The 60,244-nt window shown below is 43.2% G+C and overlaps 1 protein-coding gene across 1 annotated transcript; it reads left to right on the forward strand.

Annotated features, from left to right (window-relative positions):
- The first annotated feature begins 31,246 nt into the window (after nucleotides 1–31,246).
- On the forward strand, nucleotides 31,247–58,437 carry MFSD2A (MFSD2 lysolipid transporter A, lysophospholipid). The gene is made up of 14 exons (XM_074305248.1): nucleotides 31,247–31,533; nucleotides 34,533–34,658; nucleotides 42,248–42,372; nucleotides 48,535–48,658; nucleotides 49,245–49,323; nucleotides 49,573–49,721; nucleotides 51,464–51,554; nucleotides 52,342–52,460; nucleotides 52,773–52,856; nucleotides 53,791–53,874; nucleotides 54,080–54,192; nucleotides 55,219–55,362; nucleotides 55,514–55,690; nucleotides 57,883–58,437. Exons 1-14 carry the CDS (start codon nucleotides 31,444–31,446, stop codon nucleotides 57,944–57,946), a joined length of 1,569 nt encoding a protein of 522 aa, XP_074161349.1. The 5' UTR covers nucleotides 31,247–31,443; the 3' UTR covers nucleotides 57,947–58,437.
- The last annotated feature ends 1,807 nt before the right edge of the window (nucleotides 58,438–60,244 follow it).

The raw sequence follows: 60,244 nt of genomic DNA on the forward strand, positions 1-60,244 counted from the left end.
TTTTAATTGCTGTTCGGTCATTTTAGTCGTGTCTGACTCTTCATTGCCCTATTTGGAGTTTTCTTGGTGATGGAGTGATTGGCCATTTCCTTCTCTAACTCATTTTACTAATGAGAAAATTGAAGGATTAAGGGATTTGCCCAGAATCACACAGCTAATGGTGTCTGAGGCCAGAACGGAATTCAAGGCTTCCTGCCCCCAGGCCCATGTTGTGTCTGTTTCACCATCCAACTGCCCCTCAGTCTCATTCATTATCCCCAATTTACAGCTGAAGAAGTGACACTAGGAAGCAAGCCACTTGCACAGGGTCACCTGGCTAGTAAATGTCTGAGGAAGGATTGAACTCAATTCTTCCTGAATTCCAACCCAGCTTGTTTGTATGATGGGGAAGAGTGGAGGGCATTTCTGGGGAGTCCAAAGCAGCCATCCTAATTCAGGAGGAAGAGTCTGACAGCAAATGGGAAACTTCAAGTTGGAGTAAGTCCCTCACCCTCTCTAGACCTCAAGTAGCAAGGTTAGATTAAGATGTGGACAAGGGACTGAATTTGGAATGAGGTTCAAATCCCGACATTGACACCCACTGAGTGATTTGAGGTAAATCACTTCATTTCTCTAGATCTCAAGTATAAAATGAGGGGGTTGAACCAGACAATCTCTAAATTTCCTTCCAGGTCTATGCTTATAAAGTCACTTAAACCAGATTGCCTCACAACAACAATAGATTGTAATATATGGGAGCAGAGACAGAAAAGGATCTATTATTTCTTTGATATAGAGAACTCCCCTTGACATAGCAAATGAATTTGTGCAATTTCTGGTGGCCTGGATCACCTGGAGATTAAGTGATCTTTTTTCCAAAAACATCGATAACACTGGCTTGATGAGACTTGAAGTCCTTCCTAGCCTTGCTCCGCTTCTGCAGCGGCTGCTCTGCTCTGAGCAGCAGGACATCCCTTGCCAGGACAATATCAGAGTTGGTAGTCAGTTGAACGAGGTGGCATTTGGCCAAGGCTTCAGTTTGGTTTAGGAAGTAGAGAGTCTCCAGTTAGCCTGGAGGAGACCATATCTCCTGGGTCATCAGTCACATTCCCTTCTTAGGCCCAGGGCATTGGCTTGAGCTCAGCAGAGCATCTCCTGATCCGTCTAACCAGATCTACTTCCGGAAAGTGGCCTTGGGTTGAGCTGCCTCAATCAAGGCCACCTCCCACAGTCCTAGATTAGGCTTAAGAAGCAAAGAAAGGCCAGAATTTCAAACTAGGAAGACTAAATTTATGTTTATTTTGTATATATGGATTTATGTGACTGACCTCCCTAGGACTACCAAGCTCTATCCCCTTCCACCCCCCATATGAATTCCTTGAGGGCAGGGATTGTTTTTACCTTTGTATTTCTAGCACCCAGGAGGCAGCTAAGTCTTGCAGCAGATGGAGTGTTGGGCCCAGAAGTCAGGAATACCTAGTTAAAATTTTGCCTCAGATACTAGCTGTATGATCCTAGGCAAGTCACTTAACTCTGTTTGCCTCAGGTTCCTCATCTGTGCAATGAAGAGGGAGGGATGGAGATGAAGGAAAAGGGAGTGGAGAGGAAGAAGAAGGGATAGGGAGGGAAAGGAAGGGAAAAGAAAGATAAGGAGAAGGGGGAAGAGAGGGAGGGAGACCTGGAGAGAGGGAGAGGGAGAGGGAGGGAGGAAAACAGAGAGGGATAAAAATAGAAGAAGAGGAGAAAGAGAAGGGAAGAAGGGAAAGAAAAAAAGAAAAAAAGAGAGGGCCCTTTTTTGATCTGGAGAAAGATCAAAAGGAAAGAAAGTTCAAGTGCAGAAACCAGTTATTTCTTCCATGAACCTTTCTCTGCTCTAAGCATTGTCTCTATTTAGCTCACACCTCTCTGTCGGTTGCCTCTGTATAGCTTTGTACCCTAAGGGTCTGTGTCTTCCTTCTCAGACTGGAGAGCTCCCGGAGAGCATGATCTCCACCATCAAGAAGCTTCCCACTGGGGTACGATGCGTATCTGTTTCCCTCAGACTCTGCCTTTTGTCCAGCCCCAGGCTCTTCTGTGGGCATTCAGGAATGGGTTCACTATTTATCTCAGATCCCACCCCACACTTGCCACAACCCCAGACACAAATGGCATGAATCAGGAGTAAAGATGTATCTCCAGTGAAGGCAAACTAGGGTGAACATGGAGCCAACAGGGCTTTGCCATGACGGAGTGACATCAGGAGAGGCATGCTTCCTTTATTCCCAGAAAGATCATTATTCCTTGATTCAATACTTTCCACTGTTCCTACCTTCTGGGGACAAAGTTAGGGAGCACTGTCTCTCCGGGAATAATTACACCCACATAAGAATTGTCTTAGGTAACTGGATGGATAGAGCACTAGATCTGGAGTCAAGAAGACCCGACTTCAAATCAATGCTAATTAGTGGTGTGGCCTTGGGCAAGAAAATTTAACTCTCCCTTAGTTTCCTCTTCGGTAAAATGGAAATGATAGGACCACCTTCCCAGCTTTGTGAGGATCAAATGAGATAATACCTGTAGAGGAGTTTATAAATGGTACTTTTATAAGTCTGTATCATCACCATATTCCACATACCCATCTCACCCCTAAATGTTTATTAATGTGCTTTCTTATTTCACAGTCATTTCTGTATATACTCCTCCCCCCCTCTCTATCTTCTCTTCTTCCCCCAAGCAAAACCAATGAACCCAAAAATCACATCTGACTTCTGCAAATTCTACACCTGTGGTCTCCTATCACTCTAAGGAGAGGAGAGAAATGCATTTTCTCATTTCTTCCCAGGGGCCAAAATTGGTTATTATAATTACATGGCATTAGGCTATGTTGTATTATTTTTTGCATTTTATTATCATAGTCATTCTATCCTTCTGTGTGTTTTTGCCCCAGGTTTAAAAAAAATTCCTTTGAGACCAGAACATAGCTTATTTAGTTTTCTAATTTTCACTGACCTCATCCTGGGAAGACAAATCTCAAAGATCTCTGTCTAGCTTCATTCTTGGGATAGAAAGTGTTTTAGGAAGCAGTCTATCTAGTCTGATTCAAAAGAAATCTTCATGCTTCATTTTATAGGAAGATGCTTTTATTGCCTTACATAAATTTGTAATGAATACTGCTCCAAGAGGTTTGCAAAGGCATACTCAGTAATCCCAGGAGCAAGGCTTGGGTTGTTTAGTTAGGTCTGAGGACCTTCTGGGGGTGGGGGTGAGAGGGTGCAGTCCCTGCCATGGGATCACCTGGGCTTAATTCATGGTTCATTCACCTGCAAGCACTTCCCCAAGGGCTCAAACCAGCTATTTAAGGAAATATGGGCTGTAATTCCTTTACAGGTCTGCCACAATCCCTCTCTCCTTTCTCCCTGCCCCCACTGACCTTGGTGGCCAATATTACCAATTGTCACAAATGTCATCGAGGTTCCTGGAACTAGCACTCCTAAATGGGATAAGAACGTAGCTCATCCACTCCCACTCTCTCGGTCTCCAATTTCACCAAGGCAGGTGCTGGCCCCAGGGTCTCTTTTCCATTCCACAACTGGTTGATATTTTCAGGCTGAACTGCTTTTCTCATGCTGTCCTTGTCTGCTTTGCTGACCCCTCCTCCCACCGCACACATGAGAACACACGTTGCTGCTGAGAGTCATATTGCTGCTGGAGTTGCTGTCTATGTTGCTCCTTGTAATGCTATTTTTTCTGGGCTTGGAGGGCATCTCGACCACCATAAATCTGCCAGTCACAGAATCGTGATTCCTCTTTAGCCAAAGCAATGTGCAGAGGAAAGAATTCTGTGTCAGAGGACTTGAGTTCAAATTTGAGCTCACCTCTCTACTGTGATCTTTTGGAAATCACTTTTCCAAGCCTAGTTTCCCTATCATGAGTTGACTGATTAACTCAATAAAGAATTGACTTGACTGACCTTGTAAAGAGGTTAACTAGTGAAGTCGATCTCTCTAGTCCCTTTCAACTATATATCAATGATTGATTCCTAGATGATTACCTCCAGACCTTAGCCCTTCCATCTTTTCCTCCACTGAGATATGAAGAGCTCCCATAGTGCTCAGCTCTTATCTCTTGAACAGCCTTAGTGAATGAGCACCACCCCTGCCAGGGAAAGACCATTGATTCACTGTGTTCTCTGGAAATTGGTTTAACTTAAATATACCCCTGGTCCCATTCAAGCAAACTGACCCACTTGCAGCACTGTCTCTGAAAGTGACCAGCTTAGGATCATCCCGGAGAAATTTGGCATCCTGAAATTATGAAATCATCCTCATAAAGTGAATCTACCCCACCCCCAGCTCATTTCTCCCAGAGGTTGCTCTGTAGGATTGTCCTATATGGTAAGGAACCATTCTTGCAGGAAAGGGTCTGTCCCCTGTGGGGGCAGGATACAGTCCAGGAACCAGTAACTTTCTTGACTGACAGGCTGAGCCAGGAAATGAATGACTGAGCCAATGAATAAGTGAATGGGTGTGAAAGTGAGCAAGTAAGAGAATGAATGAATGAATGCACAGAGTGAGTAAATGAATGATTGACTAAGTCCCATCAATGTTAATGCTGTCATCCATTCTCACTTTTACACTCATCGAGCTCCCATTCCATTCCAAGGATCATCTCTTGACTGCTCCATTATAATTGCTCCCTAATTGGTTTTCCTGCCTCACTCAAGTCTCTCCTCTCCTTTTCAATCCATTTTCTACACAAGTGCCAAAATATCCTTTCCTTCTTTGGAGCCTGGAGATGGTCCCTCCCAGGTTGGAAGTTCAACAACTATTCATGACCCAATCCCTATACTAATCTGCACAGAAACTTTGACCTGCTTTGTTTCCCACTGACCTAGGCTGGTTTACTCCACAGAAAGCCTGGTGGCCCACAGTGCATATCCCATATCAGCTGTAGCCCTACTGAGGCTTAGAAACCCCCCCCCAGTTCAAATGATTCATGAGCATCAGCCACCCCAGAGGAAGAAATCACTGGCATGTGCCAATCTCCACATACCCCTTCCCCCAATAACCTTCCTGAAGCATGTCTGAGCTTTTCACAACCTTGGGTGGTTTATTGGCCAAAAGACAAAATACACGTTATGAGACTAAAAATTTAAGGCCCTCCACCACCTGGCTCTAACCAACCTTTCCAAGCTAATTTTGCTTTACTCCATTTCATTCATTGTGTGTTCCAGCCAAATAAAATTACTTAATGTTCCCTGATTTTGCCTTGTACTCTCCTGCTTCTATGAATTCACACAATCCCCCACCTGCCTTGCCCTGATTTCACTCTTCTAATTTCTGTCTGGTGAATTCCTTCTTTTTTTCTAGGCTCAGCTCAGTACTATCTCCTAGTTGTCTCCTCCTTTCCTTTTCAAGCACTCCTTGTTTGGTTAAATGTTCTGAATAGACAGCTAGATTTGGAGACTTAAAAACCTGGATTTGAGTCCTGCCTCTAATAATTATAATCTGGTCAAGTCACTTTCATCTTCCTGGGTCTCACTTCCTCATCTGTAAAATGGAAGGGGGTAGGAAGGATAGACTAGAAAACCTCTGAGGTTCTTTCCATCTCTGGAGCTCAGATTCTATGGTATCCATAGATGCTCCAGTCAAGCATCCCCCATGAGGGTGGAAGCTCTTGGAAGACAAGAGCTGTATACCTTTGCAACTTTGTATCACAGAAACCAAGCACGATTCCATTTATATAATAGATATTTAATAAATATGTATCAAATTGACTTGAGAAGGAGGCTAAGTGACTAAAAGAGAGGTTTGCCTTCTTTTCTCTTTCCCTTATTGCTGATATTATCCAAGGTTCTGTCCTTGGTCCTACCCTCCATTCTAACTCCATTATCGCTTTAGCAATCTTGATCCCTCGGGCATCTTCAGCCCTCCCACATTTCTGCAGATAAATAACACTGATCCTTTTCCTAAACTAATCTCAGATCTCTAATTGCTTGTCAGACGATCCTGAAACTGGAAGGGACATCAGGGACCATCCTGTCTAATCCCTCATTTTATAGACATCTTTACCTAACTGTCCCACAAAGATCTCAAGTTCACACACCCCAAACTGAGCAAATTATCTCCCTCTACCCACTCAAACCTGCTCCTCCTAAAGCCCCTCTTTCTGCCTGTGACATCATCACCATTTATCCAAACTCCCTTTCCTCTAATTCCACAACCTCTGAACTAATATGGGCTTTTAATTGCCACCCAAATGGACTGTTTCAAGAATTTCCTTCTATAGATTTTACCACCTCCACTTTTAACTTTATCTTCCTTATATCACCCCATACTTCCTTATGTCATGTCAGTTCTCTTACTCAGAAATCTTCAATTGTTTCCTATTTCTTTTGCCTTTGTGTAAAGTAGAGATATATAGTACTGCTAGTACAAACTGAGACTGTTTTCCTTGTCCAGATTTATCTCATTCTACTTAAGTCAATTCAATTCAATTCATAAGCTCACAAAGCTGTAAGGAATCTCAAGAGACTATTGAACCTCATTTTACAAATAAACTGAGGCCCAGGGAAATTGAGTGACTTAACCAAAGTCACTTAGGCAATGAGCAACAAAAGTGCTATACCTTCCAATGCAACAAACATTTATTAAATGCCTACTAGGCTCCAAAGAAGGAGGGAACAAGCATTTATTAAGTGCCTACTATGTGCAAGGCATTGAACAAAACATTTTGCAAATGTTATCTCAGTTGATCCTCAACAATCCTGGGAGATAGATGCTTTGGTTATTCCTCTTTTGCCATTGAGGAAATTGAATCAGGTCATGATACTAGTGAATGTCTGTGGCAGGATTTGAACTTGGGTCTTTCTGACTACAGGCCTAGTACTCTGTCTACTGTGTCACTTAGCTTTCCAATATACTGCACTATGCATTGGAGATATAAAGAAAAAAATCTTATCTCCCCCCACCACAGAAGTTTACATTCTACCATGTGTCAGTGAGATGAAGAATATGCAGATAAATACATAAAAGATGATTTAAAGGGTAAGAGAAAATATCAGGAAAGGAAGAGTTTGGTGGCGGGAATGACAGGCTAAGCTTGAGGGAAGATAGTATTCTGTGAGATGATAGTGAAGAACTGTGAGATGAGATGGTAGAACATGCTGGGTATGAAGAATAAATTTTGGAATCCTAAACTGAAGTAAATTCCATCTAACATAAATGTTGCTGAAATAAGATAGGATAAGGCACATGAGTGGACTTAAGCTCTAAAAACATATTTATTTGGAATTATGCCCACAGGGCTATCAAACTGCATGCCCTTTGATCCAATAGTGTCTCCACTGGGTCTGTATCCCAAAGAGATCATAAAAGAGGGGAAAGAACCTATATATGCAAAAATGTTTGTGGCAGCCCTTTTTGTAATGGCAAGGAACTGGAAACTGAGTGGATGACCATCAGCTGGGGAATGGCTGAATAAATTATGATATACGAATGTTATGGTACATAATTTGTTCTATAAGAAATGATGAACAACCTGATTTCAGAAAATTCTGGAAAGACTTACATGAACTGATGCTGAGTGAAGCGAACAGAACCAGAAAAACAAGATTACATGATGATCAACTGTGATGGATTTGACTCTTCAACAATGAGTTGATTTAAAGCAATTCTGATAGACTTGTGATGGAAGAAGCAATCCATATCCAGAGAGAGGATTATGAGACTGAATGAAGATCACAACATAGTTTTTTCATCTTTATTGTTGCTGTAGATGTTTGCTTGATTTTTTTTCTTTCTCATTTTCCTCCCTTTTGATCTGATTTTTCTTGCATAGCATGATAAATGTGGAACTATATTTAGAAGAACTGGATTCTCATCTAGGGGAGAAGGAAGATGGGAAGAGGAGAGGAGAAAAATTTGGAATCCAAGGTTTTACAAAAGTGGATGCTAAAAGATATCTTTGCATGTATTTTGAAAAATAAAAAGCTATCTTTAAAAAAAAAAACCAAACAATGTGCTTTATCCAAGGGGAATGAGATAGATATAAGAGGGTAGGAGCAGGGCAGCTTATTAAGCATATAGTTTATTTTACTGAACGAATCCAAAACCAGAGGGGAAGCAGGAAAAGGGCATTTGAGTAAGGAATACCAGAAACAAAGACAGAAGTAAAAAGGAGATTGTTAAACTGCAGATATCCTGGACAGATGAGTTCAGAAAACAGACTGGAACCTGGCCCAGGGCATGAAATTGTAGGGATGTTCTTATTGTTTAGTTGGCATGCCATATCAGACCCTTTGTGATTCCTTTGGTGGGGGGGGATTTCTTGGGAAAGAGACTGTAGTGTTCTGCCATATCCTTCTCCAACTTATTTAACAGATGAAGAAACTGAGGCAAATAGAATTAAGTGACTTACCCAGGGTCACATAGCTAGGAAGTATCTGAGGTCATAAATTCAGGAAGATGAGTGTTCCCAACTCCAGACTTGGCACTTGATCCTCTGGGCCACTTAGCAGTCCTATTATAGGAATGAGGGGGTCATTAACAATCCATTTGCTCTTTCTTTCTGCTCAAATCAGTGGCTTCACTATTTACTCAGCTACCTGTGCCAAAATTCTACTTATTTTTGATTACTCTTTCTACCACCTTTCCTATCCAGTCAGTTACAATGTCTAATCAATATTAGTAATTCTGGCATTCATTCTCTCCAAATCAGAGAACTTCTTGGCTTCACTTGATAATATAAAGCATCAAAAAAAAAAAAAAAAAAACAGGGGCAGCTAGGTGGCACAGTGGATAGAACACCAGCCTTGAATTCAGGAGGACCTGAGTTCAAATCTGGTCTCAAACACTTAACACTTCCTAGCTGTGTGACCCTGGGCAAGTCACTTAACCCCAGCCTCAAAAAAAAAAAAAAAAAAAAAAAAAAAAAGATGATATAAAGCATCCATCATCCATGTAACGTAATAGACATAGAGCTTGTTTTTGGAGCCAGATGAACCTGAGTTCAAATGCTGCCTCTGATATATGATATGTAAATGACTTTGTGTAAGACATCTAAGTTTTCCATCTAAGATCATAAGCTTCAAGGGAATGTGCTGATTAGCATAGGAAAGGATATTCCTCACTGGAATCTCTCAAATCACAGGTTTAGTAAAAATAAATAAATAAATGTGGAGAAATTAGCAAAGGAAGATGTTATTCTGGGTGTGATTCTCACCAACAAGATTGAATGGATTGTCAGAGTAGAAGTGAATAGATAGTGGAATAGAGATGGGAGATGGGAGAAGTGATTAGAATCTTGGGATGGAGGTAGGTGGTGGAGAGAGTGATTGGAACCCGGGAAGGAGGATGGGAGAATGATGACTCCATCTTTGATTGTGCAATACAGAAAGAGAGAAAAGTCTGATATAGTGTGATCTGCACCCTAAATTTGGGGAAGAATCAAAGATTTAAATAAAAGATAGTCAAGATTCCATTGGACTAAAATTCTTTTTACTCATCTCAGTAGTATCATTTCTTACAGAACAATAATATTCCATTACATTCCTATACCATAACTTATTCAATCACTTCCCAATTAATGGGCATCCACTTAATTTCCAACTTCTTGTCACCACAAAGAGAGCTACTACAAACATTTTAGCACCTGTTTCTTTTCTTTTTTTATACTCTCTGGGATAGAGACCCAGGAGTGATATTGCTAGCTAGATCAAAGGATATCCACAGTTTTATAGCACTTTGGGTATAGTTCCAAATTGCTCCAATTTACAAGCAATAAAAGAGAGACTCAGAAATGTTAAATGTTTTTTCCCCAGAGTCACCAACAAATTATGAAATCATATTTAAATCTGGGTCCTCTGTTTCTAAAACCAATGGCCTTTCTACCATATATTCTCAGTATCTGACACATAGTATATATTTAATAAATGCCTTTTGACTGGCGATGCTCCAGTTACTTAAAAAGTGTTAGTTGAATTGGAGGGAAAGGAAAAGAAGGGGAAAGAGAGATGGAGATTGAAGGTCATGAAAAAAGAGGGAAAGAGGGAGGAAGTGGAAATGTCTGGAGAAAAGGAGATTGAAGTAGAAAAAGAAGAGACTGATAGGAGAGGTGGTTATTAATAGGTGACCCAGAAGAGCCTTTACATGAGAAGTGTTGCCTCTTGAGGGCCCTCCATGGTTCCGGTCTGGAGGTTATGAAATCCTGGGCTAGAGAACCCTTCAGGTTACAAACATCCTCCCTGAGAAGCTCAAGGATCTAAAAAGACCATTCTTAGGAGTAGGTACACAGTTGACTAGGAAATCTTTATGGGCCCAGTTCCCTCAGGCCCTTCTGACAGGTTCAGCAGGTAATCTATAGAAGATGGCTTTCATGTCCCCTTAGACAAGACCTGCAAACCTGATCCAGCCCTCACTGCCTCTAGACCAGCCTCCAGAGACTTCCTTCCATACCCCAACCACCCCAGATGCAAGTTTAGAGAATTCCAAGATAGATTTCCTGGAATGGGGGGGGGGGGCTGAAGGAAAGGCAGCTCAGATAAATCCCTGCTGGGAGCTGAGCAGTCACCATCTCCAAGCACCATGGCCAGCTGGCCCAGTTTAGCCTTGGCTCCAGCCTTTGGACAAATTAGCTCTAGCTTGGGGCAGGCCATTTAGGAGAAAGAAAAAGTTTGAATGGGTCAGACTCTTCCCTGGCTCAGTCCTGAAGACAAAACTACCAGATAATGTCTAAATATTCCAACGGGTTCAGCTCAGATCCTTGATGCAATCTATGCAGAGAGCAGAGAGGAAGGACAGAGAGGTCTCTCCTCTGGCCTCTTACAGTTTCTCCCTTCCCTAAGCTTTTTGTTTATATGTTGAAGGTGGGAAGAAGCCTATCTCTTCTCCCTTCCCATTTAAGTCATCTTGCTTGCTTCCTTAGCCCCTTCTCAGGCTCTGAAATTTATCTCCAACTTTTAAATTTTAGGTCACCTGCAAATAAAGTTCATTTATTTACTTGTTCATTTTTTAGGAACAAGGTAAAGAAGACTAAAATTAGACTCAGAGAGCCTGAGCTCAAACCCCAAGTCTGCTATCTTCTGGCTATGGAGTCTCCCCCTTTCCCATAAAACCTTAATTTCCTTATCTGTAACATTGGACAATTTGGATAACTGGACCTTTCCCCTTCAAAAATTCTACTTGTACAATAGATTCTAGAGAGTTACTGAAAGCCTCAAAGGAGATAGGGATCAGATGGTTTTTAGAGCTAGAAGGACTTTGGGAATCATTTGGTCCAAACTCCCTCCCAATCCCCCCCTTTTCTTTTTTTTTTTTTAAAACAAATGATAAAAGTGAAGCTCATAGAAGAGAGGGGATGGGACTTGCCCAACCAAGGCCGTGCAGATGGCAAAGTGTGAGCTTGATCTCAGGTCTCCTGAACTGCTTGTCCAAGGCTTTCCCCTCTATATCACAACTTTCTTCTCTAATCAAGGTCTTGTGCTCAGCCTGTGGGAGGTAAAATGTTGACATGGAAAAAAACCTGGATTTGGAGTCAGGAGATCCAGATTTAAATACCAGCTCTGTTATTTCTGTCTCCATTTCCTCAATTTTAAAATTGGGGCTTGCAATAATAACCTTCCTTTCCAGCTTCTCTGATCCTCTGTGATCCACTAAAACAAGTCAGTCCCTGCTCTCAGGATAGTATCCAAGCTTGGCCTAAATCCTGATGAGGACCTCAGGGGTGTCCAGCCACACTGGCCTTTTTGCTGTTCCATCTTCCATGTACTTCCCTCTCCAAGACTTTGGACTGAATATCTCCCATGCTAGGAATCCATTTCCTTCTCACTTCCACTTGTTGGAATCCTTCAGCCAGGTGCCATTGTCTACATGAAACTTTTCCAGATTTTCCACATCCCCAATTACCTTGGATTTATTTTTTATAGACTTACATTCCTCAGTCAGGGTGAGAGTTGGTAGGTGGAAAGTCAGAACATTCCATTGATACCTTCAAGATGTCCAGGGAAAATGAGGAAAACCTGGAGCACATTGGATGGCCATGTGGCAATCTGACTGGAGGAGATAGATAAGCCTCACACAGAATGGGCAGGCATGGTGGGGTTGTGATTTGTAGATCCTATCTCATTGAAGACAATTTCCAAATTGATGGGATCACAGATATATATAAAAGTATTTAATACTCAGACAGTTCAAGTTCACTTTTAAATCAGTATCTCCAATTCCTAACAGCAGTAGGTATTTAATCAATGCTTTTTGTTCAAGTGAGTCACAACCTTCCAAGGCAGAATTCCCTGTAGGCATCTGGTTGTACTGCTCTAAAGGGATCTAAAGGGCCCTAAAGGACATAACTGAGCAAGACTTAAAGCTAGATCTCCTTCAGACAAGGATTTACCTGTATATATAAGGGATCAAAGGTGTGCCAGAGAAACGGGGGCAAAAGGCTACCTCTCTAACACTTCTTGCCCATGTACACACCCTACCACCAACGTTGTTATCCTCCTTAGTCCTTCCTCCCCTCCCACCTGAACCTTGGACTCTGCTCGGGAATACTGGGCTTTGATAAATTCGCCTTCTCCTAGTGCCCAGAACCAGGCACTCGTGTCACTTCTCAGCCATCTCTTACATTCTAGCCATGTCTACAACAAGCCCCTCGGCATAGTCCAGTCCATTTTTATGTCTTGTAAGTGCTGTTCCCCTTCTCCCACTAGAATGTAAACTTCTTGAGGTTAGAAACTGTCTTACTTTGCATATGTAGTCACTAGTGTATCCATGTATACCATGTATCCATGGTGCCTGGAACATAGGAAGCACTTAAATACTTCATTCATTCTCTCATTTACAAATCCAGCTCTGGGTTGGGCAACCCTAATTCCTCATCCTCATCCTCACTGATTTACTTTGAGTCTTCTGAGAATAAGAAAGATTAAATTGGATCAAGTATTGCTCTAAGAAACACAAAATCTCACAAAAATCAGGGTTGAAAACTATCTTTACATGTAATTGGAAAAATAAAATACTACTGAATTAAAAAAAAAAAAAAAGTTGCTCCAAAAAGCATCTCAAGGTCTATCTAGCTTCTCTAAGGTCTGGTTTCCACTGAAGGAAGCAATGGTAATGACAAAGAACTGCTGTCTATGTTAGTTTATCAGTAGCGATCACAGGTAACTTGGGAGTTTTGGGACAATGGAAATGGTGGCGCTAGATATGGTGATAAGAGTTAAAGGTCAGACTGGTTTTCAAGACACAAACAATTCTCTTTGTCTGAGTTTCTACACCAGTTTCCTTGACTGCAAAAAAACCTGAATTTGAACATAATGTTTTCTAAGATTCTTTCAGCTCAAACATTGTGGGTTCTAAGGTGCCTTCCAGTACTAACATTATAAATTCTAGGTTCTAAATTCTGATATTCCATATTCCATGTTCTCACACATACTATGTTCTCAGACATCTTCTAACTCTAAAAATGGATGTTCTCAAATCCTTTCTGGGGACTTGGGGACTTTGTGGGTCTATGACTCAGGATTCTAAAGTCTTGAAAAACCAGGACTACGAAGTCTTAGAAAATAAATTGCTGTTCAATTCTTTCTTGTTGTACTTAAGTAAGCCAATTTGTTAGATGATAGGGAAGTAGTGTGTGATCCATCCTGCAAAATGAGTCTGAAATAACTTTGGGAAAGATTTTATATAACCAACAAAAATACAGAGTAAGTTTTGCTGTGAGGAATCATAGTATCCTATGGGAAAATTTGGATGGATACGTGTACATATCATTGGGTTACAAGTGTCAGTGTCAGTTTGGGAAACACAGGCGAAACATACCTTTTGAGAATTCCTGGATTAGATACCTATGCCTCTTTTGGAAAGTTCTGATTGCTTGAAAGAGTTTCCATACATAAAATTTAGATTTCCATCTCAGTAATTCTTCAAGGGGATGCCCATGTGTGAGGGATGTTATGATGGGGTTTCTGTTGAAGTCAAAGTTGAACCAACTGACTTGGGCATTCCTCCAAGTTCACAGATGCTGTGATTCTTCCACTTTTCTCAGAAAAAAAAAACAATTCTCAGGATTAAATATGCTGGAGGATTATGGTATTCTATATCTAGCAAAGGTATCATCATCCTTCTAGACACTCAGGTTCAAAATTTTAGAGTTAGCTTCAATTCTCTATTCTCTTTTACCCTCCCTATCCTATCAGTTACCAAATCATGTTGATTCTACATTCTATATATCTTGCAGTCAGTCATTCAAAATACATTTATTGAGCACAACTTGCACCTACCCAGCTCATTTCTCTCTACTCACATGGATAATACAGCTTTTCTTCAGGACCCTATTATTTTTGCTTAGATTTTTTTCAGAAGTCTCTTCATTGGCTCCTCTGCCTCAATGCTCAACCCTGCCTAATAATTAATAATCCTGCCTAATAATGGCAAAGTGATATGTCTAAAGCTTAGATCTATGGGACTATGTCAAATATGTACTAACTAAGCTTCAACAGCTTCCTCTAAAATAAAATATAAATTCCCTAGTTGAGAATTTAAAGTTCTTGATAACCTGGGTCCCGACTCTTTTTTTGAGGGTCTATTACACTACATACATACTACAATCTAGCCAAGACTACAATCTAGTCTACTTTGCCTGTGTACATTTCATCTCCTGTCTCTGGGACTTTGGATTCATGGACCATTCTCCCTCACTTCTATAGCTGGAAAGCATCCTCCCTTCACTGGCATATCTTAGAATCCCTTTTGTTGTTGCTATTGTTGTTTAATTGTTATTCAGTTGTATCTGACTCCTTGTGACCTCATTTGGGGTCTTCTTGGCAAAGATTCTAGAGTGGTTTGCCATTTTCTTCTCCAGCTCATTTTCCAAAAGAGAAAACTGAGATATATAGGGTTAAATGATCTGCCCAGGGTCACACAGCTAATAAATTTTTGAGGCCAGATTTGAACTCAGGAAGCTGAATCTTCTTGATTCCAAGCCTGGCACTCTATCCACTCTGCCACCTAGCTTAGAACCTCTAACTTCTTTTAAATTTCACTTCAAGTGCCCCTTACTAGTTTTAACCTTTCCCAATTTCCCAGTTGCTAGTGCCTTTTCCCCAAAATGACTTTGGATTTATGTTGTATAGATTTTATGATTACTTATGTATATGTTTGTGTATTGTTTTCCTCCAATCAATGAAAACTCCTTGAAGGAAGTAATGATTATATGATACGTACTTGACTAAATATGTGGTGAATGAATGAGTGGACTGACTAACCCTACCTCAAAATGTCTTGATTAATGCCCCACCTCCAAATTGTAGGTGGGTTTCTATAGAGACCAGCCTCGGGGCTCTGCTTTGGTTCTGTTCTGCTGAGCATTTTTCATCAGTGAATGGATAGTGATGCATAGGATATGCTTATCAAAAATGTCAATGATATGATGGCCAGATGGGAGAGCCAACAAATTAGATAACAGAATTAACTGTAAGGATTATTGAAACATGTTGGGAATATTGGGCCAGATCCATCAAAATGCCATGGGCTGAAAACTTTCAGGGATCAAGGATCATTATACACAGAAACCGCAAGATGTGGGAGAAGTAATAATAATAATCATAGCTAGCATTTAAATAGTACTTTAATATGGGCAAAGCTTAGTCATTTAAAAACTTTAAATGCTTAAAAAACTGCACTAAGACTTTTGGAACATTCCTTATTGTTTTACTTTATCTTCACCATCACCCTAGGAGATAGATGCTATTATTATTCCTACTTTACATATAAGGAAACTGAGGTAGAGAGATCATAAGTCACTTGCCTAAGGTTACACAGATAATAAGGGTCTGAAGTTGGATTTGAATTCAGGTCTTTCTGATTCAGGCCAATCACTCTATCTACTCCAAGGTTTCTTATATTTTTTCACCTGCAATCCCTTTTTGCTCAAGATATTTTTGTGACCTCGGTTTTATAGGTACATAAAACAAATATACAAATCAAACATTTACTAATAATAAATGATAATTTTGCCACCCTCACATTCAGTTATGAGACCCCACATGAGATCATGAAGCACATTTTAAGAAGCTGAATACATTGACTTAAATTTATAAGAATTCAAGCCATTCTCCAGCTGATTAATGGTCAAAAGATATAAATAGACAATTTTCAGATGAAGAAATTAAAACCATTTTAATCATATGAAAAGGTTCTCTAAACCACTGTTGATCAAAGAAATGAAAATTAAGACAACTTGAGGTATTGGCTAAGATGACAGGAAAAAATGAATGTTGGAAGGGATGTGGGAAAGCTGGGACACTGATACATTGTTGGTGGAGTTGTGAATTGATTCAATCATTCTGGAAAGCAATTTGGAACTATGCCCAAAGGTTGAATCAGCAGTGTTTCTATTGGGCTTGTATCCCAGAGAGATTATAAAAGAACCCACATTGCAAAAATGTTTGTGGCAGCCCTTTTTGTAGTGGCAAGAAACTGGGAAATGAGTGGATGCCCATCAGTTGGAGAATGGCTGAATCAGTTATGGTACATGAATGTTATGGAATATTATTGTTCTGTAAGAAATGACCAACAGGATGATTTCAGAAAGGCCTAGAGAGACTTACAGGAACTGAGCTGAAATGAGCAGAATCAAGAGATTCAGCAAGATTATATAATGATCAATTCTGAAGGATCAAATCCAACTTCAACAATGAAATGATTCAGGGCAGTTCTAATGATCTTGTGATGAAGAGAGCTATCTGAACTCAGAGAGAGGATTGTGGGAACTAAGTGTAAATCACAACATACTATTTTCACCTTTTTTTTTTGGTAGTTGTTTGCTTGCATTTTGGTTTTTTTCTCATTTATTTCCTTTTTGATCTAATTTTTCTTGTGCAGCAAGATAATTGTGGAAATATGTATTAAAAATGCACATGTTTAACATATATTGGATTACTCACCATCTAGGGGAGAGGGAAGGGGAAAGGGAGGGAGGAAAAAATTGGGACCAAAGGTTTTGCAAGGGTGAATGTTGAAAATTATCCATGTATATATTTTGAAAATAAAAAGCTTTAATTAAAAAAAGAAGAAGAAGAAGAAGCTGGGTACTAGGCCACCTAGCTTATCTTAACCCTAAACCAGAGACCCTCTTGTCCTCTCTAGATGGATGTTCAAAAGTTGCTGTGGTTGCAACATAGCATTTTCATTCTTTCTGTTATTGTTTGCTTACATTTTTGTTTTCCTTCTCAGGTTTTTTTCTTTCTTTCTAGATCTGATTTTTCTTGTGCAACAAGGTAACTGTATAAATATGTATACATATATTGCATTTAGCATATATTTTAACATATTTAACATGTATTAGGCTACCTGCCATCTGGGGGAAGGGGTGGAGGGAAGGAGGGAATAAATTTGGAACAGAAGGCTTTGCAAAGATCAATGTTGAAAAATTGCCCATGCATATATTTTGTAAATAAAAAGCTATAATAATAATAATAAAGAGTTGCTGTGGTTGAAAAAAACATCTTTTGGCACAACCTAGAGGTAATAAGCACCACTTTTCATAATTTTCTTGGATTGCTTTCATTTTTTCCTTTGATCTCTCTTCAATTTTTGATTCTTATTTGAATTCTTTCCAAAACTCTTTTGGGGCTTGTGACCACTGAACATTATGGGTGGGTTTGTTGTGATGGTGTTTTGTTTTTTTTTAATCTCACTATCTTTCTCTGAATTTGAACCCAGATCTTCTTTCACATTACAGCATTACAGCTATCTCTGATATATCCATAATATACCAGATTATTTTTCCTTTGCTTTATTTCTTATTTTATTTTATTTTTGGCAGTTAGTTATTATAATCAGGCTTTAGTTCCGAGTTGTGGGTAATGTTGCCTCTGGCCTTGCTCCTCCCTCCTGTTACTTTCTGAATTCTGTCCAGAGGACTCCTCTCCTCCCCCAAGCCACAGTTGTATTCCTTCTGAGCCTAGCTTTAGACGGACCTGTGCAGTTCAGAACTGGGGGAGGGCTATCAAGGGGTGGGGGTAGAGATAATGCTGGCCAGCAGTACATGGGAATAAGGGGTGCAGTTAAAGACCACAAAAGCACTCTGAGCCAACAGTGTGACCCCAGCAGCCAAAACAGCTCAGTGAACCTTGGGCAGCATTCATGAAAAGCCTACTGTCCAGACCCTACGGAATAATAGGCCTATTGTATTTCCTTCTGGTCAGGCCCTATCTGGAATAATGTGTCCAGGGTCACTGACAAGCCAGAGCTAGAGTTCTGAGGAGGGTGACCAAGACTGGGAGGGAACTGATGACCATGCCATTTGAGGATAGAGCCTGAAGGATCAGAGCAGGTTTAGCCTTGGAAAAAAGAAGGCGTAGTAGGTAAAGACTGATGTCCTTATGTGTCTGAAGGGCTGTTGTGACCAAAAAAAAAAAAAAAAAAATGGTCTGTTTAGTTCTAGATGGCAGAATTAGAAACAATGAGCAGACATTGTGGGAAGACAAGTTTGGGACTTAAAAAAAAAATAATGGTACAGTGGCTAAAGTGACAGGTTCCTATTCAGCTGGTGTTGCTTCTACCTCTTTTTAGTTGTATCAAGCAACAAGTATTTATGTAGGGACTGCTATGGGCTGGGTTAGGACAGCTAGGTGGTACAGTGGTTAGTCCATTGGGTTTGGAGTTAAGAAAATCTGAGTTCAAATTCAGCTTCACATACTTATTAGCTGTATGACCCTGGTCAAGTCCCCTGACCCTCATTTGCCTAAGCTCCTCATCTGTAAAATGAGGACACTGAAGAAGGAAATGGCAAAGACTGTAGTGTGTCTTTGCCAGGAAAACGCCAAATGGGCTCACAAAGAGTCAAACACAACTGAAAATGACCGACCAGTAACAGCAACAACATATACCAGGCACCAAGCTAAATAGTGAAGATACCAAGAGCTCATATTCTAATAGAAATATATATATATATATATTTATGTATACAGATTATTATATGGAAGATTAATAACTAACTGTGTGACCCTGGCCAAGGGATCAAACCTTTCTGAGTCTCAGGTTGCTCATTTTTAAAATGGGCATAAAAAAATTTGCTATATAAGCCTCTCTGGATTAGGAGACCCACAAAAAAAGGTGTCTACAAAACTTCAAAGTATGCAAATGCCAGTAATGATTAGCCCAATGGACAAAATGGGGAAGAGTATAGTTCAGTCTTTGTCATTTTTCTAACTCTTTTTTTTTTTCCTGAGCAATTGGGGTTAAGTGACTTGCCCAGGGTCACACAGCTAGGAAGTGTTAAATATCTGAGGGAAGATTTGAACTCAGGTCCTCCTGGTTTCAGGGCTAGTGCTCTATCCACTCACTGCACTACCTAGCTGCCCATTTTTCTAACTCTTAACATTTCTTCCAGGATCCTTTCCCTTCTGGTTGTTGAAGTCTTCAGTGATCCCCTTCCCTCTCTCCATTCTCCTCCACTATCCTCACTCCCACCCCCCCATACCTTCATCCCCACTCATGCCCAGCCTGGATATCGATAACATCTTAGCGCACAGGATTTCAAACCAGAGGTCATTTAATTCAGCTCTACAAAAGAAGAAACTGAGACCCAGAGAGAGAAAAGGGATTTGGCCATGGTTACACAGGTAATGAAATAACCCAGCTGAAACGTGAACTCAGGGTTTCTGATTAAATCTAAGATTCTTGAACGAACATCATAACCATTTCTTTAGGTACTTGATTCCTATTTCTTTTTCCTCTTCCCTTTCTTCCTTCCTTCCTTCCTTCCTTCCTTCCTTCCTTCCTTCCTTCCTTTCTCTCGCTCTCTCCCTCCTTCTCTCTCTTTCTCTTTCTTTCTTTTCTTTCTTTTTTCTTTCTTTCTTTCTTTCTTTCTTTCTTTCTTTCTTTCTTTCTTTCTTTCTTTCTTTCTTTCTTTCTTTCTTTCTTTCTTTCTTTCTTTCTTTCTTTCTTCCTTCCTTTCTTTCTTTCTCTCTTTCTTTCTTCTTTTCTCTCTCTCTCTTTCTTTCTTTCTTTCTTCCTTTCTCTCTCTCTTTCTTCCTTTCTTCCTTCCTTCCTTCCTTCCTTCCTTTCTTTCTTTCTTTCTTTCTTTCTTTCTTTCTTTCTTTCTTTCTTTCTTTCTTTCTTTCTTTCTTTCTTTCTTTCTTTCTTTCTTTCTTTCTTTCTTCCTTCCTTTCTTTCTTTCTCTCTTTCTTTCTTTCTTTCTTTCTTTCTTTCTTTTTTTTCTCTCTTTCTTTCTTTCTCTCTTTCTTTCTTCTTTTCTCTCTTTCTTTCTTCTTTTCTCTCTCTTTCTTTCTTTCTTTCTTTCTTTCTTTCTTTCTTTCTCTCTCTCTTCCTTTCTTCCTTTCTCTCTCTCTTTCTCTCTCTCTTCCTTTCTTCCTTTCTCTCTCTCTTTCTCTCTCTCTTCCTTTCTTCCTTTCTCTCTCTCTTTCTTCCTTTCTTCCTTTCTCTCTTTCTTTCTTTCTTTCTTTCTTTCTTTCTTTCTTTCTTTCTTTCTTTCTTTCTTTCTTTCTTTCTTTCTTTCTTTCTTTCTTTCTTTCTTTCTTTCTTTCTTTCTTTCTTTCTTTCTTTCTCTCTCTTTCTTTCTTTCCTTTCCAACTGGGGTTAAGGGACTTGCCCAGGGTCACACAGCTAGGGAGTGTTAATTATCTGAGGTCAAATTTGAATTCAGGTCCTCCTAACTTCAGGACAATGCTCTATCCACTGCACTATCTAACTTCCCCTTGGTTCCTATTTCTCTTATGGTCTTTACTGGCTCAGGATCCAGTTTTATTCCTTTCCATGTCTTCCTTTTGAACTATGGACTCCCTTGGGGGCACACAAAGACATTCTTATTCTGTGGCATGAATTTTCATCTAGAGAATCTTTGTGCATAGTAGGTGTTCCTCAAATATTTATTGAATGAAAGGATAAAACAGAGGGAATGTCAGAACTTTATTCAATTCAGTATAATTAAACAGCTGTGTGCACGATGCTGTACTGGGCAAGGGTGGGGGGAGGGAGACAATAGATCATCCAAACAGCTTTTATTAAACACCTACTATATGCCAAAGTGATTTATAATCTCTCAGTTCAAGGAATTTATATTCTAATAAGGAGATACAACATAAATAAGATGTGGTGGCAAGGGAAAGGAGCTTTGGTCTAGGGGCTCATGCTTACTGGGATTGTGAGGAGGGTTATCAGGTAGTCAGTTGTCATGGAGTCTCTAGTAGCAATGGGAGTATAGATTTTATTATTATTTCTAGAGCAAGGGGGAAGGGGAGGAAATGAGTAGCAGCAAGGTACATGTCCCACGACAAAATACCTGAGCTGAACAGGTCCTGGTGTCTGTCTGTCTAGTGGGTGGGTGGAATGTAAACACACACAATTTAACTAAAGCAGGGTCGTGCTCCTATAGGGCTCATGGTCCAATTGAGGAAAATTATGCAGATTAGGTGAGGAAGCCTCTTTTGGAACTTATGCATGTGGATGATAGGCCAGTCTAAATGATGAATAACCATGAGAGCAGCCAGGGAGATCAAAGGAATTTTCCCAGTCTCCCTGGTTAGTCTCAACTGGCCTATTGATGCAGTTGCATTAGAGCCCTACTTGCTTTGTCTAACTGCGAATGAAACCACGTTGCCCTATCTCACTGATTGCTCGCCTTCTGGGAGCAATTTTCTGAGAGAGTGCGGTTACGTTTCCGGGAGCTTAGTGTGGAGGGGCTGCACATGGCTTCTTATATAGCCTTCTCCTAGGAAGGAGTGTGTGGGTATGTGGTTTGCACATTAATATAATCACTAGCATTTCTGGTGTGCAAAGTGCTTTACAAAGATTATCTCACTTTATCCTCACAATAACACTGGGAGGAAGGTGTTTTTATTATCCCCATTTTATAAAGGAGGAAATTGAGGCAGCTAGAGATTTAGTATCTTGCCCAAGGTTACATACCTAGTAAGTGTCTGAGGCTGGGTTTGAACTTCCTGACTTCAGGTTAGGTTCAGCAGTCTCTCCATTGTGCTACTTAGCTTCCTTCATTATCAACAAAATAAATCAATGAATGACAATGCCTGGTACTCATGTAGTTCTTTGAAGTTTACAGAATATTTTCCATATCTTCTCTTAATTCAGTTTCACAAACCAGGGAGTCAATCTGTGCAAGAATGTTTGTGGCAGCCCTCTTGGTAGTGGCCAGAAACTGGAAACTAAGTGGTTGCCCATCAATTGGAGAGTGGCTGAATAAATTATGGCATATGAATGTTATGGAATATTATTGTTTTATAAGAAATGACCAGCAGGATGATTTCAGAGAGACTTACATGAACGGATGCTGAGTGAAATGAGCAGAACTAGGAGATCATTGTATTCAGCAACAGCAAAATTAGAGGATGATCAATTATGATGGATGTGACTCTCTTCAACAAATATACATTTATATACACATATGTACATCAACGATGAGATGATTGAGGCCAGTTCCAATGATCTTGAGATGAAGAGATCATCTACACCCAGAGAGAGGACTGTGGGGACTGAGTGTGGATCACAACATAACATTTTCACTCTTTTTGTTGTTTGCTTGCATTTTGTTTTCTTACTAATTTTCTTTCCTTTTTCATCTTTTTCTTGTGCAGCAAGATAATTGTATAAATATGTTTATACATATTGGATTTAACATATATTTTAACATGTATAAGATACACTGAATGGCTTGCCATCTAGAGGAGGGGGTGAGGGGAAGAAGGGGAAAATTTGAAACATGAAGCCATGCAAGGGTCAATGTTGAAAAATTATCCATGCATATGTTTTGAAAATAAAACGCTTTAAAAAACAAACAAGAGATTCAGCATGATATGGTATGTATATAGATATAGGTATAGGTATGTATATATATAATATATATAATAATATGTATAATATAACATTATCTATGTGTTATTTGTCATTTATTCTCAAAGACAGATATATGAACAAGAAGATAATACAATGAGAAGCAAGTGTATTGGATTTAAGTGAGGAGGGCTGTGCAAGGTCACCGGCCTCACTTTTTCCTCCAGAGTCATCTGGGTGCAGTGGCCAGATATAAATCAGGACAACTGGAGATGGCCCTGGATGTAATGAGAGATCTTGGCCTTTTGACTGAGACAGCACCCATTCAATCTGGATTATTGCAATAGCTTCCTAATTGGTTTCCCTGTTTTTCCAATCCAGCTTTCACACAGTTTTCAAATTGATATTTCTACAGCACAGGTATAATCAAGTCATACTTTACTGCTCAAGAAGTTCTTCCTGCTCCAAAAAGTGATTCCTCTTGCCTCGGAGATAAATTAGAAACTCTGTCATTTAAAGGTTTGCCCGATGGATATTTCCATTGTCTTGTGTCTAAGTGAGATCCTGTGCCTGGATTCTGACCTCATCATCACCTGAAACTTCTCTTTCCAAAGTTATCACGGGTCTCTTAATTACTATTCTCTAATGGCCTTTTCTTAATCCTCACTCTTCTGGAACTCTGCTCCCTTTGAACTATTGATCATTCTTTTCTCTTTGTTACTATAATTCTCTAGGTTTTGGCAACACTGCTCACTCCTGGCCCTTTTCCTAATTCTGGTTCTTTGGTCTGATTCTTCAGTGCACTTTACTGGATCTTTCCTCAGGTTATCGTCCTGGACCTTCTTGTCATCTGCTTCTGTCCTATTTCTCTTGGTAACATCATCAGTTCCCATGATTCAACTATCATCTCTAAGCTGATTCTCATTATTTATCTAGCCCTAACCTCTTTCCTAACCTCCAGTTTCTAATCTCCAACTGTGAAGGACCAAAAACAGTCTCTGACTGTTTATTGGACAGTTTGAACTGGATATCTTGTAAATATTTTTAACTCCACATGTTTCATACTGAATTTATTATCTTTTTCTAAAACCTCCTCTCTTAAGTTCCCTCTTGCTGTTGAGAATACCACTCATCCTCCTAGGTTCTCAATTTAGGTGTCATTTTTTAAAATAGTTATTTTATTTTTCCAAATACATGAAAAATTAGTTTTCAGGATTCATCTTTGCAAAACTTCTTGTTCCACATTTTTCTCCCTCTCCTCCCTTCTCCCCAAGACAGCAAACAATTCTTCTAAACCTATTATAATATTCATCAAGCTGCACTTAAAAAAAAATCAGATCAAAAAGGGAAAAAAGAAAAAAACATGGGAAAGGAAAAAAACAAACAAACAAATAAATAACAACAAAAAAGTGAAAATAGTATGCTTTGATCCACATTCAATCTCCATAGTTCTCTCTCTGGATGTGGAAGGCACATTTCATCACAGGTCTATTGGAATCACTTTGAATCACTATAGAAATTATTCTTAACCCTCCCCCCCTTTCTGTTTTTGTGTGTATCTGTCTGTCTGTCTGTCTCTTTCTCTCTCTCTCTCCAGAATATCCAATCATTTGCCAAGTCCTGCTATGTTTACTTTCATAACTGCTCAATTATATATCCCCTTCTCTCCTTTGACACTACCACTACTCAGGTCTGAACTCTCATCACCTCACACTTAAACTATTTCAATATCCTGTTAGTTGTTCTCTCCACCTCAAGTCTCTCCACACTCTAATTCATTCTCCATTCAGCTGTCAAATTGATCTTCCTAAATCACAAGTCTGACCATGTTATCCTCCTACTCAATAAACTTCAGTGCTTCCAGGATCAAAAATAAAATCCTGTTTGACTTTTAAAGCCCTTTACGACCTGACTCTTTTCCAAGTCTCCTTCTACTTACTTCTCCCCCACCCACCAGCTCCCATCACACACATCCTTTGTGATTCAGTGAGACTGACCTTGTTGCTGGTCCTTGCACGTAAATCTCTCTCCTCCAGGCCTGAAATGCTTTCCTCCCTCATCTCTGCTTTCCCTGGTTGCCTTTAAGTCTAAATTTAAGTTCCACCCATTTCAATCCTCCTTAATGCTAGAGCTTTTCCTTTGAGGGTTATCTCCAATTTGTTCTGTCTATATCTTATGAGTACATGATTGTTTGCATGCTGTCTTTCTCATTAGGCTTTCTCAATTCTCACTTTCCTTGACCTCTTTGCAGACACTAATGTTGTTGCTGCTGCTCCCTCTCTTCCTTGATCCTCTCTTCTCTCTAGGTTTTTAGGACAGTACTATCTTCTTACACTTTCTTCCCTATCTTCTGTAGTACATCCTCCAATAGATCCCAGCCTTTAACCTCAGGCTTTTGTCCAAGGACTTCTTTTCTGTCTCTATTCTACTTCACTTGGTGATATCATCAGCTCCCTTACATTTAATTATCATCTTTTCACTGGTGATTTTCAGCTCCATCAATTCTATTCAATTTTTACCTTCTTCCTAAATCTGATTTTTCTTGTGCAGCAAGATAACAGTATAAATAGGTGTGTATATATTTCTCTTAATATTAATGCCTTATTCCAATAGACTTGTGGTGGAGATACCACAATTTACTATAACATCACTACATCATTGTAGATGTGAATCTTGTAGAATAGGTATCAGTCTTGTAGAACTATATTAAGTACTAAGTATATGTATTGAACTAGAGAATATTAATCACCATTCTAAAGTAGATCTATGGGGCACCTATGGGACAGAAGGTTTTGCAAGGGTCAATGTTGAAAAATTACCCATGCATATGTTTTGTCAACAAAAAGCTATAATAAAAAAAAAAGAAGAATTGCACATTTTTAACCCATATTGGATTACTTGCTGTCTTGGAAAGAAGGAAGAGAGGGAGAAAAATTTGGAACACAAGGTTTTGCAAGGATGAATATTGAAAACTATCTTTGCATATATATTGAAAAACAAAAAGCTATTATTATTATTAAAATTAATATCAATGCTTTTCCTCTGTTAATTATTTTATATTTATTCTCTATATAGCTTCCTGTAAATATATGCAAATATATATATATATATATATATATATATATATATATATATATATATATATATATATATATATATATATATATATTTGTTTGCATGTTGTCTTCCTTTCCCCACACCCCACAAATAGATTGTAAGCCCCTTGAAGGGCAGAGACTGTCTTTTGCCTCTGATTATATCCCTGGAACTTAGCCCATACTAGACACCTAGTAAATCCTTTTTGACAGACTGACTACTGCCTTTATGCCTGTACATTGGCTATCCCACATTCCTGGAATGTTCCTGCCCCTTACCTCTTGGAATGCCTTGATCCTTTAAAAGCTCTACTCAAATGCCACTTTCGTCAAAGGACCTTTTTCAAAACTTTTCCTCCAATCACTTTGTATTTACTTTGTATATGTCGTGTTTACTTTGTTTCACCTTTGTTTCTGACTGCCCATGGCCTAACATCACACGTGAACATAAAGGTATGTAGCTGGGATAAAATAAATTCTCCTTGGTTGAATTCATAGGGCCAAAATAAGGCTCTATCCTGAGTCAATGTTTCTTCCAGTGTTTATCCACATCTAATTCCACTATTCTACTGGGTGAGATTGGGAAAAGGAATAGCACCCTTCAGAGCCAAGAGAATTATAGGAAATGTGGTAGCTGTCCTGGGTATTCAAAAGAAGAGGGGCATCTCTGTCAGATATCAAGAAGGGAAGTGGAAGGAGGAAGCTGGCCTTAGGAAATTTGAAGATCTTCCAAGTTCATTCTTTTTGAGGTAATAAACTGCTACTGGGAGCTAAAAAGGTTCTGGAAAACAAAACAAAAAACAAAACAAAACAAAACAAAAAAGAATGGTGGAGCTGAAAGGATCTTTAAAGACACAGAATGTGAGAACTGGGAGAGCCCTTGGAATACAGAACATTGGATCTGAGACAACTTTAGAACATAGAACATCAGTACTATGACCAAAGGGCTCCTTTGAACCCTTTCATCCAGCAGTGTCTCTATTGCCCCTCTATCCCAAAGAGATCACAAAAAAGGCAAAATGTTAGAATTACCAGGTGAGAATTCAGGTTGTCTGGGTAGTGACAAGGTAAGAACTGTAGAGCAGAGATTGACTATCTCTGGAGTGCTGCCCTCTTTATCCTCCCAGAGAATGGGCGTGGGATAATGCAAGGGCTTCTGGGAAGAAGTACTTCAACCAATGAACTTGCTCCTCTTAGAATTCCTAAGGTGTAAGTAAACTCCCTTTAAAGGCCCGAACCAAAGGTTTGAGTCAGAGAACTGTCAAGTCAACCTGAGTTCTCGCCTTGTAATTGTCCAGACAACCTGAATTCTCACCTGGTAATCCTAACAGGAAAAGGATCCACATTTTCAAAAATGTTTGTGGCAGTCCTTTTGTAGTGGCAAGGATTTGGAAACTGAGTGAATATCCATCAGCTGGGGAATGGCTGAATAAGTTATGGTATATGGATGTTATGGAATATTATTGTTCTGTAAGAAATGATCCACAGGATGATTTCAGAGAGGCCTGGAGAGACTTACATGAACTGATGCTGAGTGAAGTGAGTAAAATCAAGAGATCTTTGTACACAGAAACAACAGGATTATGTGATGTCAACTCATGGATGCGGCTCTTTTCTTTTCTTTTTCTTTTTTTTTTTTTTAATTTAGAATTTTTTCCCACAGTATATATGCATGAACAATTTTTTTTATAACATTATCCCTTGTATTCATTTTTTCCAAATTATCCTCCCCTCCCTTCACTCCCTCCCCCCATGACAGGTAATCCCATACATTTTACATGTGTTACAATATAACCTAGATACAATATATGTGAGTAAATACCATTTTCTTGTTGCACATTAAGTATTAGATTCCAAAGGTATAAGTAACCTGGGTAGATAGACAGTAGTGCTCACAATTTACATTCACTTCCTAGTGTTCCTTCTCTGGGTGTAGTTGTTTCTGTCCATCATTGATCAGCTGGAAGTGAGTTGTATCTTCTTTATGTTGAAGATATCCACTTCCATCAGAATACATCCTCATACAGTATTGTTGAAGTGTAAAGTGATCTTCTGGTTCTATTCATTTCACTCAGCATCAGTTGATGTAAGTCTCTCCAAGCCTCTCTGTATTCCTCCTGCTGGTCATTTCTTACAGAGCAATAATATTCCATAACCTTCATATACCATAATTTACCCAATCATTCTCCAATTGATGGACATCCATTCATCTTCCAGTTTCTAGCTACAACAAAAAGAGCTGGATATGGCTCTTTTCAACAACAAGGTGATTCAGGACAGTTCCAGTGGTCTTGTGATGGAGAGAGTCATCTGCACCCAGAGAGAGAACTGTGGGAACAGTGTGGATAACAATATAGTTTTGTCATCTTTTCTGTTGTTTGCTTGTTTTTTGCTTTCTTTCTCATTTTTCCCCTTTTGACCTGATTGTTCTTGTGCAGCATGAGAAATGTGGAAATATATATAGAAGAATTAAGCATGTTTAACATATATTGGATTGCTTGCTGTCTGGAATAGGAGGTGGGGAAATGGAGGAAGAAAAAGTTTGAATATAAGGTTTTGTACGGATAAATGTTAAAAATTATCTTTGCATGTATTTTGAAAATAAAAAGCATTCTTTGGGGGGGGTAAGGAGCTCTCCTTGAAAAACCAAATAAAGGAAATTTAAAATAGAAGAGAAAAGAAAAGAAGAGGCTCTTTTTTAAAAAAGAAAGAACATCAGATCTGAGAAGGACCTTACAACACAAAACATCAGAGTTGAGAGAGACCTTAGAACATAGAACATCAGAGCTAAGAAAGACTTCGTGATATAGAATTTCAGTGCTGTAAAAGCCTTAGAATGTAGGATGTTTTAAAAAAAAATAACCTTAGAATACAGAATTTTGGAGCTGGAAGGGACCTCAGCATGTAAAATGTCAGATGTGAAATGAATCTTAAAGCATGGCAGAGCTAGAGGTAGAAAAGACATTTTTACAACAAACAATGTCAGCACTAACAAAAATATTAGGGCATAACACACCAGTGCTGAAAAGGATCTTCCATTAATTTTACAGATAGATACAGATACAGATACAGATATAGATAAGGAAACAGAGATAGACAAGGGAAATAAACTACTCAAATTAACATAGCTACCAGTCAGTCACTGATGTAGCCAAGCCAACTCTTGCTTCCTATCCCTTCCCCATTCTGAATTCTTCTCAAGATACTCTAATTAGTAAGAATTTCTACGTGGGCTGCAGAGGAGATGGAGAAAGAAGAAGGCTTAGTAGTTAGCATTAGTTCCTATTTTGATAGCATTTAACAGATTTTTAAAAACCCACTTTTTTTAATTCTGCAAAGAATGCAATTCCTTCCTGTTTCACAGATTCATTTTTTCATACCTTCACCCATCCCACAAACATTTATCAAGCTCTGGCTGTAAGCAGGGACTCATGGGTGAGATTTGTATAAGGTCCCTGTCATCTGGGAGCTCACAGTCCAGTAAGGGGATGAGACACACATAGGTAACTAATACATATCATTACTTGGTAACTGAATTACACTCTAACCATGTGCAGATTGGATGGAAGGAGTAAGGAATAAGGTTTCCTGGAAATTTCCCGGGGATGTTGCATTTAAGGAAACTGGGAAAGCTCAAAATTGTCATAGAATAAGATTTAGAACAGAAAGAGATTTAGGAGATATTGTCACACATTCCCGACCCCCTCCCCCACTCTCGTTTTATAGACAAGGAAACTGAGGCTCAAATGGGGAGAGATATACCACAAGACTAGCTTTGACTCAAACTCAGACTTCTATCTCTAAACCTGCTCTTCCAGATGTCTCCATCCCAACGAAATGATAGCTGCCATGCCAGCAACTGTTTCCTTTTGGAGTAGGGTTTGGAGCAGAGTGGGGCCAGGAATGGGTCAACTTGAGTGTGAGGGATCTGGGAAGAGTAAAATGCAGAGTTAGTTCAGCTCAGCTGGGAGGGATAGGAAGACAGTTCTTCGGGGAAGCCCCTCGGAGCCGTTACGGGAGGTGCAGAGCTGGCTTGTGTTAGGGAGCTGACAGAGTAGTCCTGCCTTCTCACTGTTGTGAGGTTCAAGTGAGAAAAATCTATGGAACGATTTTTGAGAAACTAAATCACTATAAGATTCTACAGGTCATTAATTTTTTCAAAATAGACCCTAGCGATATCCTGTGTTGACATTGCCTGGATTTCTCTTTCTCCCTCCCCCAAAGATGTGATTGTTCTTATCAGAATGTTTTAACACTTGATTAGATGAATTAGATGATTCGATGCAGATTTCATATAGCCCTCCAGTTCTCCTGTTTGGAGATGATTGTTTCGGTTCGGGACTTGATTTTTAAAACGTGCTAATTAAGATGGATGATTTTGCACCAGTTTTTTAATGTCAGTTCGGTGCTTCTAGTTCCAGAGAGTAGTAATCACCCTTTCACTCCTCCATTACCTATTTCCATATAGTATCCCTCTACAGAATTGAAACTCGTGGGGAGCTGGGACGCTTTCACTCTCTCTCTTTATCTTGCATAATAAACCTATTTCCATATAGTATCCCCCAAGAGAAGGTAAACCCTTAAAGGGTAGGGGCTGGTTTTCTTTTGGTCTTTGTATCCTCCAGCACTTGGCTTTTGTTGTGGTTAAGTCCCGTAGGGCTTTTCGCGAGCCCTTTTGGAGTTTCCTTGGCCAAGATACTGGAGTGGTTTATCATTTTCTTCTTCAGAGTGTCCCCATTTTACAGATGAGGAACTGTGGCAAATGGGGTAAAAGACCTTGCCCAAAGTCACACTGCTAGCAAGTAAGTGTCTGAGGCCGAATTTGAACTCTAGGCCCGGTGCTGTAGCCACTGCACCATTTAGCGGTCCAAATTGGTGCCCAGCGACACTTAATACTGTAAATACTTGTAAGGTTAGAGCACCTCGGGGGGATTGAGGAGACCAGGACTGGGAAGGACTGGTGGGTGGGCTGTCCCGTTGCTTTAGGAGATTCCCGAGAGGTAGCAAATGCCTCAGCTCTGAGAAGGAGCCTTTCTCTGGTTCCAAGACTGGGAGTGGGTTTTTCGGAACTCGACACCCGGATCCTGTTCTCTCCCGGGGTAGAACTCTACTGTGGTCCAGCTGGCTGGTTCTCTCCCTGCACCGGACTGCTGCTCGGCGTTCGGGGCAAAGCCCCCAGGCACGGCCTATGAGAAAAGTATGAAAGGGCCCAGGACGCGGAATGGGTGCTGCCAGGAGCGTGGGCATCGGAGGAGATGCAGGAACCTCGCGCATCGCCGAAGTCGAGCCAGTGCCCGGGGCGGGGCCGAGGGCAGGCCTGGCTGATTGGCAAGGGGCGGAGCCTCGAGGCAGGTCCTTAAGAAGGGAGGAGGAGGCGGAGGAGGGAAAGTCGAGAAAAGACCGAAAGGAGGCGGGGTAGAGAAGCACTCACATACGCGCACACACTCACGACCGGCGGAAAAAAAAGGAAAGAAAGAAAGCGGGCGGGCAACAGCTCAGAGCCGGCTCCGCCGCCAGGCGCTTTGCTTTCGCTGCTTTCATTCAAAGCCCGGCGCGGCCCCAGCTCGGTTCGGATCCCGGCCATGGCCAAAGGCGAGGGCGCAGAGAGCGGCTCGGCCGCCGGGCTGCTCCCCCCGGGCATCCTCCGGGGCGCGGAGAGCGGTCGGACTCAGGTGTGAAGGGCTCCGCAGGGGAGCGGGACGGTGCGGAGGGACTGGGGCTAGGATGGCGGCGGCCCGGGCTTGGAGGATCTCGGGTCCGGAGGTGGCAATAGCTGGAGGATTGGGGTGGCGCAGCATGCAGGGGCAATGTGTGTGGGACTGGGGGGTACTCTGGGGAGAGGGGGTCCTAAGAACAGAAGGGGTGCAGCCTGGAGGCCGGAGGGGCAATGGGGAGTCCCGGAGTCAGGGACACAGCCTGAGAATGGGGACGTACACACGGTGAGAGAGAAGGGGAAGCAGGTGGTGGCGGCGACTGTGGGTCCGGGGAGTAAATCTAGGGTAGATGGGAATGGGCAAGGGAAAGGTCCAGGGGAAGGGGATCAGTCTGAGGTTGGGGGACTGAGAAAGGGCACAGGTGGAGGCAAAGCGCTGGGGGGGCGGGCGGGCGCCACGGGGCTGCAGGAGGAGATCTCCGGGGGGCGGCACAGACTTGCAGAGGCCAGAGCGTGACGCTCAGGGCCGGGATGGGGAGGAGGGCAGTTTCCATTTCGGGGCCAGGGATGCAGGGTGGAAGGGGCGGACGCGGCTGGTTCCAGGAGACGATTAGCAGGGACTCCGGCAGGCTGAGGGAGCACACAGTTGGCCGGGGAGGGAGGGTGGGTGAGGGGCGGGGAGAGTTGGAGTCCTACCGAAAAGAAGAATGATCAGTGGAAGGCTCCCGCTGGGGGGAAGAGGGTGGCGTCGGTCGGGGGTATAGGTTCAGTTCCAGCTCAGGTGGGGCGGGGGGCTGGATCAGGCGAGCTCTCCCAGCCCACCCCCTTCCTCTCCCTTCGCGGCTGGCTGGGCCGGCCGGCTGCCAGCTCCATGTGGTGGGGAGTGACTCCGCTACCTCATCACGCCCGGCTCCCTGGCTCCCGGAGCCCTGCACTCACCGACTGGGCGTCTAAGAGCGGGATCGGGGCTCCGGGACCCAGGTCCCGGCCTTCCCTTCCCAGCCGGCTTTACCCTCAAGTTCATTCATAAGAACAGAGGCATCCTTCTTAAAGGGGACAAGGCTGAGGAGCGCTGAGCGGAGCGGAAAGAAGGGAGGAGGGATGGGGAGATGGAAAGGAAGGGTTAGCTCTGCGAGCCTCCCTAGTTCCCCTGCTCCGTCTGAAAGGGGTTGGGGTGCTCAGAGGCTGCTCTGGCTCTTGTCTGCTTGTATCTGAATCCCGGGAAAGCCGTGGGGTTGCAGAGTTCGGACCGTTGGGAAGCACAGTCCTGTCCCATCCGGGTGACTGGGCCCGAGTCCTGAGGCGCTCAGCTCGGACCCCGAAGTTGCCTCCTCCTGCCTCCTGTCCCCCTCTCCTACCGGGCCTGGGTGGTGTCCCCACCACTCCCTGTCCCCGCCCATTCCTGGGGCTCTCGAATTAATTTTAGAAGCAGACTACTATGCGCTGGGTTGGGCTAGGCCGGGCATCTGTCTCTTGTCTGCCCCCTGCGGCCTTCCCCAGCCCCTTCCCCCCCACTCCGTTCCAGGAGCTACTTGGAGCCTAGATTTGCTCCTGGTCTTGGCCAGGACTGCTTCCCCACCACCATCCCAGCAACAGCTCGGGAGGCCTGGCAGGGAAGCGGGGCTTGGAATTCTGAGATGACTGTCTTTACCTTTTAATTTCATTAATTGCTCCTTGAAGGGGCTCCCACCTCAGCTATTAATCCTCCCACGATGAGTAATCCTAGTTTTCTGCTCCTGTGGTCCCGCCTCGACACGCCATTCCAACACTACCCCCCCCCCTTTTCAGCTCTCAGAGCTGGAAGAGACCTTGTAGAAGATCATTTCAAATTTATGAAATGCCTACTGTGTGCCAACCCTGGGAGAGTTTAGTCAAGTCAGCCCTGCCCTCGTAATAAATTGGAGGTTATTCAGTCCATTTCCAGAAGTAGACATTGAAGCTGGTGGCAGAGCTGACTACAGGACTCAAGAGTTTGGGTTTCCAAACTTCTTGGGAGAGGTAGGTGCAGGTTGAAGCAGGAGGAGCCCAATGTCATTCAGTTCAATTAGTATTTATTAAATGACCACTAAGGATAATGAACAGCCTTTGCCTTCATCGGTAAAAGCGTAATCTTTCTGAAGGCAACCAAGAGATGTCAAGGTCATTTGAGGGGCTGAGGTAGGGCTTGTAGCATTGAGAACAGTTCTTAATGATCACTTAGGATGGACTAGAGAACATTCTCCACCCCATCTTTTGGGGAACTCTCCACCCTCCCCCATCTCCAGTGAAGTCCCAGGGGCCTGGAGGTTCCTGGAGTCTTGGGAGTGGATTTGCCTTCTTGGGCACCAGCCCAACCCCCACCCCTGGCTAGGCACTGTGGAGACCTTGACCTGACCAGATGGAAGAAAGCAGCTGTAAGCCCAGGATCATAGGGTTGAGCCCCTGGCCCACTTCTCTTTACCCTCTATAGATAGGTCTATTCAAGATAAGGGAGAGTGGGACCCAGTCTTGGGTGGGTGGGTGAGGGTGGGGTTGGGCCCAGGTCCCAGATGCCTTGGAGAGGATTTTCAGGTTGTGGCAGGACTAGGCAAGGGACTGGTTGGGCTGTTGGAACCTGCTCTGTTTCCCTTCTCCCCCATATGTCTTCTTCTTACTAGATCCTATCCTTGGTCTGGGGGTAGGAGATGGGGGGGGGGGGGAGAAGAACCCTTGGGTTAACCCAAAAGTTGGAGATCCTGCTTAGGAGAAGGGATAAGCAAAAGTCACAGCACTTTCCTTCCTATCTCTTTTCCTTTTATTTTCCATTTCTCTTTTCCCTGTCCTCAGTCTCTAGAAATGAACATTTCTTTCCTTGTTTCTGCTCAAAGTGAGGAGTGTTCTGACTGTGAGTGAGAGAAGAGAGGGGATGGAAAATCAGGGGGCCTATTGGACTTGTGGAGGTACCCCACAAAGGAAGCTTGGTGGGAGAAAGGGCCAGGAAAATGGGGTCTGATGGGGACTTGCTAGACCAACCCACTGAACTGTTTCTTGTCCCTACAGAAAGGTGGGAAGAAACAACTGACCATCTGCAGTAAGCTTTGCTATGCTGTGGGAGGTGCTCCCTATCAGATCACTGGCTGTGCCCTGGGCTTCTTTCTTCAGATCTACCTGCTGGATGTGGCTCAGGTAAGTGCTGCTGGCTCCAGGGTGATGCTGTGGACTATGTATGCCAAAGGGATGACCTTCTCTCTCCTTTTCCCTACTTCTTTCCTCTGAAGGTCACAGAGCTAGGAGAGACCTGAAGGCATCAGAGTTGAGAGGGACCCAAAAGTATAATGAGCTGTTAGAGTTGGGAAAGATCAAAGAACTTAGGATTTTAGAGCTGAGGAGGGTTCTAGAATATAGAATGAAGAGCTAGGGGGGAGATCATGTATTTAACATTTTAAGGTTGTAAAGCTCTGTGTGTGTGTGTGTGTGTGTGTGAAAGAGAGAGAGAGAGAGAGAGAGAGAGAGAGAGAGAGAGAGAGAGAGAGAGAGAGAGAGAGAGAGAGAGAGAGAGATCTCATTTGATTCTCACAACACCTTGAGAAGTAGATGCTTTTATTACCTCCCTTTAAAAAATTAGGAAACTAAGGCTGAGAGGGGTTAGGCGCCTTGCCCAGGGTCACATAACTAGTTAGTTTCTGAGGTACTTTCTGAGCCCTAGATGCTTGGCAATGGAAGACTCTATCACTCAAAAATAATGTGTGAGGCGGCTTCCTGGGCCTTGGGTTAAATTTATTCCAAAGGCAGACGTAGATGAAGATGGGGGTGGGAGTGGAGAGAAGATAGGAAAACTAAAAATGATCCCTCCCATTTCAGTTGGTGAAAGGAAGCAGGAGGGATAAGGGAGTAGGGATAAGTGGGGGCCTGGTGAGGAAGGGGTCAGCAGAGAAAAGCTTGCCTGTTGGTATTGGTTGATCGATTTGTTCCAAAAGAGATGGGCACACTGTGTCCCTGGCTTAGGGGCAAACAGGGGCCTTGGCATGGGGATTTCAGGGAGTGGCTCTTAGCTGATGGGGAGGGGTGAGTTTGATCTCTTTCCCCTCCACTAGAAGTGTGTGTGGGGGGGTGGAGGCTGGGAACTGGAACATTGAAACTCTGACAGGGCAGCAGGGCCTGAGCCCATCCCGATGCCATTTGGTGCCAGCCCAACATAAGCCCATCCTCCATGCTTCTGGCAGGGGTACTGCCTCTTCTGGGAATACTTCATTTATTCTCCCAAGGAAAGGCAGAATCTGAGGCTTAACTGATTTCCGCAGGAGGTGATGGGACATTGCTTGGGAGGATGGCTGATTCTTTTTTCCCAAAAAGGGACCTCTCTATTTCAGAAACTCAGAAAAAGGGGCAGATCTAATTTATGCTAAAAAGTGCTTTCTTGATATATTATGGTGGAAGTGGATATCTTCAACATAAAGAAGATCCAACTCACTTCCAGTTGATCAATGATGGACAGAAATAACTACACCCAGAGATGGAACACTGGGAAGTGAATGTAAATTGTTAGCACTACTGTCTATCTACCCAGGTTACTTATACCTTCGGAATCTAATACTTAATGTGCAACAAGAAAATGGTATTTACACACATATATTATGTCTAGGTTTTACTGTAACACATGTAAAATGTATGGGATTGCCTGTCGTCGTCGGGGGGAGGGAATGGAGTGAGGGGGGATAATTTGGAAAAATGAATACAAGGGATAATATTATTAAAAAATTACTCATGCATATATACTGTGAAAAAAAATTCCAAATTTAAAAAAAAAAAGTGCTTTCTTCTCAGTGGTTCTTGGGCCTGGGTTTCAGATGGGAAATTGAGGCAGGCAGAAAGAAAAAGAGAGAGTGAGAGAAAGAAAGATAAGAGAAGTGGATTCAGCAAAAATCTATTGAACCTCCCCTAGGGAAAGGACAAACAGAAACATTAAGTCTGACTTTCACGGAGTTCATAGTTCAGCAATTCAATTTTGCACATCAGTTGGCATCAGATGTTAATACAAATATTGAGAAAATCAAGGCTGAGCTTTGACCAGAGACCTCCACACTGAATGCTAGGAGAGCAACTCCATTTGTTATGGTGCTTTAACAGTTATATAGTGGTTTTTTTCCCACCTCCCTAGTCCTTGGATAGGATTATTAGCCAATTCTAAAAGTGAAGAAAGCTGAGATTTCAGGAGGAAAAAGGCTTGGTTAGGGATCACACAGCTGTAAGAGTGAGATCCAAGATGCCACCCCAATCTCCCAGGACTTCTGCCTCCAATCTGCTATTCCTACTATGACTTAATCAGCATTTATTAAGCACCTTCTTATAAGGCAGGCACTGTGCTGTGCCTTGGGTCTACAAAGGCAAACGTTGATCTTTAGTAGTTCCATTCTTTCTGGATGAGATAACCTAATAGCTCCATTCTTTCTGGGTGAGATAATCCGGTTTTATTCAAAATAAATGCCAGATATATTCAAGTTAATTTAAGGGGGAGACACTATCCAGCTGTGGGGAAGAGCAGGGAAGACATCCTGTAGGAGGTGGCATTGGAAATGAGCTTTGAAAGAAAGGAAGGATTTTTCGGACAATCAAATGGGGTGGTGGATAGAGCCCACAACCTCAGACATTAGCTGTGTGACTCTCAACAAGTCACTTAACCCTGTTTGCCTCAGTTTCTAATCTATAAAATGAGCTGGAGAAGGAAATGGCAAACTACTCAGTATCTTTGTCATGAAAACCCTAGATGGGATCATGAAGAGACAGACGAGACTGAAAACAAAGAATTCTCAGTAGAAAGTGAGGATTACATCCCATTGTATCTCCTTCGGGGAAGCTTAGATAAGGCTTTGACAGAGAAGAATGGGAGGAGGAATTCCAAACTTAGAACATCAATGTGAACACAGAGATGGGAAAGTTATAGAGATTGTAGAAGAAGCAGAGTTTGAGTCGGAATATTAGCCTTATTTTTGAAGAGAGATAATAATAATAGCTAACATTAACAATATTTTAGGGTTTACAAAGCATCTCACAAAAATTACTTCATTTAATCCTCACAATAGTCCTGGGAAGTTGGAGGGATTATCATCTCTATTCTATAGAGGAGATAACAGATAGCTGGAGAGGCTGGGATTGTCTTGGGTCACACAGCTAATAAGTGTGTGAATCAGGATTTGAACTCAGGTCTTTCTAATTCCAGGTTTAGCACTCTATCCATTGTGCTTTGTTCTTGATGCTTGAGTGATTTGCCTCTTCCTTCTCTAGTTCATTTTACAGACGAGAAACTGAGGCAAACAGGATCATGCAGCTAATAAATATCTGAGTCTAGTTTTGAATTCAGGAAAATGAGTATTCCCGTCTCCAGGCCTTGACACCCTTTCCACTGAGCTGCTTAACTGCCCCTACTACCTAGCTTACGTCAAAGAAGGCTAGAAAGATAGGGTAGTATTCCTTCCCTCCTAGTCCTCCTCCATTCAGTGTAAAAGCAAGCATTGTTATGATATGAAGTCATACAAAACATATTTCTATACTAGCCAGAAAGTTGCAAAAAAAAAAAAGCAAGAAATATAAAGAAAGTGGGGAAAAAAATTCTTCAGTCTGCATTCAGAATTCATTAACTCTCTTTGGAGGTGGAGAACATTTTTTATCATGGGTCTTTTGCATCCCAACCCCTACTAACTGTGTGACCCTAGAGCTGTCCCTAACCTCTGAGTGCTGTAATTAGCTTCTTCACATACTTCTGTTGGCCCACTCAGTGAAACTAAGTAGCTACTAAAGGGAAGGAATTTTTATACTTGGGATGGAGAGAATTGCTATACTTATGGGGAGAATCCTTAGACAGGAGTTCTCTCATGTTGTCAACAAAATGTAAGAAATGATTACTACTATGCAGGAAAAGTCCAGGTGGGAAAGAGAAAAGCCAAATTATAATTATTATAATTATAGGTATTAAAAGTTCTCATTTCTGTAATAAGGTTTTCTTAAGGATTCTTTTTTAAAGATTTTCAGCCTTGTGATAGAGGGGGTGGAAAGTATTGTTTTTTCTTTTTTCCAGAAAAAGAAATTTGGGATTGGGAAGGGAAGTGACTTTTCCAAGATCATATAGGTAACCAGGGCTTGAAACCAAGATTCCTGACTTCAGGTCAGGATTCTGTCCTTGACATCCCACTGAGGGCTTTAAGAGGACAAAGAAGGAAGAGATCCCCGTGAGCTTCCTGGGAGGGCTTCCTGGAAAAGGTGGGACCTGTGCTGTGTTGGGCTTTGAAGGGCAAGTGCGATCTTAGAAGATGATAAAGAAGGGGGTTAAGTGTGAGAGCCAAAGCCTATAGTTAGCAGGGAGTGTGTGTGTGTGTGTGTGTGTGTGTGTGTGTGTGTGTGTGTGTGTGTGTTACAACATATAATTTGTACGACAGTGAAAAATTGACAAACTTTTCTCAGGCATTTCTATTCTCCTCGGAAAGAAATCTATTGAAGCTATTGAAGGTTTTTTTTAATAAAGAAATTGATGAGTTCCAAGTTTTTCTTTAGGAATGGTTACACGGGTTCTTATACTGCTTTATAGTAGAGAAACCAGTTAGAAGACACTGGAATATAATGGAAAGCTCCCTAGGGCTATTTAAGCTTCTAAGCGGTACACCATGCCTGGAGTTAGGAAGATAAGAAGTTCAAATCAGACAATTGCTAGTTGTGTGACCATGAGCAAGACATTTGACCTCAGTTTCCTTAACTATAAAATAGGAATAAATGCACCTACTTCCCAGTGTTATTGTGAGGATCCAATAAGATAATATTTATAAAGTGCTTGGCACATAGAAGGCACCATGTAAGTGTTTATTTCCTTCTCTTTCACTTCCTCTCTCTCTGAAGAAATACCTACCTCCCATGAGGCTCCTGGCTAATGTGAAGAAAATACTTTACAAACCAAAAAATTCCATAGAGTCATTATAGTATTGTTAGGTAAAGTGTTGGGAGAGTTAGAAAGCTTCATTAGATTCATGTGTGGGCAAATCAGAGCAGCATAGTTTTGGAGCTGGAAGGATTTCAGAGACTAACCCCCTGATTTTACAGGTGAGCATATGAGATCCAGAAATGACTTGCCCACAGCAACATGGTTAATCCTGGCAGAATCAGGATTTGAACTCAGCAAGTTCAGCTTCCAAGCCTCCCTTAATGGTTGTGTGTCTTTAAGAGGTTCTCTTAGTTTCCTGCTCTGTAAGATGAGATAATAATGTTCTGCCTATCTTGCTTGCGTGGGGGGTGTACATTGAGGCAGAATAGAGGAAAGAGAACCATGCTGACAGCTTAAGTGTGAGCAGATCCTAGATGAACCTCCATGTGTATATTGGTATGGGAAGTTTCCTCAATGGGAATTTCCTGAAACAATGAAACCTCAAGTCCTGTCCCTCCACTGCCCCAACACACAAGATTGTTTGGATCACATGAAATTTAAGTTCTATAAAGATGATTTCTTATATATGTTTATATATATACATATATATATATAAATATATATATATGTCTTTTTACTTTTCAAAATACATGCAAAGGTAATTTTAAACATTTACCCTTGCAAAACCTTGTGTTCCATATTTTTCTCCCTCCCCTACATAGCAAGTAATCTGATATAGGTTAAATATGTGCAATTTTTGTGAAGATTGCTTTTAACCATGAAGTTCTCTATTAGATCGAGCAAGCAGGAGTGTTCTGGAGCCAGCTCAAACTGTCTCTTAGATCTGGTTGTTAAATTTCCAAGGTGAACTTTTAGATGCTGGAAATTGGTAAATGCCACAAACCAGGATTTGATTTATTGCTTATTGATTATCTAAAGATGTTTTTCATCTTCAGAAAGATGGAGAAAATGTTAATTAAGCAAATTAAACTTAAAAGTATGTCCTGCATATAAATTGTACCTCTCCTTCTTGAGCTGGTTGTTAAACATTTATCAGCACACCCTTGAATGGATGATGTGTATTGGAGAGGCTGGATTTCCCTTGAATAATTTTTTCAAGGGCAAGAATTATTTCCTTTTTTTTGACTTTGTATCCTTGGTGCTTAATACAGTGCCTGCATATAGTAGACACTTAAAAAAAAATGCTTGTTGATTAATTGAATTTGGAGTTACAGGACATTTTGAAATTTGAAATTTGAAACTTAGCTCTGCCACTTAATACTTGTGTGATGTAAGGCAAATCATTTAACCTCTCTGGGCTTCACTTGTAAAATTATGGGGGTCAGTGAGGTGACCTTTTTAAAGATTTCTCTCTGTCTCTGTGTTGCTTTTTTCTTTTTCTTTTTTTCTTCTTTCTTTTTCTTCCTTTTTTCTCTTTCAATTTCTCTCTCTTTACTCTTTCTCTTTCTCTCTCTCTCAAGATATATATATATACATACATACATACATACATATATATTCATCCATATGTATGTATGTATGTATATACTAAGATTTCTACTCTTAATCAATTAATCATTTTTACTCTATAATAGTTGTACTAGTAGGGCAGGTAGGTAGCTGGGTCTTTTTATCCCCCATTCCATGTTCACAAACCTCTGAAATCTATTATGCAAGGACCCAATAAAAATCCCTGGTCTAGGCAATTCATGATCAGAGCCTATTCCAAGATTGTGGCTGTAGGTATGGGGATGGAAAGGGAGAATGGAAAGAAATGATCTTACTAAGAAAGAATGGGGGAAGAGGAAGGGAAGGAAGGGAAACAAAACCAATTTGATTGGCTGGAAGGAATGAAGTCAAGGAAGGCCACTGAGATTTCCAGTGTGAGGGCTGACCTGGTCTGGTGTCTGATATCACACAGGCATGGGGATGGTGTTCAGCTTGAGAGTCTGCAGCCACAGGCCTTCTAGAGATAAGGAAGCTCTTAGATTTTCTAGATAGGACAAAAGGAAGCTTGTAGGAGTTACATGATTTACTCAAGCTCAAATAGGCACTCACTGGACATGGAATCCTGGTTTTTGCATTTGAAATTCAATCCTGTTTCCTGAAAACAAGGCTGAGGCTTTTCCTCTCAAGCTGCAGCCTCTCCACATCCCTTATTCCTATTGCTGGTGGGAACTTCAGGGCAGAACTGTCCAAAGAAGACAGATGAACTAGATATCTCTCTCTGTGTGATATGGCAAGGTAGTAAGTGATTATCTTTGTGATTCTGGATGAGCCACTATCCCCTCAAATGTTGGGCTAGATCAGGGGTTCTTCACCCGGAAAAAAACTATATATATAGTTTTTTTTTCTCTCATGATTTTTCCCTTTTGTTCTGATTTTTCTCTCCCAACATGATTCATAAAGAAATGTATATTTTTAAAAATTATTGTACATGTATATATAACCAGAAAAAAGAAAAATATATGTGCATATATATGTATACATATTGTATTTCAATATAATTGGTTTCCCAGTTATCCTATGCATTTTAATTTATGTATTTAAAAACATGACTGAGATGACAGCAACTTCTCAGCAGAATAATACACTATGACCTAGTGAAATTTATACCAGGAATGCAGGGCTGATTTAATAGTAGAAAAATGATTGCCATAATTCACCATATTAATAAAAACATGACTCTGAAAGGGCCCCACACACTTCACCAGGCTAACAAAAGGAATGTAATCTAAAAAGAGCCCTCTCTGAGATTTTTTTATAGCTTTCTGTGACTGCTTTGATTCACGAAGGATCTTCAGCTTTAGGTGGTTCCATGAGTTCAGTTTTTTCCTCTCTCATCTTTTCTCCCCCTACCTCATGCCAGGTGGACCCCTTCTCTGCTTCCATCATTCTGTTTGTGGGCCGTGCCTGGGACGCCATCACTGACCCCTTGGTAGGATTTTGCATCAGCAAATCTTCCTGGAGCCGTCTGGGACGTCTGATGCCCTGGTAAGAAGACTCTAACAGAACTTTTGCCTCCCCCACTATTTAAGCTTTCCCCCTGACTCTAGCCTTGCTGGACAGCCTGTGCACCTATTTACCTGATGAAGTAAACTCTAAAGTTACAAGTGTCCCCAGGCATGGCACAGGAGCTGGGCCTGGAATGACGTAAGCAGCTAGGAGGTGTCGTAACCCTGTTCTAGGACCTGGATTACTGATTCCTAGCCTCCCCTCTGCTTATTCACAGGGAGTTCCTGATCATTCTCCTGTGGTTGGCATAGGAGCCCAGCCAGGATGTCCTTTTCCAAGCAGACTGGGCACAGCGCCTAAGGCTTAAGGCCTACTGATTTCTCTTTCTTGCTTATTTGGCTAGCAGGCTAAGATTTGTCCTCCAGTCATATACCCTAATATCAGCTGGGGTGGTATCCTTTGCCCCAAATAATGTTTGGGTTCAAAGTCTTCCCAGCCAATCCTTGGGGCATTTCTGAGCCCCACCAGGGGATGAACCCCAAGTGCTCTGCTCTTTTGCTCCCGAGTCTCCTTACCACCTGTTTTGTGCAGAAGGAATGGGGAGACCCACTTTATTCAGCTCCCTTCATTCAGGGGGGATTCGGTTTTGGGGGAAGAGGTTTCTCTCTGCCCAGATCCTTCCCCATCTGCCATTTTTGCATTACAGTAAAGTCCTGGACAGTTGGGGTTGGTGCCAGGGGGTGAAGGATTTGGCTGGCAGCCTTCAGGCTTTCTCCAGCCCCCAGGATTTTTCTGAAAGAGCTTTAATCATTGCCTGAATGTTTGAAGAATACAGGAGGGAGGTGGCAAAGAACAAGGTGTGGGCATCCTGCCCCAGGACATGACCTGGATGGATGTGAAAAAGTGGATTTGGCATCAGAGGTCCTGGGTTCAAATCTTGACCCTGACATTTGCCACCTTTGTGATCTTGGTCAAAACATTTCCCTTTGTTGGGTCTTGATTCCTTCTCTCTAAAAAAGAGGGGTTTGGATGAGGTTAAATTTGAGTCCTTTCAAGCTCTCGAATCCTATGATCCTTGAATGAACAGACTGCTGGATGGCTGGGGGTGGGGGGCCCTGGTTCCCTACAGGACATCCTGCCTGGAGCTTGGGGGAGGCAGGGTGTGCCTCCTGTTTGTTGAGCCTACCCACTCCTGGGACCCCCCACTTAGCCCTCCGGCCTTCAAAGGTCTGGCCAGCCCTCCCCACCCCTGGCCTGGCTTCCTTTCCCATGCAGTTGCCCCAACTCTGGGCCAGGTCTCAAGGCGGACAGTCTTTGATCCAGACCCCCCCAGGATGAGCAGACTTCGGGGGCGTTTATTTTTCTTATAGTGGTCATTCTTCACCTGCTTCCGCAGCCCCCTCCTCCCCGACCGCATGTCCCCCCAGGCTCGGGGGGAGGGGGTCAGGAGGTCTCACTGGGGGCTGAAAATCCCACCTCCATCTTCCAACTGTGGGACCTTAGAGGAGTCACTGCCCTTTCGGCAGAGCGGTGTTTACTTCTCTGTGAGAGGAAGGAGTTGGATTCAGTGACCTCGTCCCTTCTAGCGCAAGAAACCCCACGATCCCGTGATTTGGCCGGGCTGGGCCAGAGCCAGGGCTCCGGCTGGAGCTGGGGAGGGGGCAGCGGGCGAGGGAGATCGGGAAGCCGGCTCTGCGCCGCGTTGGCGGTGACTCAGGATGGTCTGGGAGAGGGAGGTGTGGTTCGGCCCCTAGGCATCTCCCCACCCAGCCCGGCCAATAAGGAGGCAGGGTGTGTCAGGGGCTGGTCCCCAAGCTGGGCGAGGTCAGGGGTTACTCCCAGTCAAACTCCTCGGCTTCGGTGGCGGAGGGTGAAGCTGCGCCAGAGGCTCCGGGCTCGCGCCCGATCCCTGGAAGGAGTCGGGGAAGATGCTTGCAAAAGGGGGCGTGGGAGGGGCGGGGTGCCAGCCTCAGCCCATGCCCAGGAAGAAGCCTGGAGGCTGCCCAGCGGGGCCGTGCCCTGGCGAGCTCGGCGGCTCCGCACCGTGCCGGAGCTTGAGAAGTTTCCCTCGTTGGCCACGGGTCTCCGGACACCTAACAATGGGCCGGCTCCTCCCTGAATTGCAGGCTGAGTCCCTCCCGCGCGCTTCCCGGGTCCGGCACCCTCTCCCTCCTCGTCCCCGCAGGAAGGCGGCTTGTGCGCACAGCTGTACAGGGGACCCCACCTCACCCAGCTGCAAGCCCGTGCCCTTGGCCCGCACTGCCCCGTCCTGGTGTTGTACACGGGCCATCTTCAGAGCAGAAGCTCCGGAGGCAAGGGACCGTCTCCTTTTGTCTGTGTCTATAGCACCTAGCACGGGAGTAACAGCAGCCATAGTAGTAGTAGAAGTACTCCTCCTAAGTAGTAGTAATAGTAGTACTAGTGGCGGTGCTGGTGGTAGTAGTAGTAGTGCTGGTAGTGGTAGTAGTAACAGTAGTAGTAGTATAGTAGTAGTAGTGCTTGGAGGAGGAGGAGGAAGAGGAGGAGAATTGGTATTGGTAGTAGTAGTAATAGTAGTGGCGGTGGTGGTGGTAGTATAGTAGTAGTAGTGGTGGTAGTAATAGTAGGAGGAGGAGAATTGGTATTGGTAGTAGTAGTAATAGTAGTGCTGGTGGTGGTGGTAGTAGTAGTATAGTAGTAGTGGTGGTAGTAGTAGTAGTAGTAGGAGAATTGGTATTGGTAGTAGTAGTAATAGTAGTGCTGGTGGTGGTGGTAGTAGTAGTATAGTAGTAGTAGTGGTGGTAGTAGTAGGAGGAGGAGGAGAATTGGTATTGGTAGTAGTAGTAATAGTAGTGCTGGTGGTGGTGGTAGTAGTAGTATAGTAGTAGTGGTGGTGGTAGTAGTAGGAGGAGGAGAATTGGTATTGGTAGTAGTAGTAATAGTAGTGCTGGTGGTGGTAGTAGTAGTATAGTAGTAGTAGTGGTGGTAGTAGTAGGAGGAGGAGGAGAATTGGTATTGGTAGTAGTAGTAATAGTAGTGCTGGTGGTGGTAGTAGTAGTATAGTAGTAGTAGTGGTGGTAGTAGTCGTAGGAGGAGGAGAATTGTTATTGGTAGTAGTAGTAATAGTAGTGCTGGTGGTGGTGGAAGTAGTAGTATAGTAGTAGTAGTGGTGATGGTAGTAGGAGGAGGAGGAGAATTGGTATTGGTAGTAGTAGTAATAGTAGTGCTGGTGGTGGTGGTAGTAGTAGTATAGTAGTAGTAGTGGTGGTAGTAGGAGGAGGAGGAGGAGAATTGTTATTGGTAGTAGTAGTAATAGTAGTGCTGGTGGTGGTAGTAGTAGTATAGTAGTAGTAGTGGTGGTAGTAGTAGTAGGAGGAGGAGAATTGGTATTGGTAGTAGTAGTAATAGTAGTGCTGGTGGTGGTGGTAGTAGTAGTATAGTAGTAGTAGTGGTGATGGTAGTAGGAGGAGGAGGAGAATTGGTATTGGTAGTAGTAGTAATAGTAGTGCTGGTGGTGGTGGTAGTAGTAGTATAGTAGTAGTAGTGGTGGTAGTAGGAGGAGGAGAATTGTTATTGGTAGTAGTAGTAATAGTAGTGCTGGTGGTGGTGGAAGTAGTAGTATAGTAGTAGTAGTGGTGGTAGGAGGAAGAGGAGGAGGAGGAGAATTGGTATTGGTAGTAGTAGTAATAGTAGTAGTGCTGGTGGTGGTGGAAGTAGTAGTATAGTAGTAGTAGTGGTGGTAGGAGGAAGAGGAGGAGGAGGAGAATTGGTATTGGTAGTAGTAGTAATAGTAGTAGTGCTGGTGGTGGTGGAAGTAGTAGTATAGTAGTAGTAGTGGTGGTAGGAGGAAGAGGAGGAGGAGTGGTGCTGGTAGTAGTAGTAGTAGTAATAGTAGTAGTATAGTGTAGTGACAGTGGTAGTTGTAGTACTGGTAGTACTTATGTTAGTGGTAATAGTGGTGATGATGGAAGTAAGAGTAACAGTAGTAATAGTGGGAGTTAATAGTGACAGTAGTGTAATGGCAATAGTAGTAATTTAATAATAATAATAAAAGTTGATAAGTTAATAAAAATAATAAAATATGCACTTAATAAAAGTTGATAAGTTAATAAAAATAATAAAATGTGTGCTTAATTGTTTGATCAGTCTTCTGGGGCAAGATTGTGGAAAGAGCACTAAGTTTGGAGTCAATTTGAATTCTGGCTTAGTCATCTGGGTGACCTTGGGTCCAGACCCTTCTCTACTCAGGGCCTCCTCATCAGTAAAATGAGGGAAGAGATGAATAAATCGGACATTAATTGCTTAGTATGTGCCAAGCCCTGGGAATACAAATACAGACAAACAAGGTAGTTCCTGCCCTCCAGGAGCTTACCGGCTAACGAAAGAAGAGAACAGCTGAAGAAGAGCTAACAAGTGGGAAGGAAGGAGAGGGTGCCCAGCAGGGAAGGGCAGCCAGTGAGTTGAACCAGGAATGAAATGAGCATGGCGGGGCCCCACAAGAAATGCTGGTCCAGGCAGGGTATTTACCAATCAAGGGAGGAAGCCACAAAGAGGAGGTATCTCTAGAATGGGAACATTTATCTACCTTCTTTAAAGTCAAAGATTTGACAGGTGGGGAAACAGGCTTGGATAAAAGTGATTTATCATCACATAGTTACAGTCCTAGAGCAGGAAAGAGTCACCCGAGACCCTGAAATCCTTAGAAGACTGATGGCCTCTGAACCTGTTCTTGGGATCCCACAAGCTGGAATTTCCTTGGTTAGCAGTCAGGCTGAGTAGATATCAGTCCCTTAACCGGCTCTCCTCTGGCCCCACTGCTCAGCCTCACCTGCTTCCTACCAGGATGAGTTGAACTATCCAATGTCTAAGGTTATTTTCATCTCTAAATGCTATTATGGACTTGGCTGGAGTATGGAGGAGTACCTCCTCCCCGTAGGGAGGAGGTAACTGACAACTTCTCTTTTTTCAAGAAGGTGCAAACTTTCCTCAGAAAGACAGGGTTAGCCCATACTCCTGAGAACTGTAGGATGATAGGCAGGGCCCACCTGTATGGGAAAGTCTGCTGCATCCTGGTCTCCTTGCTCCAGTTCTAGGCTGGCTCCCCTCCCATGTTTCCAGCTCCTTGGGGGAAAACAGAACTAGCCTAACAATTTTATTCATACAGGAACCAAGGAATCAAGTGATCAGAATCCAACTTGGAAGACACTTTTCCCTTTTGCATCTTTGCTAGGTGGAATCTCTCTCTCTTTCTCTCTCTCTCTCTCTCTCTCTCTCTCTCTCTCTCTCTCTCTCTCTCTCTCTCTCTCTCTCTCTTTCTCTCTCTCTCTCTCTCTCTCTTTCTCTTTCTCTCTCATTCCTTCCCCCTCTCTCTTTCCTACCCTCTCTCTCTCTCTGTCTCTCTCTCACAGAGTCCTCCCTAAGTAACCAGACTATCCAGGCCCTCTCCCCCAGTGCATATTGGCTCAGCTTAAGGAATACTGTATTCCCTGAGGTTCTTCACTGAGGGGTTTAAGGGCAGCCGGGCTGAGAAATCATTCATCTGCAGGGAACGAGAAGGAAAGGAATGGTGTCAGTCTCCTGACACAAATCTAGGGTTTTTTTTTCCTGCACCGTGCTCTTTCACAGGATTGTTGTGAGGAAAGAGATTTGTAAATCTTCAAGGATTATATAAATACAGTTCTTGTTTTTTCTACCATCCAAATTCCACCCCCCCCACTTCCAAGATTATGATCTAGCCTTAAACCCCATTCCATACTTCAGCCAAGTCCTTAAACCCCATTCCATACTCCAGACTAGTCCATAATAGGATTTAGAGCTGAAAAGAACCTTAGACATTGGATAGTTCAACTCTCTCCTTTTTACAGTTAGGGAAACTGAGGCCCACACTGGTAAACTATATTTCCTGAGATCACACAGCCTGGTGGTATCAGCAGTTAAATTTGACTTTCTAATGAGGTATTCCTGCTACTGTTTAAGGCCTCCTCAGCTTGGACTCTGGGATGTATGACTTTAGAGAAAAAAATATCCTCTTCTACCGTGGCATTAGGGGCATGAGAGAAGACCCTTGCTCTTCTGGTTTTCTTTTGGGGACAAGGGAGGGATGGAGATCTATGGTGCTGACCTTACTGGATGGTGAGGGAGGCAGATGACATAGAAGAAGAGTTGGGGGGGAAGGGGTTTCTCAGTCCTCAGTCACTGGCTTACTCTGCTTCCTCCCCCAAGGATAATCTTTTCCACTCCACTGGCTGTGATCGCCTATTTTCTCATCTGGTTCGTTCCTGACTTCTCCAGGAACCAGGCTTTGTGGTACCTGGTCTTCTATTGCCTCTTTGAGACATTGGTGACAGTAAGTAAATGTGACTTGCATCTCTGAAACCCTCTTACCACTATTACTTCTGGGAGTCTCTCTTTTAGGTAGGCTCAGGGTATCAGGTCTCTTAAAGGCTTCATTTGGCAAAAGAGGAAACTGAGATCCACAGAGGAGAAACTGGCCCCCAAATCACAGAGATGAGCCTGTAGTCTTTCTGCTCCCTTCTGCGGTCTTCCACTGGCCTGTTTGGAGAAGTTCCCTTAGACACTGGCATGAGAGGGCTCTGGAGCGAAGCAAAGGGCCTGCCTCTGCCGGAGCTGCTGCCCTCTTGGTCCCCTGGTTTGGTCACCTCTGCCTGGGAGGCTGGATCACATCAGGAATATTGGGGTCAGTTCTTAGAAAGGGTATTGAGAAGCTAGGAGGAGAACCAGGAAGAGCAGAACGCTCCATACCAGGCCCAGTCCAAAGGACTGGGGATGTTTAGCCTGGATAGAGAAGGCCTAAGGGGGCTTGTGATTGCTACCAGAAATCTTACCTAGAGGAGGGGTTAGTGATTGTCTGTGGGGCCAGTGGCCATCCCCATGCCCATGGAGATCGACTGACCTCAGATCTTCTCTTTCAGTGTTTCCATGTTCCCTACTCAGCCCTTACCATGTTTATCAGCACGGAACAGAGCGAACGTGATTCAGCCACAGCTTACAGTAAGTCCTTTCTCTTCTTAGCTGCAAACTCCTTTGATGCAATTCGGTGGCCCTTTGCCAAAGGAGGGGAGACAGGCCGGCTCAGAGCTGCCCCTCCCAAAGCCCATCTGCCCCTGGTGCCTGCCTTTCCCTAGGGTGGGATGGGAAATAGGAACTCTGGGAAGAGTCTCAGCCTTGACCTTTGTTCTGTGGAATCCCTTTTCCAGGATGGACCTTAATACTACCTCTGCTTTTTCCTTTTACCACCAGGGATGACTGTAGAAGTGCTGGGCACAGTGCTGGGCACTGCCATTCAGGGGCAAATTGTGGGCAAAGTAGACACTCCCTGTATTCAAGATCCTGACATACTTGTGGAGGAGGTGAATCAGACACATGCTACCAGCTCGCTGAATGATACGGTAAGACCCCCCCCAACCCTCTCCCAGAACCCAAGACTTACCTTGAGACTCTAGATATCAGGGGGCTCAGTGGAACTGACAATAATCATAGCTCAATTGTGTCTGACTCTTCATGACCTCATTTGGGATTTTCTCGGCAGAGATACTGGAATGGTTTGTCATTTTCTTCTCCAGCTCATTTGACAAATGGGGAAACTGAAGGTTAAATGACTTACCCAGGGTCATCTAGCTAGTAAGTGTATAAGACCATAATTGAATTCAGAAGAAGAGTCCAGGGCTGGCACTCTTTCTCCTGGTAGGCACCTAGCACCCTAGCTTATGTGTAGTATATTATGGTTACAAAGCAAACTTTGGGGGCAGGAGTAGAAGTGGCACAGGATTGTCACCCTATTTTGCAGATGAGGAAACTGAGGCCCAGAATAGTAAAATGCTACTTGCCCAAGATTACCCAGCCGGGAATAGATATGATCATGAGTTTTACAGCTAAAAGGAATCGTAGAGATCATCTTGTCCAACTCCATCATCCTTCAGAGGGGGCAGGTGAGGTTAAGTGACCCTTCCAAGGTTTCACAGTTATATGCATTCCATTAAATAACCTTCCCACTGTGATTCTTTGAAAAAGTGAAGCTCATTCTCCTACTCAACCCAGCTGCCAACTAGAAAGAGAGGGAAAGCTTATCTCAAAACAGTCCCTGTGCTCAAGGAGCTTACTATCATATAAGGGGGACACAGCCCAGGGGAGGTTTGGAAAGTACTTGGGAGTTGGGCAAACGGTGGTAAAGTCTGGACAAGCAGAGCAGAAGCAGGGAGGAAGATTTCTGTCACCACAATGGAGGCCCTCATGATGGAGGAGCTCATTAGAGGCAGAAAGGGGCCAGCAGAGCCAGGGAGGCTCTAGGCTGAGAACGTTCATCAGACCTTGGGGCAGGAGTAGGAGGGCCTCTCCCCAGATACGAGCAGATTCCTGATCAGATTGCTCTTGGTAATTCCTGTGATTTCTTTCAGTTCTAGGCTATTATGGTTCTGTTGGAAGCAGCAGCCCATTGTTTGAACCATTGTTCAAATTCTTCTGATTCCTTCTCTCCCTTTTCCTCCTTCCTCTTTCTCTCCCTCCCTGTCCCTTTCTCTCCTCTTCCTTCTCCTTCCTTTCCTCTTCCTGTCTACCTTCTTTTTCCTCACTCCTCCTCAGTTTTCTCTTCCCCTTCTTTTTCCTTTCCTCCCTCTTCCTTCCTCCCCTTCTTCATTCACTCCCTCTACCACCTTCTCCCTTCCACTTACTCTACCTTCCCTCCCTCTTTCCTTTCTGTCACTCATCCTTTTCCTTCCCCCTCCTCTCCTCCCCTTCTCTCTTGCTTTCTCCATCTCTTCATCTCCCCCTTCCTTCTTCCTCCCACTACCCCTCCTTTCTTCCTTTCTCTCCCTCCTCCCATTTACCTTTTTCTCTCCCTCTCCTCCTCCTTTTTTTCTTTCTCTCCTAAGTCCCTTCCCTTCCCTCCCTCTCTCCCTCCTTTTTTCCTCTCCCTCCCTCCTCCCCTTCACCTTTTCCCTTCCCTCTGCCTCTCCCCCTCCATCTTTCTTTTTTTCCCCTACTTCCATCATTTCCTGGGCCCCTTCACTCTTTCTCCATTCCCTGCCTGCAGAAGTTCACATCATTTGCACAGTTTGGAACGGGCTGGAACTGTTGGGGCTGATCAGCTGAGGGCCCTCCTCACCTCCTCCCCCATGTTTCTTCTCCTCTACAGAAGAATGCCTACATGCTGGCTGCCGGAGTCATCGCTTCCATCTACGTTCTCTGTGCCGTCATCTTGTCTCTGGGTGTGCAGGAGCACAGAGGTGAGGGGGCTGGCTTTCAGAGAGGCTGAGCAGGGATGAGGGACGAAAAGGTGGTGTCGGGGCCCTGGGGATTAAACCCACATGAGACGAATGACCGGAAACCAACCCCTGCCATTCAGGGGCTAGGGTCCTCTCTTGTCTTGGGCTCAGGTCTCACCACTGGTAAATAGAGAGTTGGACAGATGCCATCTAAGATCCAGGCCTGGCTTTGTAATGAACTTGCTCATTCTGGCCAAGGCCCTTCTCCCCTAGATCTGTTTCCTAATCTCTAAAATGAGGCATTAGGCAACCTAAGATCCCTTCTAGCTCCAAATGTTAAGATCTTTCTAGCCCAAATTCTTCCTTCATCCTCACCCAGCAGAGATTCTTATCGCTCCCCCTTTTCCAAGGGTGGAGCCCCTCATCTGGCCTTGTTACTCCCTTCCCATGGCTTCTAGGCCCCCAGAACTTGGGGAGATCAGAGCTTTAGAGCTGGCCCCCCAGTCCTTCCATCCTGGGCTTGGCTTAGGCAGTTTTTTACTGGAGGAGTAGCAGTGCTGCAGAGACTGAGAAGAGGGGGGCTGGCGGTCCTCGTTTCCACCCCCTCAGCCAGGGGAGGAGAAAGGAAACCTTGCCCTGTCCCCTCAGCCTCAAGGGCAGGTCCTGGCAGGACCTTGGCTGGGGACCAAATGGACTTGGGGCATCAGTAGGAGGGGGGGACTGAGGCCTTTGCCCTGAGGATGTGGAAAGTGGAGACTTGGAGCTTACTGTTTACCTCCCCCTGACCATTCCTCTCTTTGGCCCACAGAGCCCTGTGAGAAGAAGGAGCAGCCCCCTTCTTTTTTCCGAGGACTCCGACTGGTCATGAACCATGGCCCTTATATCAAACTCATTGCAGGCTTCTTGTTCACCTCTCTGGCTTTCATGGTAAGATGGTGAGGGAGGAAGGAAGGGAGGGAGGACCAGAACAGAGCCCCACCCCCACCCCAGGTCCCTCTAGGGGTACAAGGAGAGATGGAGCCCAAGATGCTCACAGCTCTGGAGGGAGGGAGGGAGGGAAACAGGGAGGGAGGGACTGACCAGAACAGATCCCTCTCCCCCATCCCCTCTGCCCATCCAGTCTAGAAGGGACAAGGACAGTTGGAGCTCGAGGAGCCCTGGGGCTGGGGAGCGTTGTGCTGGGGGAGTGACATTGGGAGAGGAAGGGCTGGCTACTCAGAGTATCCTCTCCCCTCCCAGCTGGTCGAAGGAAACTTTGCTTTGTTCTGCACCTACACCCTGGGCTTCCGGAATGAGTTTCAGAATCTGCTCCTGGCCATCATGGTGGGTCCTACACACAGGGGTGCTGCAGGGAGAGCTGGGCCAGGACTCAGGGGGAGGGGAGGAAGAAAGCTGGCGGGGACCGGTGGGCAGGCCTGCTGGGGGAGGGGGCCGGGGGCCCAGAGGAGGAGAGAACAGGGGTTCCTTTATTCCTCCTCTAGCAGGCAGGCAGAGGTGGGAATGAGAAAACCACACGTGTGTGAGTGAGTGAGTGTGTGTGTGTGTGTGTGTGTGTGTGTGTGTGTGTGAGTGATTTGGGAGGAATGGACAAGAACCTGGTACAAGCACCTAGATTGTCTAAATAATTGCTCTTATTTCCACAGTATTTTATGAAATGGTTCCCTTGTAATATCCGTGTGAGGTCATGGGTATAGGTAGTGTTAACCCATTTTATGACGAGAGAAATGGAGGCTAAGGCCACTCGGTGAGTGCTGGAGCTGGTTCTAGAATCAAGGCTCGCTCTCCAAGGGCCCTCAAACACATGCACTCATGCTCTGGGCCCTCACCGTCTTGGGGAAACAGAGATCCATGCTCTTGCCGGGTCCAGCTTCCCAGGACAAAAGTGTATTCTCGGCTTACTTTTGGATTGGATTGTACAGTGATGGCGGTGACTTTTATTTCCTCCTTGGTAAAATTCAGGTTGCTTAACTTGGGTATTGGACTCAGTCAGGAGAGACCCAGGCTTGACACTTACTGGTTCTGTGGCTTTAGGCCAGTCCCTTCCCAGATTGGGCCTCAGGTTTCTCATCTGTAAAATGGGACCAGCAGTATCTCCTACACATGGGATTGTTAAGTGAGCTGGGATTGCTATTAGCCCGGGCGCTGCCCCTCTAGGTCCCAGTTCTCTCAGGATCTTCCTTGTACTTGTGCACCTGTGGGATGTTCCGGCTCAGGAGCCGCCCGTGCTCACCTGTACTTGCCTCTCTCCTGCTTCCAGCTCTCAGCCACTCTCACCATCCCCATCTGGCAGTGGTTCCTAACTCGGTTTGGCAAGAAGATGGCCGTGTACGTTGGGATCTCGGTAAGTGAGGGGCAGCCATGTGGGCTGCCTGGGGGAGGTGGCCATTGAGTTGGACTTTTAAGGAGGGGCAGGACTCCGGTGGAGGGAAGGACAGGAGAGAGAACATTGCACAATGTGTCAAAGCGGGGAGGAGGCGGCTGGGTTCTGGGAGTGCAGGGGGAGCAGGGAGCCGTTCTTACTGACCCTGGCCTTGTTCCACCCACAGTCAGCCGTCCCCTTCCTCATCTTGGTTGCCCTGATGGAGAGTAACCTGATTGTCACCTACGTGGTGGCCGTGGCTGCTGGGGTCAGCGTGGCCGCTGCCTTCCTCCTGCCTTGGTGAGTCAGAATTCCAGGGATGCTTTGCAGGGCCAGACAGTGTAACTTGTAGCCTTCCACAAACCACTGAACATTTCCGGGTCTCAGTTCCACCTCAATAAACGGGTGTTTAGACTGAATGCTCTGTAAATCTACCTCCCGTAACTGGTCTCCTGATCCCTATAAGCCTTTGCTTCCTTATCTGTGAAATGAAGAAGAGGAAGATGGAGCCATGGCCTATAATCCTCTATGGTTCCCTATAATCCCCTTAATTCTTAACTGCCTTATTTGTCACATGAGGAACCTGGGGAAGCCGGGGATAATGTTAGGTTGGATGGTGGGTAATATGAGAGACATATAAACTTCCACCTCTAACATTTTGTGAATACCTGCATAAGAAAAGAGAGATTAAGTATTCTGTATGGCTCTAACACCCCACCTTCTCCCTCTTACTCCCCCCCACCCCAAAGCTGCTGTTTCTGTGGTCTCTTTTTTTTCTGCAAAATTAAAGATCTGGACTAAATACAGTGAAAATAATTGCTGGACTCTGGAGACCTGAGTTCAAGAGTTGCCGTGACAATGTAAAACTTGGGCAAAGTCACTTCTTGCCCATACTTTGAAGCATGGTGATTTGATTGAATTCTTGTTAGAAAAGTTATTTGTTACAGAAATATGTTTTAAAAGATTGCACATATTTAATCTAAATCAGATTACTTTCTGATTTAGGGAGGGAAGAAAGAAAAAAATCCAGAACACAAAATTTTACAAAAGTGAAGGGAGGGGGAATAGAAGGAACAATGGGTAGAGTACCAGCCCTAGATTCAGGAGGACTTGAGTTCAAATCCTGCCTCAGACACTTAACACTCACTAGCTGTGTGACCCTGGGCAAGTCATTTAACTCCAATTGCCTTGACTAAAAGAAAAAAAAAAAAAAGGTTGAAAACTATCTTTACATGTATTTGGAAAAATAAAATAGAAAAAAGAAAGATATTTGCAAATTTCAGGTTGATATTGAAGCTGTTCTCACCCGGGTCTTTGTCCTCTTAGGTCTATGCTGCCCGACGTGATTGATGACTTCCATCTAAAGCAGCCCAACGCCAGGGGACATGAACCCATTTTCTTTTCCTTCTATGTCTTCTTCACCAAATTTGCCTCCGGTGTCTCCCTGGGCATCTCTACTCTCAGCCTCGAGTGAGTGAGTCCCCGGGGTGACTGGCTAAAGGCTCTCCTCCTGCCCAGTCAGGCGGGAGAAGGGGAGTTTGGGGAGGGGACACTGAGGCTGGGAGAGCTCTCAGCATTTACCCTTGCCCTCTCTCTCTTCCCCTTCCCAACCCTTCTCCAGCTTTGCAGGTTATTTAACAAGGGGCTGCTCCCAGCCTGAAGCGGTCAAGTTCACTCTGAAGATTCTGGTGACTGTTGTCCCCATCGGCCTCATCCTTTTGGGTCTGTTTCTCTTCAAGCTGTATCCTATTGATGAGGAAAAACGTCGGGAAAACAAGAAAGCCCTGCAGGTGATCAGGTAAGAGCCTGCACTGGCCTGGCAGATTGACCATGGGCAGTCATGGGCAGCTGGGTAAGCAAGGAGAGTCAGGGATGGCTAGAGGACAAGTCTAAAGCAAAGAACAGCTCCCATTGTTCTAGCACTTAAAGTTTCCAAAACTGCTTTCCTCACAGAATCCCTATGAGGTTAGTACTTGTAAAGATTCTTATGCCCATTTTACAGATGATAAAATTGAGATTCAAGAAAGGGAAAATGACTTGCTCTGGCTCCTTAAGAACCAGAACCAGTGTTGGAATACAATTATCTTGATTCCAATTCTAAAGCTTTCTGCTAAACCATTCTGTTTTGCCATTTACACCAATATAATTCAACAAATATTTATTTTTGGTTTTTGTCAATATCTTTTTTTATTACATTATCTCCATTTCTTTAATGGAGAAAGAGAAATCTTGTTATTTAGTCATTTTAGTCACATCTAACTCTTTGTGACTCCATTTGGGGTTTTCTTAGCAAAGATACTAAGATGGCTTGCCATTTCTTTCTTCAACTCATTTTACAGCTGAGGAAATTGAAGCAAGTAGGATTAAGTGATGTATTTAGAGTCACACAGTTAGTAAGTGTTGAGGCCCAATTTGAATTCAGGTCTTTCCTACACTGGACCCATTGCTCTATTTATTGCACCACCTACTTGCCCTGGAAGCCTTGTTACAAAGAATTTTTAAAAAAATAAAATAAAAAGCAGTTTAGAAAAATTAACCTACTGAATGTGGATCACAACATAGTATTCTCACCTTTTTGTTGTGGTTGCTTGCTTGCTTGTTTTTTTCTTATTTTTTTTTCCCTTTTTGATCTGATTTTTCTAGTGCAACATAATAAATGTGGAAATATGTTTAGAAGAATTGCACATGTTTAACCTATATTGGATTACTTGCCCTCTTGGGGAAGAGGGAGGTGGAGATGGAAGGAAAAATTTTTGGAACACAAGGTATTGCAGGGTGAATATTGACAACTATCTCTGCAAATATTTTTAGATAGTTTTTATTTACCAGATATTTGCATGGGTAATTTTACAACACTGACAATCACCAAACCCTTTGTTCCAATCCTTCCCCTCCCTTCCCCCCGCAGAGGGCAGGCCGACCAATACTTAATAATAATACTTAATAAATTATAATAATAATAAATAATACTTAATAAATTAAATATGTTGAGTTATAAATTAAATACAACATATGTATACATGTCCAAACAGTTTTTTGCTGAACAAAAAGAATCGGACTTTGAAATAGTGTACAATTAGCCTGTGAAGGAAATCCAAAATGCAGGTGGACAAAAATAGAGGGATTGGGAATTCTATGGAGTGGTTCATAGTCATCTCCCAGAGTTCTTTCGCTGGGTGTAGCTGGTTCAGTTCATTACTTCTGCATATATTTTGAAAAATAAACAGCTATTATCATTTTTAAAAAAAGAAAAATTAACCAGTACATCAATTGATTCTTGACAATATATGCAGTATTACATATCCATAGTCCCTCATTTCTGCAAAGAAGGGAGGGAGGTACAGTTTCCTATTTCTTCTTCAGGACCAAATTTGTTCATAATGATTACACATTTAGTTTGGGAAGTTGCTTTATTATCTCCATCCACAGTGTTATAGCCACTTTATATATATATAAATTTGGGCCTCATGGAGATTACAGTCCAGTCAGCTGGATAACAACAATAGTTGTATTACACAGGATTACATAGTGTATATTAGTGAGGTGCCAAGGAAGATGGGAGATGGGAGGGGGAACAGTCCTGAGGTGCCCAGGGAAATCCAGGCAGTCCTCCATGAGGAATCAGCCCTTGAGTTGGACTTAAAGAGATGTCTGGAAACCAGAAGATGAAGAGAAGATGGCAGGTCATTCCAGGTGCAGGAACTGAGGTGTTAAAGTGGTGGGCATTCAAGGAATAAAAAGTAGCTGATTTTATCTGGAGTATGAATGTAGAAGGGAAAGGAGCATGACCCTAGGCTGGGCAGGTTTGTGACCCATGTGCCAGACAGAGGTGGGTTCTCCATACACACCGAGATGCTTGCAAGAGTTTCAGGCTCCTGGGGATAGGGATGCTTGGGGTCAAGAATATATCTCTCGGAAGGAGGCGGGGGGCAGAGGCATTGGGGACATTTCCAATGACTCCTCAGCTCACTGTCTCTCTTGGTCACATAGGGAAGAAGCAGGAAGCTCGGGCTGCTCTGACACGGACTCTACAGAACTGGCCAGCATCCTCTAGGAGCATATGATACCACCTGGAGGCTCACCCCCTGCTCCTTGGGGTCCACTGAGGAGCCCTACCATCCCAGGCCAAGGGCATGAACTCAGGGCTAAAAATTATGCCCACCTGTACCCAGGCTACCCTAGGGAGCCATCTGGTCTCTAGGTCCCCAGGGGGCCTCTAAAAGATGAGGAGTGAACACTGCAGAGACTACTGAAGCACTTGCTGCTCACCAGCACTCCCCAAAATGGGCCCTCTTTCCAAAGGAAACAGGCCCCCAGCCAGACTGACCAGCCCCAATGGGGTTGTGACTGCAACTACCCAGAGAGTGATCCTGCTCCGGGATTCCAGACACTAATGTAGAAAGAAGTTTTTATAAAGAACCTAATTAATAACTTAATGACTGTGTACATATGAAATGTTCTCCTGTTTTGTATATGTCTGAAAAGCTAGCTGCCTCAGTGCTATTAATATTATTAATTTACATAAAAAAGTTGGATAAATGGTAACATTTTCAGACTTGCTTCTTTTGATGTTATTTTATAATTTGTTTTCACACTGTACTGTATAATGGATTCTGTGTGTGTGTGTGTGTGTGAGAGAGAGAGAGTCAGAAATGAGATAGAAAGAGGGAGAGTGTGTGTGTCAAAGAGATCTTCATTCTGTGACACTATGAAACAGCTTTGACCTAGAACCAAGCCTTGATTACTCTGACAAGCCTTGGAAGGTCTTCATTCCCATCTCAGGAGATCCTGAGAAGACCAGCAGATCTCTCTAGTTTGTTATCAGTACTTCCCTCCAGGCCCCTCAGTAGCCAGCCCAGTTTATCTCCAACTCTAAGTCTTCCTAGTCACAACTGACAAGCTCCATTGCTCCAGGATGTTCTTTCCTTGGAGGACAAACAACTGTTTCCTCTTCAGAGATGATATTCCCTTTCTACCTGCTCTTCAGGTAGATGATCCTTTTTTTAAGGACCACTTCATTCTTTCTGATCACCTACCTAGAATATGAAGATATCTTCCTGAAACTCCTTTATCTTTTCTGCTAGAAGCTTATACTTTATGAATAGACACTTGGGGGTCAGACTGTGACAAATGCAAACATTGGATTCAGCACCTGAAATCACGGATAAATTGGGAATTATCTCTGCTCTCCATATTTAATGAGAATGAACTCTGTAGTCCTGGTCTTCTTATTCTTTTGGTTCACTTGAAAAATTGCTAGGATATTTTTTTCCTTTTTAAATGTCTTACTCATTTCTCTATCAGTTACTTCCCAGTGACTCCCTCATCTACCTTTTTACCTTGTCTCTCCTCCCCTGGAATCTTCCCAATCAAGAAAAACAACTTATCCGCACTCACAATATAGGCTCATTTCACACTTATAGTCAACCATCTCTGTGCCAAGAGGAGGAAGCATGGTCCCCTGCAGGCAGTTCTTTGAAGTCACAATCAATAATGAGGTGATTAGAGACCTGAAATGTTTCACTGTTGTTTTCCTTTACATTATGGAGAGCCATAGAATGTTAGAGCTGGGAGGGCCAATAGAACATGGAATGTCAGAGCTGCTGGGGCCTTAAAAATTAAAATGTCAGAGCTAAAGGAGCCTTAAAACATGGGATGTCAGAGCTGGAGGAGCCTCAGGACTTTAGTGCCTTAGAACTGGAAGGGCCTTGAGTGTCCAAGATGAGATAGACCTTAAAACACAGAATGTCAGAGGTGGAGGGGTTTAGAACATTGAATGTCAGAGCTGGAAAGGACCTTAGAACATGAAATGTCAGAGCTGGAAGGGTCTTAGAACTGTAGGGTTCTTAGAACACAGACTGTCAGTTAGGCAGGCCTTGGAACACAGAATGTCAAAAGTGGGAGAGCCCTTAGAAAAAAAGCTAGAGTTTAGAAGACCTTAAAAGACATCCTGCTTATTCCACAGATGACAAATGAGAAGGAGACAGACCTTTAGAGGTTATGCTGTAGTCTTGGCTGTTATATCTCTACAGGTCCATGCTTGAAGGCTTCCCTCATCTAGAACCTGTGTGGACCTGTTCATGCAGTTGGGCTCATATTCAAGCTCAATTTGAGTGTTCATTCCTCATGGAGCTGGAATGTCTGCCATCACATCACGTAGCTATCTAGGGAGAGTTCTGGGTGCTTGGGTTTCAGAGAGGAAAATGGTGGTCAATAGGGAGGAAAGGATGAGGTAGGTGGAAAGTAGAACAAGTAGTGAACTCCCTGTCACTGGAGATGTTGAAGTGGAAGTGAGTTTTGTCCAGATAAGGCCCCTCCATCCCTGAAATTCCATGTTTTAAGGTCTATCTCA

Source organism: Sminthopsis crassicaudata, chromosome 3 (assembly GCF_048593235.1).
Source record: "Sminthopsis crassicaudata isolate SCR6 chromosome 3, ASM4859323v1, whole genome shotgun sequence".
Classification (NCBI taxonomy): domain Eukaryota; kingdom Metazoa; phylum Chordata; class Mammalia; order Dasyuromorphia; family Dasyuridae; genus Sminthopsis; species Sminthopsis crassicaudata.

Coding starts and splice junctions, on each gene's coding strand:
- MFSD2A (XM_074305248.1), top strand. CDS start 31,444: ATGGCCAAAGGCGAGGGCGCAGAGAGCGGCTCGGCCGCCGGGCTGCTC. Junction 49,324..49,572: donor TGATTCAGCCACAGCTTACA/GTAAGTCCTTTC, acceptor TTTTACCACCAG/GGATGACTGTAGAAGTGCTG. Junction 53,875..54,079: donor CCGTGTACGTTGGGATCTCG/GTAAGTGAGGGG, acceptor TTCCACCCACAG/TCAGCCGTCCCCTTCCTCAT.